General features: G+C 35.6%; 1 long non-coding RNA gene across 1 annotated transcript; it reads right to left on the bottom strand.

The window, feature by feature from the left end:
• Positions 1–22183: 22183 nt before the first annotated feature.
• Positions 22184–27296, bottom strand: LOC107866382. The gene is made up of 2 exons (XR_001672903.2): positions 23313–27296; positions 22184–23029 (listed from the first exon to the last, which is right to left on the bottom strand). It is a non-coding gene; the product is annotated as an uncharacterized LOC107866382 (long non-coding RNA).
• Positions 27297–61076: the final 33780 nt, after the last annotated feature.

The raw sequence follows: 61076 nt of genomic DNA, 5'->3' as shown, positions 1-61076 counted from the left end.
TAAAAAAAGGCCATAGTGGTGTAATACCCCGAGAAATTTTTTGTTAAAATTTTGTGCGTAAATGTCTTGGATTCTATCTTCTAGAACGAATTATAAATTTTCCATGTGGAATGTCTTAGATTATGACCCACCATTACGTAGAGTATCGAATAATCTTTCCAACGATATATGATCATCCAAAACGGACACCCGAGCAACGATTTATGAACATTCCGATCGAACCGTGAATAGTAGTGAACAGTAAAACGTGCAGGAAAAAGTACTGAGGCCTGGAGTATTTTTGCTCCAACTTTAAATGATCATAACTCCTTGTACATAATGATCTGGGTGATCTAACATATACCAACAAAAATCTCTGCGAGTCCTCTTTCCAATGAAATTGGTTTCATTCAATTTGTCTATCGGAGTAAAAAAGTTATGGTCCATCTACTTCAGCCTATCAAAAGAGAATTTTTTGGTCAACTTCAAATGATCATAAATCCTCGTACACAATGATCTAGGTGAGATACTATATATCAATGGAAAGATATGAGTGTCTTCTTTCTAATGAAATTGGTTTCATCCAATTTGGATATCGGAGTAAAACATTATAGTTGATATACTTCGGACTATCAAAACAGTCCATCAAAGGACAAATTCGAGAATTATTTGATTTTTTAGGGGCGTTTTGGTCATTTCCCCTTACACAAAATCCATCTAAACTCTATATTAAAGCCTATTAGAAGCATTATATGTTATATTTCATCAAATTCTCTCAAAAACAAAACCCTAAGCTCCTACATCCAACTTTAAGAACCTCCAAAGTTCACCATTAATTCTGCAAATTTATTCAAGATTCCAAGTTCCTAGTTCAAGAACTCCAAGAACCATCATTCAAAGGCACGATTAACATCTTAAAAATGAGTATCGATCTAAAGTTCAACATTTATAGTATGTGGGATTTTTCAACAAGAACTCTCTTTCGTTATTGTACCCAAAAGTACTTTCTTTCAAAAGGCATGATTTTTATTTGATTTTTTATGAATTTGAAGCATGAACCCATATCTTATGATGATTATTATGAAATCTTGATGTTTATGATTTTGAAAGATGAATTTACATGTGTGGAGATATAAAGCATGAATTTTGAATGATATTTATCATGATTTTGATATTTGGGTGGTGAAGCTCCATTGGAAATTGTGTTTTTTTTACAAAGTGTGCTATAACCATGTTGATGTTGAATATTTGAGATATTTTGAATGATTTGATCTTTTGGTCTTAATGGAGTTATTTTGAACTTGAGTGTGAAAGAAATCCACAACGTGGTTGATTTTGATAGATGGGAAGCATGATGGCTCCCGATGTATATTTATATATCACTGAAATTGTTTTATTCTGGATTATCTTTGAAATGATATGAGCTAAATTTGAGAGAAATCTTTAGCACCGAGTGGAGGTATAAAGCGACCTTACTTTCCTAGAACTACGTGCCCCCGTAGGAGTGAGCCTGAGGCTAATTTATATAGTGATCACTAGTTTGTGTGAATTTGATATTGATAGTCCTACTCCAATGGAAAGGATAGGACGGCTCTCCCCAATATGGGTTGTACGTTGGACTCCATGTAGCTCACATAGTTTATGTCGGTTATAGGATCTCTAAGTGTGTGTGTGTTTCCTTGTGTCTATGGTGAATGGTGAAGTGATTTGAAAATGGAATTATGAAAGTTATTCTTTTGAAAGATTTAAATGATATTTACATTATGAGAATTGATATTCTTGATGAACTGAAAGTGATTGACAAATTATATGATAACTCATATGTGTTATTTTACTTATTTCATCCTCTTATGATTATGATGATTTTATTTGGGCTATGTGAGTCTTTCATACATCCTGCATATTTCTTATAAATATTTATGATGATGATATTTATAAAACTGCATACACCCCCATATACTCGGTTTCTCTCCATGGTACTGACCCTTATTTTTGGATATGGGCTGCATTTTCTTAGAATGTAGGTTCAGGTTCTCAGTTCCAGGTTCGACAGTGATTCTTTGAGCACGTTGTTCTACATCCTCTATCGTGGTGAGTCCTTATTTTCCGAGGACGTGATGTCTGATGTTGATTTCACGGAATTGCTTACATTTGATAACTGAGTATGAGTCAGTTGGGGCATGTCTCAATGGCTCGCTGGTTTTATTGATTTTCTTAGAGGTGTGTCAGACTAGTATAGATGTTTGGAGTTGACTAATAAGTCATATTTTGTTATCTTTCTGAAATTCTTTTATTCTTGGATAATGATTACTCTGTTGATATTTTAGGGTTATTTATGGAAAGCTCATTGATTTATGTTGAACTGAATGAAAATGGCTCAAGGGGTTAGCTTGGCGCTACTTGTAGCCTCAAGTATCGTGTGATGCTCCAAAACCCATTTTTAGGGTGTTACAAACTTGGTATCAGAGCCTAAGGTTTTAAGGTGTCCTACGGAGTTTGACGAGCCGCATTAAGTAGAGTCTTGATCATCGGTGTGTGGCGCACCACATCTATGAGCAAGAGGCTACAAGATGTTTTAGGAAAAAGTGTGATTCTTTCTTTCAGAAGTCTATCATTCTTAAAGTGTCTCTCTCTGCTATTGACTCATGCTCTTCTCTTTTAGAAATATGCCTCTATTGATTGTCGGACCTGAGTGGTCAAGTTTTAGTTTTCGGGTGCATCCGTGTTTGAGTGGTCTGGGAATTCTGTGTCACCCAAGAGCCATTTTATCTCTTACCTCAAAGCTAGAAAGCTTATTTCTAGGGGGTGTATTTACCATTTAGTTAAAGTCAAAGACACTAAGTCTGAGACTCCAATGCTCCAGTTTGTTAACGTCGTCAATGAGTTTTCTGACGTCTTTCTAGATGATCTCCTAGGGATACCTCCTGATAGAGAGATAGAGTTCAGGATTGATCTTCTTCCCAATACTCAGTCCATTTTTATTCCTCCTTACCGTATGGCCCTTGCAGAACTTAAGAAGTTGAAAGAGCAACTCAAAGATCTACTAAATAAGGGTTTCATAAGGCTTAGTGTTTCTCCTTAGGGTGCTCCTATGTTGTTTGTGGGAAAGAAAGATAGTTCTTTGCGTATGTGTATTGATTACCACCAACTGAATAAAGTCACCATAAAAAATAAGTACCCCCTTCCGAGAATAGATGATTTGTTTGACCAATTTCTAGGTGCAAGTTATTTCTCAAAGATAGGCTTTCATTCTGGCTATCATCAACTCAAATTAGGGATTGTGACATCCTGAAAATTGCTTTCTAAACTCGTTATGGCCATTTTGAGTTTCTTGTTATGTCTTTCGGGTTAACTAATGCCCCAGCAGCTTTCATGGACCTCATGAATCGAGTTTTCAGACCATATCTGGATATGTTTGTCATAGTGTTCATCGATGATATACTGGTGTACTCCCATAGTGAGGATGAACATTCTGATCATCTTCGAACAGTCTTGCAAACCCTTAGAGATCACAAGTTGTTTGCCAAGTTCAGTAAGTGTGAGTTTTGGCTAAGGTCAGTTGCTTTTCTGGGTCATATCATTTTTTCCGATGGTATTAGAGTTGATCCCCAAAACACCAAAGCTATTAGAAATTGGCCTAGACCTATTTCTCCGACTGATATCAAAAGTTTCTTGGATTTAGCTGGCTATTACCACCGTTTTGTTAAGGGTTTCTCCTTTATAGCGTCTCCTATGACTCGGTTGACCCAAAAGAAAGTGAAGTTCTTGTGGTCCGAATCTTGTGAGAAGAGTTTTCAGGAGTTGAAGACTCGACTCACTTCAGCCTTTATTTTGACTTTGCCTGATGGTGTTGATGGTTTTGTGGTGTACTGTGATACTTTGAGAGTTGGGTTGGGTTGCGTATTGATGTAGAAGGGTAAGGTGATAGCTTATGCTTCTAGACAGTTGAAACCCCATGAGAAAAATTACCCCACCCATGACCTTGAGTTGGCTGCTGTTGTGTTTGCTTTGAAAATCTGGAGACACTATTTGTATGGTGTCCATGTTGATCTTTTTCACTAATCATAAGAGTCTGCAGTATGTGCTTACCCAGAGAAAATTGAATCTTAGGCAGAGACAATGGTTAGAATTGTTAAAGGACTATGATATGAGTATGTTGTACCATCCGGGCAAGGCCAATATTGTGGCGGATGCCCTAAGTAGAGTGTCCATGGGTAGTGTTTCGCATGAGGTAGAAGGTAAGAAAGAGTTGGCTCGTGATGTACATCGTTTGGCTAGATTGGGGGTTAGGTTGTTTGACTCTACTAAAGGTAGTATAGGGGTTCAGAGTAGTTCCGAATCCTCCTTGGTTTCGGAAGTGAAAGAAAAGCAATACTTAGATGCTCTTTTGGTCAAGGGGGAGATGGTGTGTTAAGATTGTAGGGTAGATTATGTGTCCCGAATGTTGATGAACTGAGACAAAGGATTATGGTTGAAGTGCACAGGGTGCGATATTCTATTCATCCTAGGGCCACCAAGATGTACCGAGATTTGCGAGAAATCTATTGGTGGAGTGGCATAAAGAAAGATATAGCAGCGTTTGTAGCTAAGTGTGCAATGTGCCAACAGGTTAAGGTTGAACACCAAAGACTTGGTTGTATGATGCAAAATTTTAGTATTCCCACCTGGAAGTGGGAAGATATAAATATGGACTTCGTGATTGGTTTACCTCCTTCCCGACGCCATCATGATTCCATTTGGGTTGTGGTTGATAGGTTGACTAAGTATACTCATTTCTTGCCTATTCATACTTCATATACTGCTGAGGATTATGCTAGATTGTATATCCGAGAGCTAGTCAGACTGCATGGAGTTCTCTTGTCTATCATTTTGGATAGGGGTACTCAGTTCACTTCGCAATTTTGGAAAGCTTTTCAGAAGGTTCTTGGTACCCAAGTGCTTTTGAGTTCTGCTTTTCATCCATAGACCAATGGTCAGGCTGAGTCAATCATCCAAACCTTAGAGGATATGTTGAGAGCTTGTGCACTTGACTTTAAGGGAAGTTGGGATGATCACTTACCGTTGATAGAGTTTGCTTACAATAACAATTTCCACTCTAGTATTGGCATGGTTTCATTTGAAGCCTTATATGAGAGGAAGTATAGATTACCTATAGGTTGGTTCGAGGTGGGTGAAGTGGCTGTGAGTGGTCCTGATTCGGTATTTGAGGCTATGGAAAAAGTTAAGTTGATTAGAGAAAGGATGAAAACTGCGTAGAGTCGTCAAAAGTCATATGCAGATGTTAGAAGGAGAGACCTTGAGTTTGAAGTTGGTGACCTAGTGTATCTAAAAATTTCACCCATGAGGGGGGTGAAGAGATTCAGAAAAAAGGGGAAGCTTAGCCCCGTTATGTTGGTCCTTACAAAATTCTTAGCCGTGTTGGTAAGGTAGCTTATGAGGTTGAGTTGCCTTCCGATTTGTCCTCTGTTCATCCAATACTCCATGTCTCCATGCTTAGAAAGCATATTAGCGATGTTGTGGTAGTGGATTCCTCTGTGAGTGCTGACATTCAAGAAAATCTTTCTTTTGATGAGATTCCTATTGAGATTCTTGATTTTAGTGTCCGAAGACTAAGGAACAAAGAAGTTCCCTTAGTCAACGTGTTGTGGCAAAACCAATCTATTGAGGGTACAACTTGGGAAGCTGAGGCGGATATGCGATCCAAATACCCACACCTATTTTCCTCGAACTCTGATCAAGCTGAATGTACCATTCTTTCCTAAATCATGCACTTTTGATAAAAGTTGCAGCAGTTTAGCTGTCATTTATTATGTGATCAACTATAGTTTCTTGAATTAATGCATTCTATGTTGCATTCGGAGTGAGAAACGATGTGGTGATGAGTCTAACGAATGGTTTCAGCTGCATGCTCTATTCCTTATCTAATCTTGGCATGTCTAGCATCATTCGAGGACAAATGTTTCTTGGGGGGATGATGTAATAGCTCGGGAAATTTTTCATTGAAATTTTATGCGTAAACGTGTTGGGTTCTATCTTCTAGAATGAATTATAAATTTTTCGTGTGGAATGTCTTAGATTATGACCCACCATTGCGTAGAGTATTGAATAATCTTACAACGATAGGTGGAACATCCAAAATGGACACCCGAGCGACGAGTTATGAACATTCCGATCGAACCATGAATAGTAGTAAACAGTAAAACGTGCAGGAAAAAGTACTGAGGCCTTGCGTATTTTTGCTCCAACTTTAAATGATCATAACTCCTTGTACCTAATGATCTGGGTGATCTAACATATATCAACGGAAATCTCTACTAGTCCTCGTTCCAATGAAATTAGTTTCATCCAATTTGTCTATCGAAGCAAAAAGTTATGGTCGATCTACTTCAGCCTATCAAAAGCGAATTTTTGGGTCAACTTCAAACGATCATAGCTCCTCGTACACAGTGATCTGGGTGAGATACTATATATCAATGGAAAGATATAAGAGTCCTCTTTCTAATAAAATTGTTTTCATCCAATATGGATATCGCAGTAAAACGTTATGGTTGATCTACTTCAGACTATCAAAATAGTCCACCAAAGGACAGATTTGAGAATTTTTTTATTTTTAGGGGCATTTTGGTCATTCCCCCTCACCCAAAATCCATCTAAACCCTATATTAAAGCCTATTAGAAGCATTATATGTTATATGTCATCAAATTCCCTCAAAAAGAAAACCCTAAGCTCCTACATCCAACGTCAAGAACCTACAAAGTTCACATTAATTCTGCAAATTTATTCAAGATTCCAAGTTCCTAGTTCAAGAACCCCAAGAACCATCATTCAAAGGCACGATTAACATCTCAAAAACAAGTATTGATCTAAAGTTCATCATTCAAGGTATGTGGGCTTTTTCAACAAGAACTCTCTTTCGTTCTTGTGCCCAAAAGTACTTTTCTTTACAAAGGCATAATTTTTATTTGATTTTTTATGAATTTGAAGCATGAACCCATATCTTATGATGATTATTATGAAATCTTGATGTTTATGATTTGAAAGATGAATTTACATGTGTGGAGATATAAAGCATGAATCTTGAACAATATTTATCATGATTTTGATATTTGGGTCGTGAATCCCCATTGGAAATTGTATTTTTTTTTGAGAAAGTGTGTGTTATAAGCACGTTGATGTTGAATATTTGAGATATTTTGAATGATTTGACCTTTTGGTCTTAATAGAGTTGTTTTAAACTCGAGTGTGAAATAAATCCACAACGTGGTTGATTTTGATAGATGGGAAGCATGATATTGTTTTGTTGTGGATTGTCTTTGAAATGATCTTAGCTAATTCAGGAAGAAATCTTTAGCACCGAGTGAGAGGTATAAAGCGACCTTACTTCCCTAAAACTTTGTGCCCCCATAGGAGTGAGCCTGAGGCTGATTTATATAGTGATCACTAGTTTGTGTGGATTTGATATCGATAGTCCTACTCCAATGGCAAGGATAGGAAGGCTCTCCCCAACATGGGTTGTACATTGGACTCCATGTAGCTCATATGGTTTATGTCGGTTATAGGATCTCCAAGTGTGTGTGTGTTTCCTTGTGTCTATGGTGAATGGTGAAGTGATTTGAAAGTGGAATTGTGAAAGTTATTCTTTCGAAAGATTTAAATGATATTTACATTATGAGAATTGATATTCTTGATGAACTGAAAGTGATTGACAAATTATATGATGACTCACATGTGTTATTATACTTATTTCATCCTCTCATGATTATGATGATTTTCTTCGGGCTATGTGAATCTTTCATACATCCTGCATATTTCTTATAAATATTTATGATGATAATGTTTATAAAACTGCATATACCCCCATATACTCGGTTCCTCTCCATGGTACTGACCCACATCTTCGAATGTGGACTGCATTTTCTCGAAATGTAGGTTCAGGTGCTCAGTTCCAGGTTCGACAGTGATTCTTCGGGCACGCTGTTCTACATCCTCTGTCGTGGTGAGTCCTCATGTTCCGAGAACGTGATGTCTGATGTTGGTTTCACAGAATTATTTACATTTGATAACTGAGTATGAGTCAATTGGGGCATGTCTCAATGGCTCGCTGGTTTTATTGATTTTCTTAGAGGCTTGTCAGACTAGTATAGATATTGGGAGTTAACTAATAAGTTGTATTTTGTTATCTTTCTGAAATTCTTTTATTCTTGGATGATGATTACTCTATTGATATTTGAGAATTATTTATAGAAACCCCGTTGATTCATATCAAACTGAATGAAAATGGCACTCGTAGCCTTAAGCATCGTGTGATGCTTCGGAACCCATTTTCGGGGCATTACAAGTGGTAAGGCCTGACTTAGTATTTGATACCTTAGAGAAATTTCAATTGATCAGGGAAAGGCTTAAGACAGCTCAGAGCCGACAAAAATCATATACAAATGTCTGCAGAAAGGATCTCAAGTTCGACATTGGAGATTATGTGTACTTGAAAATCTTTTCTATGAAAGGAGTGAAACATTTTGGCAAAAAGGGAAAACTCAGTCCCCGATATATTGGTCCTCACCGAATTCTCAGACATTTTGGAAAGGTAGCTTATGAGCTTGAGTTGCCTTCAGATCTATCTTCAGTCCATCCAGTATTTCATGTCTCCTTCCTAAAGAAATGCATAAGTGACCCATCAGTCGTAGTCCCCATAGAGGGCATAGATGTTCAGAACAGCCTCTCTTACGAAGAGATTCCAGACGAAATCCTTGATTATCCAATTCACAAACTGATGAACAAAGAAGTCCCTCTAGTCAAAGTTCTTTGGGGGAATCATTCCGTTGAGGGAGCTACTTGGGAAGCAGAAGCAGATATGTGGACCAAGTATCCTTACCTCTTCCCCACAAACTCAGATTTAGCTCAAGGTAATAGTCTTCCTTAAGCTTATTCAGTTTCATGCTCAGATTTTCCATCATGAACATGGTATCAGTTACCATTACATATTCGGTCATATGGTCATGAGTCAGATTATTCATGTATTCATGCATTAGATATGCATGTTCAGTATGTCAATAATGCCAGTCAGATAATCATGTTTCAGGTGTTCATGTTCGGTAAGTAAGTTCATTCTACCGGTCTTCTCATCTTAGTCAGTCTCATTCGAGGACGAATGTTCCCAATGGGGAGATATTGTACGACCCCAAAAAATTCTTAGTTTAATTCAATACTTTAAGCTTGTTAAGGGGGTCACAGACTTAGAAAATTCTATCTAAGTATTTAGACTTAGTGTTATTTTAGCCTACAAAAGTTGGCAATCTTATTTCACGACCTTTACGTCCATTAAATGGTAATATTTGAGTTAATTCATGATCAGGAATGTCAATAGGCATTTCTGGACAAGTTTTAGATTTTTCAGACCTCGTTTAGATCATGTTTGAATGACCAAAACAGTGAGTCAGTGTGATCTTGACGCGTCGCATCGTCCATCGCGTTGACGGATAATTTTTCCCTCAGCTCAATGCGATTTCTAGTGAATTGACAAAAACTCGATACGGCGTGTTGGCTATCACGTCGAGGCCAACGAAGCAGCGCGTCGGCCTGCGCGTCGATGATTTAATTTTTCAGTAATTAAAAAGCCGCGTCCTCAGGGTTAATTAAGTCTTTTTCCCATGCCCTTCAGTCCTCATAACACAAAATTTAGCCCTCTTTTAGCAAGTTATATTCATTCTTTCACAAATTTCTCAAGAACAAAAACCCTAGATGAATTAAATTCAAATTCAAGGCTCAAGATTCCATCGTTAATTTTCTAGAATTCCCCAACTAAGGTATGTGAAGTGTTCATCCAAGGGTTCCTTCCACTCTTGGAGACCAAGAAATTCTTTTAAAGTTCATGTAGAGTGATTTCATGATTTCCATGACTTGAATTAAAATGTATTCATGATTTATTAAAAGATTCATGTAGAGTTAATTGACATGTGTGGTTTATCATGTAAATTCATGTTGAAACTCTTGAAATTATTCAGTTGGAATTGAATTACAATGCCTACATGTTGTTTTTAGTATTATGTGCATATATTATGCCCCACAAGTGTTTAATGAATTGCCAATATGAGTGAAATAGTAAAATTATATCATGTTAGCATGTATGGAAGTGTTTGCTTGAATTCCCAAATGAATGAATGATGATTAAGTTGTTAATTTCCACGTCTCAAGATTATGCCATGTCTTTTAAGTTTATGATATCGAGTCCTGGGGGTATTTAATACTCGACAACTTAGCTGCTTGTCTAGAGCCATGGTTTGTCACAGAGTGGAATCAGTCATGTCTCGATCAGTAGAATTCAGTCAGTTATAGAACTTAAGAAAAACTCAGTGAACTCAAAATCAGTCCTGCTCAATTCAGTAAAATCAGTTCAGTTATGCAGTACGATCAGTAACAATTCAGTCTAGCCTAGTACAGTTTAGAATTCAGTCCAGTGTTTAATCAGTTGGGAGTAGAATTCAGCACTGAGTGAACCCAAGGATAGGGACTCACCTGCTAGTAGAGGGTGAAATCCTTAGAAGCAGTCCTTGCATTCCAGAACTACGTAGCCAGCTTAGGTTGACACATCAACCTGGCAGTTGAGCGTTGATGAGGGGATCTACCTACCAGATGAGGGTACCACATTCTCGTTCAGAGTACCTGCTAGATAAGGGTGACTTGGCACTTGTCCTTACCCGTGGCAGGATATTAACACCCTTCCAACTGGGGTTACAGGTTAGACCCCAAATCAGTTAGAGAAGGGGCATGTCGGTTAAATGATTACTTTTCATATTCTCAGTTTCAGATTCAGTCTCAGTATGGAACTTAGTTCAGTTTCACAGATTTAGGACTGTTATATACAGTCATTCAGCTCAGTATAAAATTTAGTATAGTTCCACACAATCAAGACCGTCAGATACAGTCATTCAGTTACTAGTGATCCAATAATCTATGTATTTACGATCTTAGTACAGTTTACATATTCATGCATGTACTCTCGTTCAGTCATACTCATGATATTCAGTTAGTATGGTTCATACATATGAACCCATGCATTTTATCCTACCTCACTGATTATTCCAGTACATTCAAAGTACTGACACATGCTTTTCTTTTGTGCTATGATGTCTTATATCATAGGTTAAGACACACGGGCTTCCGAGCACCCTTAGCAGTTCAGATCTTTAGCAGTCAGAGTTAGTGGTGCGTCCTTATAATTCAAGGACATGATTATTATTTTAGCATTTTAGTTTATTTCAGTAGTCAGAGTTAGTTGGGGACTTGTCCTATCAACTCCACATTTCAGATAGTTTAGAAGCTTTTCAGACTAGAGTATTTTTAGACAGTTGTTCAGTTTTGGTATTCAATATTATTTATAGAATGGAACCTTATGGCCAGTTTTCCACCTAATTTACACATATTTCAGTATTACTGTTATTCAGTTATTACAGCAGGTACCAGTCATGGGTTAGCTTGTGGTCCTTCGGGATAATGAGCACCATGTAGCGTTTGGGGTACAAACTTGGGGTGTTACTTATATACATTTCTAAACAACTACCTATAAGAGCATTTTTCTCGTATTCTCCAACGCCTCTATCAATAACAACTTCCATATTCTCAACTAACCAAGCAATACACAAAAAGCTTCACCTTAATATTTCTTCATTTATAGACCTACATGAAACAAGCATACAATAATCTTCCCAAACATAACACATTTACTCTCTCCTATCTACACAAGTGTTCATCATCACCACCTTGACCTAAGGGAAGGTCACCAAAAGGTTGGAATACCAGGGCCCGAAACATGAAGGGATACTAAGCATAACTTGACACTTTACTGTGGCTCAAGGAATATAGCATTCATGACATAGATTCATTAAAGAGATCTAATCCGAGGGCTTACAAGATATAAATCCAAATTTCGCTAATCGTTAAGGGTGTTGCATGAGTACTGGAACTGAACATACTGTAAAGCATGAGTACATGATTCATAAGTTGTATGACCTGAATTTAGAGTTCATAACTTATGGAATGTGATTCCAACTGTTGGATGAACTGGAACTCCTCATACTAGGAACTAGGAGAGTACATGATTCTCTATTATATGCATGAATATGAACTATGACCATGGAACTGGCACATAAGGCATGAGTAGATATTGGGATAACTGAAATACCAATAGTGAAATAAGAATGTGTTGAGCCTTATCCTAACTTTATGATGTTCTATAACATACTAGCATCACTACTAGAATCTGAGAGCCTGACTTTGTCCCTTGTTCTATCATCTCCCCCTTAGCTTTAAGCCATCATTCTAAGTCTGTAGAACCCTTTGCTAAACTCTAAACTAAACTACACTAGTTGTACTCTGGAGTCTGGAATACAATAATACACGTAAATAACAAGCTTACTCTGAAAGACTACACCTAAAAGTGTAAAACCCACTACTAATACTTTCCTCTGAGATACAAATCTATCTTTTTATAGCCCAATAGTTATCCTATAATTACTTGAACACTTACCAACTTAGAATCTTCCTGAGTATCACCATATCCTGAGTTTACACCATCTAAAGATTCAACTCTTATTTCTATTTGATCAATCCTCAAGGATTCAAACTTAGATTCTAACACTTAACTTGGATATCCCCAGTCCTTTAATGAATTATACTACTTATGTCATAGACAATTATTACCATATCTCTAAACTTATATTTCTAAACCATGAGAATCAAGATCATACAAAAAAAGGCTCAACATTATCTATCCATAACTCAGTTGCTTAACTTAGCTATTAAGAATATCATATACAATATAACTAGTCTCCTTCCTCTTAGCAACTCAAAAATACTACTAACCATACATAAGACATAATAACCTTAGAAAATAATGCAATCCCATATCACCTTAGGCGTACTTCTTCATCATACAACATCATACTTAATTACAGATTAAAATAGACTCAAACTATTGCACGTACTATTCAAGCCTACTAGATCACTCCCATATAAATAGCACCACTAACAAATAAATCATTACATCCACCTTGATGACCATCAACTGTTCAAACTTAATGTCCAGTGCTAATATGATTTAACAACCCACCTTACATACCATTCTTTATCAAAAGCTACAGAATAAAATATCAAGAAACACTAGTCCATTAGAACTTCATAACAACAATAATCGATCATAATTATATGGGCTATCTTAATTACAATCCATTAAAACATCCTTCTTCTACCCATCATTACTATTTACCCATCTATACACCTAAATTACTGTCATAGCTCTACAAGTTTCAACTAAACTCCTTTTTGTAACCTCAAGGGAATCCTAAATTAACGATACTAAACCATTAAACACTTCATTAATATCCTATACTTTTCAAACACAACAAATACCATCAATAACTCTTTCCTTACTTCAAGAGAACAACAATTCACCCTAACTAATAACTCCTTCTTCACCCTTCACTAAACTAACAAACAAGGACATATCACCTTAATACATCTCGATAACATGCATAAGTTTATCTCTATACTTTCTATCAATCGTCATTCCCATTTTTCTTGTCACTACTCTTCTATACCCATACTTCTAACTATAATAAGGTTCTACTATTCATAAATCATAACACTAAAGTTCATAATATCCCTCAAACGCATACTATAGTTAATACCTCTAGGTTCATACTATCTCCTATTATGAGCACTATCTATACTAGGAAAAATGAGAAATCTGAATGCATATCTTATTCTATCTTAACTGAACAACTCATATGGATTAGGACATAAATTTTGATTGGAGGAAATTATAACACACCAGTAAGCTCTTCTCAAGCCCCTTGGTGTGACTTTTGAAGTTACTGATAGTAAATCTGAGAGCATCATCTTAGGAGGAATTGAAACTTACGAATCATGTTATCTCGAGAATAAGTCATAGAAGAAGAATTTTGAGGTAACACACCAGTAGACTTGAGTTTCTGAAGGAACAACTTTACAACATGATAAGAGTATGAAAAGAGGGGAAATTTTTTCTTAAATGCCATGTAGCCTCTCGAAGAAAAGTACAGATGTCTCTATATCATTTCGTAAGTCTCTACTTAGAAATGGCTTCACAGACACCCTAGAACACTTGAACCTGGCTCTGATACCAAGTTTGTAATGCCCCAGAAATGGTCCCAAGACATCACACGGTGCTTAGGACCATAAGTGATCCCAACTTAACCCATAAACTGGCATACTGCTAAACAACTTATTGAATATGTATAAAATAACTGAGTTTACTATGTGGAAACATGATAATGATGGAATCTGTGAAATTACAATACTAAAATAATTTTACATTCTGATAAAGTCTGAAAAATAAAACTGAAATTTATATGACTGACTCTGACTGACATCTATGAAACATCTACTATACTAACTATAGATAGCTGGGAAGTGACTCCAACTACCACTAATCAATACATATGAGTAAGAAATTAAGGTACATAAATGACATCTAACTAAAGTCCCCAAAGTAGGAGGACTCATCATCTGCTGACTAGAGTCTATAACTATCTGATTCTAACTGTACATACTACAACTTGTACCTATATTATGAGACAATATAGCACATAGATATATATGTCAATCAGTACTTTAAGGATGTACTGAGTATATGGGGGTGAAATGCATACATAAAACATAATATCAATCATCATCATAGTTTGTAAAATAATGCATACTAAATGTAGATGACTCGCATAAGCTGGAATATCTTAAAGAAAACTGAAATCTGTGATCATGAATATCAAATCATACTTTATAAATCTAATGAGTCATAACATTTAGTTCTAAAAGTTGTACTAGTGCTCTGTCTTTAAATCATGTTGTCTAAGTGTAGAAAGGACTCACATCTATATTTAAAATCTGAAAGCTGAAGTCTGTAGCTAATATCTTGCTGTAAAACATAATCTAAGTAAAGTTGTGAGCCTTTACACTTAGTTTTCTAAAAGCTTTTCTAGTATTCTTTTCTATTAGTACGGAAAACTGTTTTGCAAGAGAATACTTTTTCAAAAGCTTATCTATAAGGGAGGTTGTTCTAAATGACATAAACCATGTGAGCTAACATGGAGTTCAACGTCTCGTTCCCCTATGGGAAAAACCTCATAAAGGGGAGAGGTGTCATACTCTTGCTAAGGAGTATAACCTGAGCTAAGTGATCACATCTGTAACTGTCATCCACATAGAAGTGGGAAAAATCTCATAATCTGTACTTACGTTGGATACGTAGTTATGTGGAAGATAGGGCACGCTAATCCCACACTTTCCGCTCGGTGCTAAATACTACTCCCTTTAAGCTGCACTCATTCTGTTGGAAATCCACTTTAAAATCTAGCATAAGAATTTATTTTAAAACTAATTATGCATTTATCTAATTAAATCTATAAATAGAGTTGTTCTAATTTTGTAATTTGTAATAAATCTGTAAAGTGGATTCCAAAACTTATCTAAGGATAAAAAAGATCAAAACTTTACTAAAATTCTGTAATTAATTTGATCATAAGATGCTTAAAGCATCCTCTTTCTTAAAATATCAATATATAAACTTGGGCTTAGTAACTCATGCATCAAGTTCATGTCAAAACATCATAATAATCATGCTTGATAATGAAAACAATGATAATTCATCTCAAAATCTGGAAATTACTGTAATAGGCATGAAAAATATAGAAATAGACATGCAAATCATCTTCAAAATCTCTAAAAAAAACTCATAATCTTGTAAATAGTAATAATGGGTATGAACCCTAATTCAAATCTCATGGATATTCATTCAAAATCATATGAATTTGTAATTAAAACTTAGTTTTGGGCACAAGGATGGAAGAGGATCCTTGTTCATAAACCCCACATACCTTGGTAGATGATTAGATGAAGAATCTTGAATTATTGATTCCTATTTGAGTTCTTGAAGATGAGTTCTTGATTATCTTATCTTGGGAATCTTCAATTTTGAGCTTTCTTGGAGAAACAAAATGGAGGAATTTGATTTCTTGGAGAAGAAGCTTTTGAGTTCTAGGGTTTATTTTTGAGAGAGAATGGATGAAAATAAACATAAAGTGCTTTGAATAGGCTTAATTCCTTGTTTATGATGAATTGGGGCCTTGGGGATTGACCAAAGTACCCCTTTTAGACTTTTAATTGGAACTAAAATAAGTCATTTTTTCTGAATTGACATGCCACCTCAACGTGCCATTATCGTGGTGGCTCACTAGTTTTGGATAACTGGGAACTGGATGTTCTCTGCTATGCACAGCTATAGCAGTATGCCTTTGGAATTCCATTTAGGCCATCAACGTGATGCAGTACAATTACGTTGGCATACTGGAATTGACGATTGCCATTTATACCTTCACCACGATAGATGCTCGCCCAATTGGCATACTACCTTACTAAAAATGCCCTAACTTCTCAACCGAGTATCGGATTTGGGAGAAATTGATATCGATGAAAATCTTATTCAATTTTCTACACCATGAGGGTCTAAATATAGAAAAATTCACATATAATCAAAAGTTATTCATTTTTAAAGCTAAACTTTGACATTTTAGGAGCGAAATTAAGCTAGGAAGTACGGGGTATTACAATAACTCCTTAACTTAGCTATTAAGAACAACATATACTATATAACTAGTCTTTTTCCCATTTAACAAGTCAAGAGTACTACTAACCACACACAAACTTTAGTAATCTTGGAAAATAATGTAACCCTATATCACCTTGGGTACACTTCTAAATCATACCTACAACATCATACTTAATTGCAAAAAATGAACTCAAACTCTTGCATACACTGTCTTAGCCTACTAGATCACTTCCATATAACTAGCATCACTAACCAAGCAATCATTATTTCCACCTTGATGATCATCCGTTGTTCAAACTTATTGTCTAGTGCTAGGCATAATTAACAACACACCTCACATATTATTCTTACTTGAAAGCTATAGCATAAAACACCAAGAAACACTAGTCCACTAGAACCTCATAACAATAATAATCAATCATAATCATATGGTATATCTTATTAAAATCCGCTAGCACTTCCTCCCTCTACACATCATTACTACTATTTACCCATCCATACACCTAAATTACTTGCATAGCTCTATAATTTTCAACTAGACTTCCTTTTTTTGCAACCTCACAGGAATCCTAAATTAAAAATACTCAACCACCAAATACTTTTGTTAATAACCTATACTTTTCTAACAAAATAAACATCATCAATAACTCCTTTAATACTTCAAGCAAACAACAATTCACCTTAATTAATAACTCTTTCTCTATCTTCTACCAAGGAATCTGTACCATAATCATTACCCCTAAACTAACACACAAGGACAGATAACCTCATTACTAACTCGATTGTATGCAACAGTTCATCTATATACATTCGATCAATCGCTATTACCACATTTCTTGTCACTACACTTCTAAACCCATACTCCTAGCTATAAGAAGGTTCTACTACTTATGAATCATAACACTCAAGGTACTTATATCCCTCAAATGGAAACTTTATTAAACAATTTGGGTTCATTCTATCTTATCTCATGAGAATTATTTGGGTTAAAGGGGTTAATGATGAATCTGAATACATAACATAGTCGATCTTAATTTCAAAACTCATATGGATGAGGACATAGGCTTTCAACTTAAGGGACTTATAATACACTAGTAAGCTCCTCTCAAGCCCCTTATGTGACTTCTGAAGTTACTGATAGTAAATTTGAGAGCATCATCTTAGGAGAAATTAGAATCCGGTACTCAAGTTATCTCAGAAAGTCATCGATGGATAATCATGGAGTAACACACAAATCGATAAAATTTTCTAAAAGAACAACTTTACTACACGATCTAGAGTATGAAATAAAGGAGACATTTTTTAAATGCCTTGTAGCCTCTCAAAGAAAAGTAAGACATCTCCGTAGCATTCTACAAGACTCTACTAGATACAACTTTATAGACACCCTAGGACACATGAACTCTGTGCTCTGATACCAAGATTGTAATGCTCCGAGACTGCCCCCTGACGTCACACGGTGCTTAGAACCACAAGTGATCCTAATCTAACCCATGATAATTACATAACTCGTGAGCAACTGAATATGTTACATAAATCTGAAAGAAATAAGCGAAACAGATTTCTTCACTAAATGTGTACAATATAAAACTAAAATCAAATACATTAACTCTACTGACTGTCTATGAAGCCTCTACTAATACTGACTATAGGTAGCCCAGACATGACCCCCAGCTATCCCTAATCAATACGACTGAACAAAAAAATTCTACTAGAACTAGAGTTGACTCTAGTCCTCCAATCAAAAGAACTCTTCACCTGCTAACTGGAAGCTGGAAATTGTCTAATTATGATGTGCTACAACAGGTACCTACATTATGACACAATCTAACATATAGACATATATGTGGGTTAGTACTGAATATGTGGGGGTGAATGCATAAGTAAAACAATAACTGAGTATTCATATAAACTTTCAAATGATTCATGCTAAGTGTAAATGACTCACCTTTAGCTTGAATAAAACAAAGACTGTAAAAGCATAAACATGAGTAATGAAGCATAAGGATAAACTTTGTGAGCCATAAAACTTTGTTTCTAAAGGCTTTACTTTTTATTCTTTCTTTTGGGAGGTTCTTCTAACCGACATAAACCATGTGAGCTATCATGGAGTCCAACATTGTGGAGAGTTGTCCTACTCTTGCCATTGGAATAGAACCTTAACTTAGTGGTCACTGAACTTAACCCTTATTGGGACTTAAACCTATGGTGGCTCGTACTATCTAGGAATTAAGGATACACTCATCCACATTCCCTTCTCGGTGCTAAATACTACTCCCATATTACTTATATGCTCATACTTTAGGAAATCTACCTTAAATTAGTACAAGGGCTAGTATACTAGAAACCAATTATGTTTTTCTTTGCTTTAGATCATAAGCACAGTAAATAATTGTGAATTTCAAGCTTTATCATTGAATCAACGGATTTCAAGCTTTATCCCCTTCCAGCATTTTTTTTATATACACTATATATCAATGTATAAACACCTGTATATTCACTCCCAACTCTATTTCATCATGTGTTGACGTATATTAGCTGCCTTCAACTTGAATAAATTTTATATATATGTTGTATACAGGTGTATAGCAGCCTTGTTTCTTGTCTTTTGGTTCATTTTGAAACTTTGAAATGGAGTTTGACTCGACGGATATGCAAGGGGAAAGTCTGTTTGGACTCATTGGGGTGCCACATGAGAAAACAAAGGTGAAATATTAGTATTTAGGTCATGAGAAGAAATTATCAAATAAAGCAAAACATAGAAAAAGAAACTAGTCACGAAGTTATAGCACATTTTAATGGTGGATCAATTTAAGTAAGATGTAACAGCAAGAGCGATTAAGAGAGCAAATAAATTTACACGATACTTGACCAACTTCGAGCACATTTTCGTAATCGAATCATTCATAGCTTTCAAGATTTTAAGAGAGAAAAGTTACATATATCCCAAAATGTTTAGTATTAATTACTAAAAATCCCAACATGTTTCAAAATCTCTTAAAATCCCAACATTTGACCTCTAATAATACAAGTTAATCACATTAGATACATATTGTTGATACATGTATTAATTAACTAAGTCAAACAATTTTCCATAAAATCAGCATTAAAGCTAACTAATTAAGGTAAAAAGTAAAATCAAATCCCACAATTAGTGGGAATTCATTTATTACTCCACTTTGTTAAAGCATGGAGTCTCTTTCAAAAATATTTTTGAAATTTAAGAATTCTTCATTCTTCTTGGTCAGACAAAAATATGTTTTTTTTATTTGTTAATTTCGTTTGTTTGATATGAATATTTCGATGTTTTCATGTTATTCCGGTGTTTGGATTAACGAAATCGAGGAGTCACTTTTAAAAAATTATTTGAAATTTAATAATTCTTAATTCTTCTTGGTCAGACAAAAAATACTTTTTTTTTATTTGTTAATTTCGTTTGTTTGATATGAATATTTCGGTGTTTTGACGTCATTCCGGTGTTTGAGTTGACAAAATCGAGTATGTTGGTTATAAGAGTGATGAAATTGTGGTCAGTGAACATGTTAGTTAGGAAAAACCAATTTCCACAATTGAGTTAGAGTTTGAAATCGATGAAGTAAGCAAAAAAATAGAAGCTCGTTACATTGTTGAAGGTAATGCTTGTCCGTTGTTCATTCGGAACGAAATGAGTATGAAGCTGTATGTCGAAATTAAAAAAATTGAGCGTGAATTTGGGACGTATCCTCTTGTCATCACTACAATAGATAATTAAAAAAATCTCGTTACATTTTTATTTAATGTTATGTTGATGATTATTTTTCAGATTGGTTTTTGTGTTTTAATGTTATTAACACTGAGACACATTTTGTTACGAAAATGATACATTTTGCTAATCTTGTATCTCAGTTTATCAAATGTTTGTTAATTATGTTTGTTGTTGTGCGTTAGTTTCACATATATATCAGAAATGTCCTAGATACATATAAATGTTGTAGATACATGTTGTAAATTTACTAGATACATGTTAAGCAAGTTGCATTCCATGATACATTTTGTTATGAAAATGATAAATTCTGCTCATCTCGTATCTCAGTTTAGGAAGTTATGTTTAATTTTGTTTCATGTTGTGTTTTATTTTCGCATATGTATCAGAAAATGTACTAGATACATATAAATGTCCTAGATACATGTTAAATTTATATATACATGTTATACAAGTATTCAATGTTGTTAATGAATATAGAAATTAGTTTTTTCCATATTTACTAAGAAAAATAATTTGAACTTGTGTTTTGATTGATTCAGCTATGTCCTGCAATGCCATTCGGAGGATTGTGTTTTAATCTTTAAAGCATCATGTCGTCGGGGTACAAAAATTTAAAGCATCATGTGTTTGGAGATTGAAATTGTCGTGAAATATCATTTAGAAATTAAGAAATATTGATCTAATAATGTTATTGTAGTTGTTATGTCGTAGTAAAAGATTGTAATGATTTATACTTTTATATGATGTATCTATCCTAAATTTGTAGATACAAGTTTGGACAATTTGTAATAATTGTAAAATATAATTGTATATTGTGGACTATAAGTTTTGATATAATGTGTCAGTCAGGTTGAAGGCAAACATGCATCCTGAGTAAATAGTTAATGATACATAATAATGTAATGTTTTGTTATTTACAATTATTATTTAGTAAAATGTGTATTTTTTTAAGTAGATACATTTAATTTAATAAGATCTTTCTCAGTAATTTTTGTAGGTATAAGTTTAAATATTCACTTCTATAATATAAAATATGTCATTACTTTTTTGTAATAGTACCATTAAGTTGTGCTAAATGTGTTATGCATTTTAGAGAGAACAGGTATTAGTTGTTAAAAAAAACTATTGTAGATTCTTATTAATGTAATATTGTGAAGTTTAATGTCATTATATTCTAATTTATGTTTCAGTATATTGGTTACATATGATTATAAAATATTATAAAATATGTATCTAATACTACGTCTTTATAAAGTGGAAGAACAACGTATTTCGATACATAAATATATCTGAAATGTTGTAGCATTACACATATTTAGTAGATGATAACTATTTTACCATGTGATAAATACTTTTGAGTTAGTAGTATTTCAGTTGAATCTTATGACAACAATAAATATGCCTCAAACTACATAAACCTTCACTATCTATATCACTCCATTCAAGTTCACCTCAGCTCAATAAAAGCACTAAATATATATTTTACTAGCATATAAATGCAGGAATTTTAGTGGTGTTTTTTGAACTCCGGATCATTGTAATCAATCTCCATAGGCCCAAGGATCTCAAACAACAATATACACTAGGATTGAAATCGATAGTGAATTTACAAAGGCTTCAAATAGTTCTGGATACATTAAATCACTCGACTGCTCTGGCGCCAGAGATGAGAATGATTAAAGGGGTAGACTCCTAAACATATAGACATAACAAAAACTTAAAAACACTTTTAAGTGAAGGGGCAAGTCATACGAATAGTCAATACATAATAAAAGGTCAGGATTGGTGAAAAGAGTTGAAAGGATAACAAGAAGAATGCTCATAAGGAAAACACCATCACATTTTGCCATTCATTGTGGAATTGGTGAACAATCAATTAATCACTTTTCTACAATTGATCACCATCTTTCAATAACTAATTACAACATTTGCTAATACAAAAAACACAAGGACTGAGAATACTCATAGTCCATTTTATCGCAAGCTATCTAATGTACTTCCACAACCTAGCATTGTTGCTACAACAAGCTATTCACAATTAAGCTCTAAACTATCTAGCTGAGGGATCACATCCATAACTGAGCATGCGTACACTATTTCCACAATCTCCACCAACTTTGCTAGATTATCAACCATAGTTGGGGAAATTAGTCTCACCTATACAGTTTAACACCCCAAAGAAAAAAATGAGAATGATTTTAAGCTAAAATCACTTGCTCTTCTTACCCCCACCATTTTCTATGATTCTTTCCTGCTTTAGAAAGCATATGTTCTTTGGCCTTCATCTCGTTCAACTGGGCCTTGTACTCTTTTTCCATTCCTTAAACCTGTGTTTCAGTCTCCGATACTCATCTGCAGGATTAGTAGAATGTAACTGCCCTGGCTACAAGCTAACAATTGCCATGGCTTCATTGTCAAAATTCTGCTTTCGTTGCTCAAATTCCATTGTAAGGTGGCTGAGTGAGGACGCACCTCCATTAACCTCCTTACTAGCTCCAACACCAATGTTGTGGTTGGAAAATCTAACTGGAGTATGGCCCACAAATATATCCATAGATGTCGCATCATCAGAATCATAATAGTGAGAAGATAGGAAATCTTCAAGCTTTCCAGATTGACCAGTAGTATCACCAGCACCAAGACTATTCTTGGCTGCAACTAGACTAGCCTGCTTTAGCAAAACAATTGATATATTCCCCGCATTAGGAATTTCCATCATTCAATTATGAATATAGAAATAGATTTCACTAGTATAAACTCAACTTTCAGTAGAAAAAATAAAATACCACCAGCCACATAAAAAGCATCCATCATTCCATAGAAATGTTGTTTAATAACCAAAGAAGATTTGTTGATGTGGATGATGAAAGGGACATAGTGTTCAGTAGAAATACAGTTTCATAATAGAAGAAGATTTGCTGATGTGAATAATGAAAGGGCAAAGTGATCACCTTGACAACCCTGTTGCTATTGTTACTGGCAAAGGACCACTTGAGAACCTCTTGGATCACCTTGACAACCCTGTTGCTAACAATGCATGGATTTATACAACTAAGTTTATTCCTGGATCTTAATTTTTAACATAATGTATGAGTACCTAACATTAACAACCTCGTCAAAAAATCATAAAAGTTTCTATCAACTTTAGAGTATTTGTAATATCCAACCAACAAACAAATAAAAAACTACTTAATATACAAAACGCGATCTGTTTCTTTTGGTGCGAACTTGCTCCGTTACCTTGGTGGATTATCATTCTCACTAAAATATCCGTTCTCTATTTTTTCAGACCCATAATTGCACAAAAGAGTGACATATCTCAAACGATGGTATTGAGCATCAATACCTGAACATGAAAAATATCTTTTCATAAGCCTACTCGTAGAAGAATCTTCATATTTGAAATCATCAACATTACCAAAATATTTTAAGCCAATTATCAAAGCAAATTCATTGATGGAAAATCTAAGAATCTAGACTTTGACAAAGACATGTATCTCTTCTTGATTTGGTTGCTCGATCTCGAGCATAAGAAGACATTTTATTATTTGTCCAATATAATTAGAAAGAGGTATGTTTAGATAACATCCAAAAATAGTCTTCTTAACTAAGTGTACAACTTCTTTAATTTCATCCTTAAATCTTAAATTGCATGAACTTACAAATCTAAGAGGATGAGTTAGAATTTCTTTTATGACATAACTCAATTTCTAAAACCAAAAAGAAACAATAATGAAAAAATTAATCGATACGCAACAACTCTACATTAAGACAGTACAATAAAAGTAAATACTCTAATAACAGCATACTTTAGATACAAGTTAATACAACATGTATGTATGTAGGTATTAACTTGTATGTTTTGTTATATGACTTTCAATAACAATTAAACAACACTAGATACATTTCAATAAATTAACAGTAAGTACAGATACAAGTTAATACAACATGTATCTATTAAGTAATAACTTGTATCTCTTACAATATAACTTTCAGTAAATTTAAACATAAATAGATACTTATCAAAGCATTAAGAACAACTCAAAGATACAAGTCAACATAACATGTATCTATTAAAAAACTTGTATCTTTTGTTAACAGTTGTACCAGATACAAGGTAACATTACACGTATCTATGAAGTCATAACTTGTATCTCTTATAATATAATTTTCAGTCAAGTTTATACACCAATAGATACATATCAAAGCATTAACAATAACACACAGACACAAGATAACATAACATGTATCTAATGACAAGAAACTTGTATCTTTTGTTATATTAGTTACAATATCAAAATAAATCACAAGATACATATAAATTATTAGCAACAAACAATCAGATAAAAATTGATTTTTTCAGACGTATCATCCATCACAAAATATGTATCTCGGTCTATCATTGAACAAATTTGTACATGCAATTACCTTAGGAAGCGCATCTCGGCAAATTTCTTCGATAGTTCTTCTTTTCTTGACGGGAGCTTTACTTGCAGGACTATTGGGTCCTCTTTTCTTAGAACCACTTTCTTTTTTCTTGTCCTTCTTAGCAAGCTTTTGACGTAATTTCTTCATCATTTGAGGATCGTTTCTATGTTTTAACATATTTTTATGAAAACCATCAATTTCAGAGTCAAAACCTTCCGAAACGAAGTTTACAACTTCTTGAGATTCTTTGATATTTTGTAATTGAGAAACTCCAAGACTAATAGAAGATCCAAACTCTCTATTCATGCTGATAATTCAAACAATGAAGCATAAAAAAGTGAAATTAAAGAAATCTAACTACGAAAAGACAGAACTGTCAGATAGCTTTAGTTGCGGCAAATTATTTTTTGAAAAATAAAAATGTAAAAAATGAATTAAATAAATTGAAGATGATTTATGGGGGGGCGGGGTTACCTTGATTGAATTTTTTGAAACAGATGGAGAACATGATAGAAAATGGTCAGATTGTGCACCGAATTTGCGTCGTTCAAAGAGGAGATGTGGAGTATTTTTTTGGTAAAAAGGGGTTTTTTAATTGTAAGTTAACTTGTATCTGAAAGGTAGTAAAAATATGAAATGTTGAGATTTAAGTAATTTTTAAGAAGTGGGGGAATTTTAAGAAGTTTAGATAGTTATGTTGTGATTTTAGGTAATTTTTCCTTTTAAGAGACTGCCATATTGATCCTTAACCAAGGTCCAAACATGACCTTGGTTTCACATATCCAAGGTCACAAGGAAGGAAAAGAGAAAGAGACGTGCAGTAGTTGAAAAAAAAAAAAAGACGCGGAATAACAAAGTTCTACTCTCCACATATGGATCACTTTGCCTAAAGGCATAAAAAAACAAAATTCTTAGGCCAAGTGACCTGTAGCCACAATGAAACTAATCTTGACCTTAAGCTCCTTTTTTACAAATTATGCTGTAAATTCAAAATTTGGGGAATTTAGCTCAATGCTTATCCAAATCATAGCACCAATTATTCAAACTACTATTTTAACCATAATACTAAACTAACCATAACACTAAACTCTTAGACGTGTAAAACTACAACAATAATTCAAACACTAAACCAAACAATAACGGTTGAAAATCACCCAACTACATGTTTCAGGAGGCCGAGAGAAAAACAGTCGAGGCTCTTACACACAAGTTTAACAAAATCATCCATGTACTGTATATTCAATAAATTGAAATCATAGATATTTTATAGGTGTTGGTTTCTACCACAAATTGAATAGTAAGAAATAATGAAATCCTTTATGTATTCAAGTCATACCGGAAGCAGAATAAAATGTTTAAAGATTCCCAAACTTAACGCCACAAGAAAACACAATCAGGGTTCGTGAAGTCAGATTCAAATTTTCAACTGTGACGCCACACCAAATCAACCAGACAACCAAATAACTTCCAACATCAACGAATCAACAAGCCTCACGATAGCGGTATTCAAATTTTGTTATAACAAATAAACACAAATAAATAATGTAAAAGGTGAAGCCTTCACCTATTTTCGGGCAGCAACTAGGACAACGAGCCTTAGACAAGCGGACTTTCACCATCGGAATGCCGATTAGCCTTGCCAGAGTTCAACAGTTTTGCCGGAACTCTATTTTTGCAGTGTGTTTGTGAGAATTTAGGTTATGTGAAATTAAAGGCAAGTGCTTTCAGAACCCCCAATTTTCCCCCAAAATCCCTTATTTCTCTTTTACCCCCCATCACCTATTTATAGAAAAAAATATGGGGGGGGAGGGAGAGTCCACTAGGGTTTTGGATTTGAATTCAATGGATTTTAAATCCAAATTTGAGCTGATTTTGAGAAATTTGAGTTCCACAATAGGACAAAAATCATTAATGGTCTTTGTCCTCAAGATCAGTGGACAAGGTGAGGAAAAGAGCCGTTGGTAGTGTTGGTCATGGGATATATTAATTTTTTACCTGAATTAGTGAACCACAAACTGGAAAAAATGAAAGCTTCTAAATTTGGCCATAAATGGCTGAATCACGGGGGTGAAACCGTAATAGTGGGGGCGGCTAGGGTTCGTTTCTAGTGTACGTCGTTTGACGCTAAAGTTGTTGGAGTTGGAATGGGTTTTTGTCAGGTCGGGTCTTTGCCGGGTCGGTTGGTCATGGTTTGCTTGTTGTTGTCGAATGTTGTTGATGATAACGCTATTTTGCTGTTGCTGTTACACTCTGTTTGTTGTTGCTAGTTAAGGGGAAAAGGAGAAAGAAAATTGGGCCAGTTTAAGGGAATTGGGCTGGCTGGGGTATAGGGTTATTGGTTTTCTAAAATGGGCTGTTGTTAGGTGTTGTTGTTATTAAGTGGGCTCCCAGCAGCCCAAAATTAAAAAGGAGTTACAATTTGGTTGAGAATTTTCAAGATTACTTAAGAAATGATTTCAACTAGGATTTAGCTTATTTATTTAAATTTTGACCAAATTAAAAATTAATTGGTCAATTGCATTGTAATTGTGGCCAATTCAATTTTAATTATGGCCACAATTAATAAAAAACAAATTAAAATTCGATACGAATCAATACATCTTTAATCTTGAGGTACTTGATTTGATAAAATCAACAAATATTTTACAAAATAAATTATTTTGAGACTGAACTATAGTTGAATCAAAATTTTAACCATTTGAATTAATTTTCAAGATAACCCTTGATTAAAATTTATTTTTTTGTAAAATAATTATTTATGTAACGAAATTATACGATTTCGTATATATGAATACGAAAGTATATAATTGTTGCTTTGAGATGACTAAATTACCTAAATACGTACTTTAGAAGCCTTTTATTCAAATAAAATAAATATTGTAATTTTATGTAAAATCAAAGAATCTCGAGAATAAATCCAGTCGGAGAGGGAAAAAATTAGGTGTGAACAACTGTCCCCTCCCTTTTGGTAGGGTGGATGCAAGTAACCCTAGGCAAAGAGAGTTTGTCGTTCCTAATTTTAGGTCCGACCACAAATCCATTTCTAAATGAGGTTGATTTTCGCATGAATTTTTAGAGAGTTATAGCCAAACCCCAGTATTAGGTTTCCGACATATCTCAGGTTATATGAGAATTCAGGCCACTTGTAGTTCATCATGCTTGATTTTAAGCACGATTTTTAAAGAATTCACAAGCTATCCCAATTTTGAAATTTAGTGAAATCGAAAAGTTGGGGAATAAGCGAATTGGGAGGAGGTTGGAATGCAGTCTAGTTTTCCACATGGAGCTCAACCTACATATCTCTGTGATTTTGGTTTGAGATTTTCATCCTTTCCAGGTGCTCTCGACAATAACTCAAACAAAATTGCTAGTGATAAAAATAATTCACTAAGGGATCTAGAGCCTTTTACCATATCTCCGCGCGAGTTGCCACCTGAAAAGACGTCGTTCTCTCCATGTACCTATTAGAAATGAGACAATACTTGCGATAATCGATGCAACAACCCTTTTATTACTGGATGAGATAGTTGCTTTGACAGTTGAGAATTTCCTTTAAAGTGGGGTGGTCTTCTTGGTCACTAACGGTACATATAAAGTGATCCATGCAATTGTACAGCCCTATGCTGATGGGGAAATCCTTTTGATCACCTATGATGCTTGTCGTATGTGGAATGATAACCCTTTAAGCTATCGACAATATTCTTTTGCATGTGACTCGGGTAAGTCTTGAGCATCTTTCGTATTGATACAACTTATAGATGTCCCTTGAATTATCAATCTTTGGATAATCTTGCACATTATTTAATGTTGTATATAAGGCGACTTACAGATATACTTTGAGTTGATAGATTTTAAGTAATCCTGCACATTATCCGACCTTGGATAAGAGATGACTTATAGGTATCCCTCCAATCGCTAACTCTCAGGTATTCGTGCATATCATCCGACTTTGGATACAATATGACTTATAGATGTCTCTCAAATTGGTAGTCTTTAGGTAATCCTGGGCATAATTGATCTTGGATATGATGCGGCTTATAGAGAACCATTAGACCTATCAATTTTGATAATCTTACATATTTTCCGGTAAGGATTTAGTTGTGACTTAACCTTTCAACTATCGATCTTCAAGTAACCTTACACAATATCCGATTAGGATATAGTTGCGGCTTATGGATGACCCATGGGCTGTTAAATTTTGGATAATCTTGCACAGTATCTTATTTCAAATAATATGACCTATAGATGACCCTTGGATTGTCAATTCTCAAATAAATATAGTGTGTCATATGTTTTCGGATAACGACTTATAAACATCCTTCGGACCATATATTTCTTGAGATCGGATAATGAATGCCATTAAATCTTCGGTGATTGATGCACTTGAAGCTGATGAATATCTCTCAATGCTAAACTACTTTTGCCTCTGCGTGAATTGATCAGATATGGATACTTAGAATATCCTTCAATGTCAGACTCTTTTGTCTTTGCATGATTATCGGATATATATGAAAATGCTTTAGAATATCCTTTAATAATAGACTTTTTCGCCTTTGTGTGATTAACAGATATAGAAGACTTTGAATCAATCGTGGACATCAAATGCAATATACAGATGCCCTTGGATTGTTGTCTCTTCAAAACTAGTCGGAAAAGGCAATATGATTTTCAGGACACGATCCTTACGGCATGTTCCTCTTGGAATGGCCCTTTTGGCATGGCCCTCTCGGCATGACCCTCTCGACATGGCCCTTTGTTGGCATAGCCCTCTCGACATGGACCTCTTTGCATGGCCCTTTCGGCATGATATGATGCAGTAGGAAAATAAGGAGGAATGCAAATAACCATGCAGTGATCATAAAAAACATCACATTGACCATTCCACTAGCATGTTGGACCTTCTGCATGTACCATTTCAAACATCCATCCTTGGTTTGCTGGGGATATAAGTAAGTCATTATTTTTCTTTCCATGTTTAATGATACCTGCAACCACAGAAAGCCTATTAGATTTGGGAAACTCGGCTGTTTTCAGCTCCTGACCATCCTGACTCTTTTTTATTGGCCTTAGGTTGTTTGTCTTTCTTATATTCCTTTAAACCAAAGGAATATGGTGAATAATCAACGCTTTTGTTGGTTTTTATTGGCTTCAGGATAACCTGCAACCACAGAAAAATTGTTAGTTTCGATAAAATTGATCTGTGTTGACTTCCTCAATCTTCAGCTTTCATTATCACCATCATTGGATTCTCATCTTTTTCATGTGCTTGTCATTTTTTGACTCCGTTTTGACTCCCCGGGTTGGTGGGTATAAGGTGAAATCAGACCATAAATTAATTTAAAGTAAGTAATTTTACAAATAGTTGAATTTTCAAAGATCTTTTATAATATTGGGAGGAGTCTCTATTAAATAAGTCATGTCATATACAAGCTTTAATGAACATTCTTGGATCGAGGAATTGAACTTTTGTAGCTAAAGTTCCATGGAGTCGACTCTATTCTTTTGGCATCCAAATCTTTGTTGTCATCTTTGAACTCTTTATACAGTATGGTGGAAATTTTGAGGTCTGCCTCAAACTTTCTGCCCCAGTTACTGATATCTCTCTTAAAATTTAATTTAGCTTGCGAGAGGATAATCTTCTATTGAATTTTTGAGGTTCCTTCTCAAAAATTCTGCCCCAGTTCCCATTTCCTAGAGTGATATGACCGAGCCATTGTGGCACCTATGTATTCTGTTGAGCAGAAATCAAGTCAAACATAGTTCCCACAATGTAGAAGATAATAAAAATATAGGTAGAGGGGTGATCGAAGTTGACAAAGGCCTCTTACATATCCCATCCTTGGAAATTCAGGTCGTCACGTAGTTCAAGAGAATGTAAATATAAATTTTCTAAGGGGTTGACCAAAGCGACATAGGCCTCCTACGTATCCTCTTCTCAGGAATGCAGGTCAAACATAGTTCATACATAATAGGAAAGGGGATTTTAAAGCTACTACAAAGCATAAAAATGATTACAGATGAGAAAGCAACTACAAGAAAATGAGCACAAAGAAACTCCACGTCAAACATATTATCTCTTTACTGCATCAGCATTGATTGGTTTGATCCACTTTTGGCCATCCATTTCAGACAAAATCAAGGCTCCTCCTGGTAATACTTTGTAGACTACATACGGCCCCTACCAATTTGGAGCGAACTTTCCCTTATACTCTTCTTGGTGAGGGAATATGCGTTTGAGAACTAATTGCCCAACTTCAAACATGTGAGCTCTGACTCTTTTATTGAAAGCACAAATCATTCATTGTTGATATAATTGGCCATGGCATACAACGCTCATTCATTTTTCATCGATCATCACAAGTTGTTCATACCGGGCGCAGACCCATTCTTCATTACTCAATCCTACCTCTTGGATGATTCTTAAAGATGGTATTTAAACTTTAGCAGTTATTACCGCTTCTGTCCCATAGACTAATGCATATGAAATTGCCCCATTTGAAGTTCTGACTATCGTGCGATATCCCAGCAAGGCATAAGGCAGCATATTGTGCCACGTTCGGTGGCTATCAACTATATTTCATAAGATCTTCATAATTTCTTGTTGATAACTTTTACCACTCCATTTATTGAGACAGATATGCGATTGAGTTTTGATGAGTGATCTTGAACAATTCACATATCTCTTTCATTAAATGACTATTCAAATTTGCTCTATTATCCGTGATGATTGACTCGGGTATCTCGAATCAGTAAATCAGGTTGTTCTTGATAAAATCTGCTACTACCTTTTTGGTTACCATCTTGTATGAGGCAGTTTACACCCACTTGGTAAAGTAATCAATAAAAACTAAGATGAATCTGTGTCCATTAGAAGTTGGTGGCTCAATCGGGCTGATGAAATCTATGCCCCAAGCTACAAACAGCCAAGGCAAGTTCATAACATTAAGTATATGGGGGGCACCCGGATCAGATTCCCATGTATCTGGCACTTATAACATTTTTGCACAAACTTTCTACAGTCACTTTCCATAGTCATCCAGAAATATGCGTCTCTCAGGATCTTCTTGGCTAGAGTAAATCCATTCATATGAGGTCCACACGTTCCGGCGTGAATTTCTTCAAGTAATTTTGTAGCTTCAATGGAATCTACACATCGTAAAAATACCAAGTATGGGGTCCTTCAGTAAAGGATTTCCCCGTTCAAAAAGAAATTATTGGCCATACGATGGATCATTCTCTTCTAATTGATGGTTGACTCTTTTGGGTATGATCTGGTTTCCAAATACCTCTTGATATCGAAGTACCGTGGCTTTTCATCTAGTTCTTCCTCAACTTGTGCGCAATGTGCAGGTTGCTCCTTCACACTTATTTTCAATGGATCAATGTAACTTTGATTTGGATGTTGAATCATGGAGGATATAGTGGTCAAAGCATCGGCAAACTCATTTTGTATTCTTGAAACATGCTTGAATTCTACTTCCTTGAATCTTCTGCATAACTCATGTACCAATTCCATGTATCACGTGATCTTAGGGTTCTTTACGGCCCATTTACCCTGAACCTGGTGAACTAATAAATCAAAATCTGCAATGACTAGTACCTCCCGAATATTCATATCAACAGCCAGTCTGGTACCGAGAATACAAGCCTCATATTCATCCATATTATTGGTGCAAGAGCAGCACAGTTTAGCGGTAACCGAATAGTTTGACCAGTCTCTGATATTAAGACTGCCCCAATTCCTGAACCTTAAAATTAATTGCCCCATTGAAGAACAATCTCCAGCCGGGTATATCTCGGTAATGTCTTTCCCTACTAATAGTACATACTCATCTAGGAAATAAGTTCGGAGTGGCTCATACTTTTCATCAACTAGATTCTCTGACAGCTGATTTGCAAGGGCCTTCCCTTTGATCTTCTTTTAAGTCACGTATACAATGTCTAACTCAATCAATAGCATTTGCCATTTAGCCAATTTCCCTGTGGGCATGGACTGGTGGAATATGTACTTTAGAGGATCTATATTGGAGATGAGATACATTGTATAGAATGTCAGATAATCTCTCAGCTTCTGGGCCATCCAGGTCAATGCACAACACGTTATTTTAAATAGCGTGTAACAATCCTCATATAGAGTGAACTTCTTATCAAGTAATAAATTGCTCTTTTTTTTTCAGTTTCATCATGTTTCCCTAAGAAACATCCAAATACATAGTTAGAGACCGATAGATAGCTTCTTTCTCTTAGAGAAACTAGTATTGGTAGACTAGAAAAATAATCCTTGACCTTGTCAAAAGCTCATTGGCATTCCTCAGTCCATTTACTTGTTGAATCTTTCTTTAACATCTTAAGGATTGGCTTACAAATAACCACTGGGCTATGAACCTGCTGATGTAATTCAATCTCCCTAAGAAACTCATGACTTCCTTCTTCGTCTTCGGAGGAGGCAGTTCTTTGATTGCCTTAATTTTTTAGGGGTCGAGCTCAATACTCCTTATACTAACTATGAAACCCAGCAGCTTCCCAGCCGGCACCCCCAAAAGCACATTTAGCAGGGTTCAACTTCAAATTGTACTTTCACAACTGATCAAAGAACTTTCCTAAATGAGCCAAGTGGCCCGAACTCTTGCAAGATTTGATGATCATATCGTCCATAAACGCTTCAATCTTTTTATGAATCATATCATGAAATATGGTCGTCATAGCTCATATATACATAGCACCATCATTCTTGAGATCGAAGGGCATCACCTTATAGTAATAAACACCCCAGGATGTGATAAAGGCCATTTTCTCTACATCTTCTTTGTCCATCAGTATTTGATGATACCTGTCAATGAGGATATGGATGTTAGGCAATGGAAAGTTATCTTTCGGACTGGCTTTGTTCAAGTCCATATAATCGACACAAATCCTGACCTTTCCATCCTTCTTTAGAACTAGAACAATATTGGCTACCCATGTCGAATATTTCATGACCTCAACCACGTTAGCTTGGATCTACTTAGTGGTTTCTTCCTTGATTTTCAAACTCAAATCTGGCTTAAATTTCTACAACTTTTGTTTCGTAGAATTGAACCCCAGATCAATTGGCAACTTGTGCGATACAATATCTGTACTCAATCTTGGCATTTAATCATAGAACCAAGAAAATATATCAATGTATTCTTTAAGCAACCCGACAAGTTCTCTTTTCTGTGCTTCTGAAAGATAAACACTGATCCTGATTTCTTTAATTTCTCCATTATCACCTAAGTTAACTATCTCATATTCTTCTAGGTTGGGCTTTTTCCAATCCTAAAAATCTTTTAGTTCCTCTATTATTCACTCTAGGCCATTGTTTCTTCATCAAAGTTCTCCCACTCATCATCATTTGCTTCGATTTGTTCATTTAGCTCTTGACATGACATGATATTGGCAGGCTTTATATTATTATTACTGAAATCATAAATGACATATGTTAGATTATAGTGATCAAATAATGTAGTGAAATTAGTAAAAATGTCTTTGCAATAAGGGAGGCTTTCATTGAAATTTAAAACATTACAGACATTGGCTACGATTTGCCTTAGTGTGGGTATGAGCCTTTTGGGAAACATAAAAAGCAAAAATAAGTTAAATAAAACTTAAAATATGGGTGCTAAGCCTCATTCGAACTACCATTGATTTTGCAAAAGTTAAACTTCATCCTTTCATCTACTATTTCAATCGGGGAGTCATAATTGGAGTGGAAGTCCAGTTCGACAGCTTCTCCCCTGGTTCATATTTATTGATCTCGATCTTCTCAGGGAAATCCTCTATAATGGCATCACACTCTTCGAACAAGTTTCCTGTTCCATCATCGAGACCATCGCTTGTAGGCTTCACAGATATAGGAAATGACTGGTAGAGCAGAGATAACCTCTTTGCCAATTTTGGGCCTTCTAACATAGCCTATCCAGTATTTGAACAACTTCTATAGGATCACGACAGGCTTAATGATCCCATCCAAATTCTTTCCTAAGCTGCGACCGGGCTCAAAACCGTTTCTCAGCATAACAGTGGCCAACATCTTGTATTGGCTCGTAAAGAGTTGGGTCTTCCTCAGCTACATTCACAATATCCATTGTATAAAAGTCACTCCCTCACGGGACTTCACAACCATTAGGGTGACTTAGATGGCTCCCTTCACCATGGTGACTATTTCATCATTTTTCTACATAAATTTCTCCGATTGGTGTAATATTGAAGAAACGACCCACGATGCATGAATCCAAGGCCTTCCTAAGAGAAGATTATAACTTATGGAAATGTCCATCACTTGAAACTCAAATAAGAACTCCGCAGGCCCCATCTTAAAATGCAACTTAACTTCCCCAATAATGTTTCTCTGACCCCCGTTAAAAGCTCTTACATTTATCGTGTTCTGATGTATTTTCCCTATATCATAGTTCAACTGAGTCAGAATAGATAAGGGAAAGATATTTAGACCTGATCCATCATTAATTAACGCCCTGTTAACGATCTTATATTGATATTTGACAGTGATATGCAATTCTTTGTTATGCATCACTCATTCGAAAGGTAACTCATCTCCACCAAAGCTAATGCGACGAGTTCCCACCACTCTACTGATCATGGCCTTAAAATTATTAGTACTGGTGCCTACGAGCATATAGGATTCTTCAAAGACTTTCAACAGAGCTTGTCTATGATATTGAGAACTCATAAGCAATGCCCAAATAGAAATCTGAACATGGATCTTCTCTAAATATTTCACAATAGAGTATTCTTTTGGCTGCAACCTTCTCCAAAATTCTTCGGCTTTCCCTTCAGTGATTGGACTTTTTTTAGCACTCTTCATATATGCATCACTGGAAATCTCCTCTGGAGTGTAGCATCTCCCCGATCTAGTCATTCCTTGTGCGGCGGCGACTTCCACCACATATTCTTCTCTTGCGGGAACTAAGGAAAAGGCTTGATGAGGTGTGATAAATGTAACCAACTTGGGATTCTCAGTAACATTTAAGGCGACCACTGCCTTTTTTATATCTTTCACCTTATCCATTACTTTTGAGATAGCCTGTGTTATAGAATGCTCTCCACCCACTCGTCATCTATTTCTATCATACTAATGGTTACCCCTTCATAGTTTCGGAGTGGGTTGGTGGTAATATTTGGTGGCACCTTCTGAAGAAAAATAACCTTTTGATCAATCAAATCTTGAATCTTGTGCTTCAAATTCATACAATCCTCAGTTGTGTATCCAATACCTCCTGAATGATATGCACAATGCTGATTGGTATGAAAAAAATTGAGAATTGGTATTGGCAGGTTTTGGTGGGATAGGTTGGATGAGATCTTCTTTCTTCAACCTTTCAAACAGTTGAGTTCTAGTTTCAGCCAAAGCAGTAAAATTTGTAGCGACTTTCTTTTCATTGTTTGGATGAGGAAGATTTTTAATAAGCGTGAGAGAGGGACTTGATGGTAATTTTGGTTAACTGGGCTTTTTTGTACGCTTGGAAATTTTAGAGTGGAGCTTGATAAGTGGGTTGATAATTTGGTAATGGAGTTGGGTAATTTTGTTGATTAGTAGAGAAATTTGGTTGTGGAACTTGGCGGATAGGTTGGGTATAAAACACAGGTTGAGAATCTTGTGGAAGTGAGGGGTATAAAACACAGGTCGAGGATTTGACTTCAAATTCGGACTAGAGGATACGAAATACACATCTTTTCTCTCTTTCATTAGAAATCCTGAAGATCCAAGTTATGCGAAGGTCTTGCTAATTTTTCCTGTCCTAAGTCCTTCTTCAACTTTTTCAGAAATCTTAACCAATTCAGCAAAGGTAGTACGAATTGTCGATATTATTTTGTCATAAAATTCTCTCTCCTAAGCTCGGGTAAACACAACAACTATTTATTTTTCTGTCATAAGAGGTTGTAACTTTGCTTTCTCTTTTCGCCAATGATAGTCATATTCACGAAAGAATTTACTACATTTTTTCTTGATTTGGTTTAAAAAATATCGATCAGGAACCATCTCTACATTGTAGGCAAATCTATCAACAAAATTCCTGGCTAAGGCGCTCTATTTTGGCTACTTCTTCAGCTCCTGTGAAGAAAACCATTCTAACGCTTCTTCACTCAGGCTTCAACTGAAAAGCCTTATCAGTAATGCCTCGTTTCTACCAGTGCCTACTATTTGGTCACAATATCCTTTTAAGTGGGCCGTGGGGTTTCCAGTACCGTTGAATGTCTCAAACTTAGGGACTTTGAATCATTCGGGCAGGTTCAAGTCAAGGTGAATGCAAAGGTCATCATAACTGAACCCTACTGCATTGGTGAACCATGTGTTTTCTTTATCCTAGCGATCACTTCCTTTATCAGCAGTAACTCCTTAGCATGCTTGTCTTTAGGCACCTTACACTCCTTCTCCAACTCCTCATAGTGGTCAATTTCTAGATTTGAGGGGAATGTATGGTAAAAGGTAGGCATTACAGTAGCATGGATGGTGGCGAGAGACATATTTTAGGTCATCGGAGGATTTAGAGTAATGTGAGCGAAGTTTTGGTATGTGGGGACTGGATTTTGGGGAACGTTGGCATTGGGGCTGAAAATAGGGGTGGTATTTTGCGAAGTGAAGGCATTTATGGAGGTATTTTGGTAATGTGGAGTGAAGCTTTGAGGGTGGTAAGCATTTGGATTGTTTTCTTGGTTGGTATTGTAATTAGGAGGGATAGGGGTTTCGCACAATAGATTAATAAGATTAGTGGGAGGTCTAGGCATCGAAGCAGAGGGTATGTTATTTGGTTGGTTACCATTGTTAGGAGAGCTAAAAAGAGGGAATCGAAGTGGAAGTGCATGGGTATCCAAGACTAGCGTATTAGCAGCAATGGCCAGATTAGCCATATCTTTTGCTCGTTGTACTTCTTCTTGAAGCTCCTCCATTCTCCTAGTTAGTTCAACGATTATCTCTCCTTGTGCCGTTATAACACCATCCCTAACAATAATTTCGGTGAGAGCATTATCATCACTACTATCAGTCATTCTTTCCTCTTTGTCTAAGTGATGGTCGAGGGAAGAATTTTTATTTGCCTTAGATCTAGTGAAGTATTAATGTTCTTCCAGTTCTGTCAACACAAATCAATCTCTACTTATTTGATTACCTGGTAAAACAACTCCAAAGGTAAATATGTTAGATTCAGTTAGTAATAAATAATGCAGGTTATTTGACATAAAGTAAACATATAAAGTTGCTTTTATCGTAGGTAAATTGATCCACAAGTGAGTATTGACTCAAAAGAAATTAACGGGCAAGACTCTGTCCATTGATTTTTGGATAAATGGGTCTTGACAAGATTTTTGTCAAATCTTCTGATTTTGGACTTATATGACTTTCTTTGACAAAATGAGACATAACGATTTTAAAGAATGGAGGTCGGGCCGAATGGTTGCCTACGTATCTCACAAAGGAGAAATCAGTTCATACGTAGTTCAAATAGGTAAGGATGAAACTTCATTTTTATTGAAACTTTGTTGGAGTTCATTATATCATGAAAACATGAAATGAAAACAACAATAAAAAAGACAAGACTAATGACTATGCCCTAGATAGATGCGGGCATTCTCATTTCATTTTGCTTCTTCCATATCTTAATATTCTATGGATGGTATGGCAGAAATTGCAGCTCGATCCTTCCTGTATCCACCAGGCTCTCCAAATCCATCTTAAAAGCATGGAAAGTCTCCAAGTTGTGCCCTTCGATCCCTCCATGATAATGACAAACCTCTCTAAATTTCTTCCAAGCTTTAAACATCGTATTAGGCTTCCTCTCCACTGGTTCTAAAATTTTGGCATAGATGAGCTTTGAGTAGATTTCATGGTAGGTATCTTCAAATCTCGTGAAGTCATATTTGTAAATCTGCACGTCATTGGTGATGGGCATTTCGGGATCAACCTGATCACAACAGAGAATGGTTTGCGGTCCCCCAAAATTATTCATTTGGCCATTGTGGATCATGTTGTAAATCCTGGCCTTCAAAGCAGGACACTCATCAGTGGCATGGCCACATTGATTTGGATGATAAAGACATTTTTATGAGCATCTTCGGGAAAGCAACCAAGCCTTTCTGTTTGATTAGGGTGGAGGACTCTCATATCTCTTAGGATCCGATAGACTGTCGAGCATGTCACGATCTGGGGGCACCAAGAGTGTCCTTTGAAGTGAGCTCTAACGGTGATCTTTTCATTTCCCGCCATGATCTTAGTTGGCCATACGACATCCCTTTTAATCTTAGCCCAGCGATCCTCTCTTAAGTTTAAAGGTGGAGCTTACTCAAACTTCTTCTTTTCCTGTGCGATAAACTGCTTGACTTTAGCAATTTCCTTGTCTGCCTAGTCGGCCCTCCTAATCAGTCTCCTGACCTCTTCTTTTTACATTTCTTCCACTAGGGATAACTCGACTATCTGTCTTTTCAGTTGTGTGGTCCTTGAATCCATGAAAAATTTTCCTGAAAGAATAGGAATACATTTAAAAAGAAAGTTAATAAAAATGGTTGAGGACTTTCTGAGAAACTTGGGGACTTGGACTGTTTTGAACGAACTTTCGATAGTAGGCGTATATTTTTTGCCTAAAGGGTTTTCTAAGGATTAGAGGAGTAGATCAATTTACCTTCAATTTAATAACAGACATAGAACATCACATAAGATAATTATATCATACAACAAATAGAATAGTAAATAGCGTGTTTTAATTGGGTGACCCTTTTGGGCCAAGGGTTGGCTAGCATCAAGTAATTGAGATTATGATAAATTGATCTAAGCCATTAAGCCATTAATTTGAGACAAACTTAAAGTTTGAAAATAAAAGTGTCAAGTTTCATTGAAATATTAATCGAGTATAATGATAAGAAATAAGATCAAAATACATGCAAAAAGACAATCCTAAAACTTAGCCTAGACCTTATTTCTGATCGTGCTGGTGGAGGACGTGAAAATGATGCCTCAATATTGCTGGGCCCCGCTTTCATATTTTCCAAATACTGTATTATGTAAGACATTTGAGCACACATTTCAGGCGTGACCACTGTGGTTCTAAGACGAAAATGCCTTATCCAAATAGTTATCCCAACATCCTCAAAACCTTAATCCCCTTCTAGATTAGGTTTTATATCACCACGATATTCACAAACCCATACTAATGATTCTGGTATACACTCTATTGGTCTGTGTCTCACATCTATTGTGAGAATGTTACTCCATTCATGCAGAATTTGACTGGCCCTAGGAACTCTGAAGTATGGTCCAAAAAGGACTTCCAAAACTCGCATATTTTCTCGAAGAGGGATGATCTGTGTTTGACCAAACTGTCGGAGTACACGCACCAGGGTATATGGTTGTACACCTCTTAAAAGCTCAATTTAGTAAACCCCTCTGCACCGTATGTAAGTCGTGGAACATGACAGTAGTGGGTATCTCCACTAGATTTGGTCACTGGTATGAGAGGCTGAGAACTCAAACTAATCATCGGTGTCGACCGAAGAAACGAACCCCCTCATTCTGTCATCATGAGTGTCGATCTTATGCGAAACGGTAAACATTATGTCAGTCATAGTGTCACGCCTATAGAAATGTTCTTTTGCCCACATCTGCAGAAGGAGATTGCAACCTTTAAAGAACCGTGTTTCACCTCTTTTACACTTTTCAAGTGCGCGAAATATTTCTGCCAAGATCATAGGAACCAAGGTGATTTCTGCACCATCAACTCCTTTAAAAAGTGCTCGGGCCACAGAACATTTGCAAGTACTGATCTTTCCATATTCTTGTGGAAAAACCAAAGTCCCCAGCAAGGAAACGGCAAATGCAATCGGACGTCTAACCCACCAATGGGTAGAAGTGCAAGTGAAATCTTTCTTGAATAGCTTATAACGGTCGAGACGACTATATATCTCGTACAAATAATCCAGAGAAACCCAATTATTTTTGAAGCAATGGAGTTCATCAGTGTTCTTTAATCCCAAGCAGCGAAGAAATTTCTTCTTTTACTGACTGTGCGGGATAATCTAACCTCTCCCTTGATACTTCAAATTAAAGAAGTAATAGATCTCTTCTAATGTGGGGGTGAGTTTAAAGTCTTTGAATACAAAGACAACTTGATCCGGGTCCCAAAATGAAATCAATGTTCTAACCACATGCTTGTTGGGGGAGATCTTGAAGAGTGTAGGGAGGAACCCTAATTTCCCGGTGATCGCTAATTTTTTAGTCGAGCCGAAATTTTCTCACCATATCCTCAACTTGTGTGGAACACCTTCGACCATTCTAATCTTAGGCACTTGGGGAACTAAATTCATCCTACAAGTAAATGCAAAAAAATAAGTACACCTTTCCCAAACACGTTGTATCACAATTAGGCTTGGATCCACCTATCATTATCACATGCACATAATATAAGCGGTTGTCGTCGGGTCGTAAATCCATTTGACATAAGGGCGTTTTCTATATTTGTGGAATGACACCATGGGCCAAACCACCTAAGGCTTATGCATGCATGACCTATTCGGGGAAGTTCTATCTAAGTTCTTCTAAGATTTGACTTGCTAAACACAAGGTTCCTGAGTGGATAACTCAAGTGAGAAGGCTACACGGTCACACAAAAAAAGATCCGGACACACCGCACATACGCCAACTCTCCTAAAATTTGGAATTTGAAAGAAATTTGCGAGTGTGCGAAACACACCTCATGAGTACGTGATTGTGTCAGTTTTCCCGAATGGAAGAAATATGATCGAAATGACATTTTATATGAAATTTAAACAAATAAACACGTAATAATTAGTCACAACAAGTTAGAACATTTCTTTTGGTTAGAACCTAGATACATCCCCAGTGGAGTCGTCATTTCTATTTTATCCCTTTCGGATTTTATTTTAAAGAAAATGGTTTTGACCTTTTCAAACTATTCAAAATAGTTTCGCAAAAAATTTACAAAGTCGCCACTTGATTTTTTATCAAAAACATTAAGAAAAACTTTAAAGAGATTTCAAAGATTTAAAAATAGAAATAGATCTTCAAAATCAGAGAAACTAAGTAAGGGTTCAGTTAACGCTCTAAGAAGATTTTTACGATACTTAGGAGCGTCCATTTTAAAACGATTCACCAAAAGACTTATTTTTTACTAACATTAAAAAGGGGCAAGTTTTTGCAAAAGAGTGATTTTATAGAAATATCCCTTAACTCAAGAAATTATTTATTTACTAGTTGTGAAGACTTAAATGACATTTATTCGACCAAACAAAAAATTGATCTTGTCTAACTTGAGAAAATTTTCTGTAAAAAAGGTTGAGCTAAAACTCATTTCCTTTATAAATTATTATTGTGTATTTATTTATTTGTTAAATAAAAGGGAGAAAGAAAGTGACTTTTGAACATCATTTTTTATAACAAAAATATCTATCTTCAAAAAAAGTATCAATTTAAACAATTATGAACTTTGACTAATTAGTGAAAATATGTTTTAACTTTCACGAAGAAAAATTGATTTTAGGTTGATGAGACAACAACAACAATAATAACAGCAAACCCAGTGTATTCCCACAAAGTGGGGTCTGGGGGGTAAGATGTATGCAGACCATACTGCTACCTTCAAAGAAATAGAGAGGTTGTTTCCGATAGACCCCCGGCTCAAGATAAAGAATAATAAACAAGGGGGTGGATGACATAATAGAAATAAAGAGTAAGGAATAATAAAATAGAAATCAGAGAAACACGAAATACGAGAAATAAGAGCAGCACGAAAAAAGAAAAAAAGGAACTACGAAATAGGGAATAGGACACCCACCTAGTAGTACCATACACTCATTAACCAAAGACCCCTATGAACACCCTAACTCGGCTACACAAGATCTCTTCTGACTGCTTGCTACAACCCCCACACTCACACTAGCCTATTACCCTTATCCGCAACCTCCACACCTTCTTGTCTAGGGTCATGTCCTCAGAAAACTGTAGCTGCTCCATGTCATATTTAATCACCTCCCTCTAGTATTTCTTCGGCCTACCTCTACTCCTCCTGAAGCCACCCAACGCTAACCTCTCACACCTACGAATTAGGGCATCCGCGTCCCTCCTTATCATATGCCCAAACCATCTCAGCCTTCCTTCTCGTATCTTGTCCTCCACCGAAGTCACTCCCACCTTCTACCGGATAATCTCATTCTTAACTCTATCCCCTCTAGTATGCCCATACATCTAACATAACATCCTCATTTTCGCCACCTTCAATTTTTGGATGTGGGAGTGTTTGACAGGCCAATATTTTGCTCCATACAACATGATCGGGCGGACTGTCACTCTATAGAATTTGCCTTTAAGCGTAAGGGGCATCTTCTTATCGCACAACACTCCCGAGGCGAGCCTCCACTTCATCCAACCTGCTCCAATACGTTTAGAGATATCATCATCAATCTCACCATTCCCCTGAATTATAGACCCAAGATACTTAAAACTATCTTTCTTACAAACATCTTGGGAATCCAACCTCACCACCACTTCGTCCTCCTGCCTCAAGTCACTAAACTTGCATTTCAAATACTCCGTCTTGGACCTACTCAACCAGAACCTCTTAGACTCAAGGGTTTGACTCCAAACCTCCAATTTGTCATTCACACCCCCTGCTCCCCCCCCCCCCCCCCCCCGCATCTCATTAATTAGCACTACATCATCCGCAAATAACATACACCAAGGCACCTCACCTTGAATACTCTGAGTCAACACGTCCATCACTAATGCAAAAAGGAACAGACTAAGAGTCGATCCCTGGTGCAACCCTGTCTCAACCAAAAAATGCTCTGAGTCTCCTCCCATCATCCTCACCCTGGTCTTTCCTCCATCGTACATGTTCTTAATAGCTCTGATGTACACCACCGTGACCCCTCTCACCTCTAAGTATCTCTAAAGAACCTCTCTCGGGACACTATCATACGCATTTTTCAGGTCGATGAACACTAAGTATAAGTCTCGCTTTCTTTCTCTATACTGTTCCACCAGTATCCTCACCAAGTGGATTGCCTCTGTCATCGAGAGATCAAGCATAAATCCAAACTGATTCTCTGAAACGGACACGACCCTCCTCAATCTCCGCTCAACCACTCTCTCCCAAATCTTCATAGAGTGACTCCACAGCTTAATACCCCTATAATTGTTGCAGCACTAAATGTCATCCTTGTTTTTATATAACAGAATCATCGTACTCTATCGCCAAGACTCAGGCATTCTCGCAGTCTTGAAAATGTCGTTAAACAAATCAGTCAACTACTTTAAACCTGCTCCACCAGCAAACTTCTAAAAATCCACCGAAATCTCGTCAGACCCCATAGCTCTACCCCTCCGCATCCTACTAATAGCCTCTCTGACCTCCTCAATCTTAAAACGCCTACAATAACTGAAATCACGACTCTCCTTCGAGTGCTCCAGCTCCCCTAACTCAATGCCTCTGTCCCCCTCTTCATTCAAAAGTTTATGAAAGTACTCCTGCCATCTCTTCTTAATGTGCACATCCTTCATCAAAACACTACCATCCTCCCATTTAATGCACTTCACTATATCGAGGTCACGCCATTCCGCTCCCTAACCTTAGTAAGCCTGTACAACCTTTTTTCCCTGCCTTTCTCCTCTAACCCCGCATACAAGCTCTCGAACGTTGCTGACTTAGCAGTCGTAACTGCTAACTTAGCCTCCTTCCTTGCTACTTTGTAAACCTCCTTATTCACCCATTTCTCATCTTCATCTTTACTCTTAATCAACTTAACATACGCCCCATTCTTAACCTCCACTTTATTCTCCACTTCTTCATTCCACCACCAATCCCCCTTATGGCAACCTGCCCAACCCCTTAAAACACCCAACACTTCTCTAGCAGTCTTCGTGATACAGTTGGCAGCCCTATCCCACAGGACATCCACGTCCCTCTTGCACTCCCATACCCCCATTCCCGCTACCTTTTCCCCTATCTTCAGCGCACTAGCTGGCGTTAAGCTATCCCACTTAATTCTAGATCGACCCTCCCCGGCCCTTCTCCTCTTGCTCTTCTTGATAGACAAGTTCATCACAAGCAGCCTGTGATGCGTCAAAAAGTGCTCAGTCTAAATAACTTTAAATCCTTATATAACACCTTATCCCTCTTCCAAAGCAACAGAAATTCAATCTGAGTCTAAGCTATCGCGCTTCAGAAGGTAATCAGGTGATCCTCCTTCTTCGAAAAGCTCGTCATAGCTTGCCAGTAGGACCCTAATGTACCCATTGAAGTCCCCTGCTATGACCATTTTCTCCGAGCTAGGCACGCTTCTTACCACCTCGTCCAAATCTTCCCAAAATCTCGCCTTCACCTCCTCTTCCAAGCCCACCTGCGGCGCATAAACACTACACACATGCAGCATAAACCTCCAATGACCAACTTAATCTTCATCAGTCTATCACTGACCCTCTTAACCTCCACCACCTATCCTCTAAGCTCCTCATTCACTAAGATGCCGACTTCATTCCGATGCTTCTCACTCCCTGAGTACTGAAGTTTGTACCCATCCACATCCCTGGCCTTAAATCCTACCCACCTAATCTCTTGAACACACGCAATATTAATCCTCCTCCTCTTAAGAATCTTCACCAACTCTACAGACTTACCCTGAAGGGTCTCAATGTTCCAAGACCCTATCTTCAATCTATCTTCTCTCACCTCTCGCCTACCTCTAACACCCTTCACCGACCTATACCCCCCACCCATCCCTGCCCCCCTCCCCACCCCCTCTCAAAATATCCTTCACCCCCAACCCCCTCGTACATGACCCTATTCCACCATTGACCCCTCCAGCTACTTCTCAAAAAAAAACAAAACAAAGCCTCAAATCGACAACAAATGAACAAAGCAACAATACGAAAAAAGTAAGAGAAGGCACGCACAAAGTACACTATCCGACCTAGCAGCTAGCACAACACAACAAAATCCACCAATAAGCAAGCAACCAGTCAACACTATAATCACAAGAAACAGAAAACAAGAGACAGAAAAAAAAAAAAACAAGAAACAAATAATTAAAGAAACCAAATTGTAGGAAGTGACTAAAATATGAAGGTTTAGATGTCACTGATACGCCTGTATGCTTCTGGTTCTGACAATTTTGATGTCGAAATTGGATGTCGGAATAAAGTCGCCGAAAAAAAAGATCGCGAGTGCCTCGCCGGAGTGTCGCCGAAGCATCTGCTGGGTATTGCCAGGATCTGGACGTCGAAAAAAAATCGCTGCTGCACACTTGCACTTCGTCGGAGTCGAGCCGACGGGAATCCTAATCCCGCCAGCGATAGTAGTGACGAGACAACAGAAAAAAAAGGGGAAAGAGGGAAGAAAATAGAGAAAACTGGGGAAGAGAGATTAAACTCTACCTATTGCCGGCGTGACTACACCGGCGCCGGCACCAAAGTCAGTCAGTCAGATGAAGCTGACGTTACTGGGGTACGTTAAAGTAAACGTTGAAGGGATACGTTAAAGTGAACGTTCTCTCTATCAAGAGAACCGGTCCACAGCAAAACTATAATGAGAACACAAAACTTTTGCTTGTCGCAGTATTCAAAACAAAAGTAAATTAGAAAATAGTAATCAAGAAGGTTAAGAGACAAGAGAGACAAGGACAACACAGATTCGAAATATTTGAGGAAAACAGTGATCTTTAGGTTGATGAGAATTCTTTTAATTTAAATGAATTATTTTAACATATTGATAAAATAAAATGTCATTTTGACTTTTTTAAAAAGCTCACTCTAAGGAGGAAGATATATTTTTTATTAATTTAGAATATTACGCTATGTGATAAAATATTTAAAAGAAAAATCCAGAGATAAACAAAAATGACGATTCAAAGGGATCTATTAAGGTTAACCAATTTTAAGAAATTAATACAAACGCATAATCAAATTCAATTTACATGAAATGTATAAGAAAGGTTAAAACCTGAGCCCTTTTAGCCCATTTCAAAGCTGGCCGACCTTTGGGCCAATTTCCTATGGACTTTGGGCCCTTTTTCTGCATTTGTATACCAGCTGTATACCGAGCGTATATCAGCCACGTTTTTCAGATTTTTTTTTTTGTATATACACTGTATATCAGTGTGTAAACACCCGTATATTCGCTCCCGACTCTATTGCATCATGTGTTGACGTATATTAGCCGCCTTCAAATTGAAAAAAATCTGTATATATGTCGTATACAGGTGTATACCAGCCTTGTTTTTTGTCCTTTGGTTCATTTTGAAACTTTGACGTGGAGTTTGACTCGACGGATATGCAAGGGGGAAGTCCGTTTGGACTCATTGGGGTGCCACATGCGAAAACAAAGATGAAAGAGTAGTATTCAGGTCATGAGAAGAAATCGTCAAATAAAGCAAAACATAAAAAAAGAAACTAGTCACGAAGTTGTAGCACATTTTAATGGTAGATCAATTTAAGTAAGATGTAACGGCAAGAGAGATTAACAGAGTAAATAAATTTACGCGATACTTGACCAACTTCAAGCGCATTTTCGTAATCGAATCATTCATAGCCTTCAAGATTTTAAGAGGCTGCCATATTGATCCTTAACCAAGGTCCAAACATGACCTTGGTTTCACATATCAAAGGCCACAAGGAAGGAAAAGAGAAAGAGATGTGCAGTAGTTAAAAATAAAAAAAGACACAAAATAACAAAGTTCTACTCTCCACATATGGATCACTCTGCATAAAGGCATAAAAAAAAAAAAAATTCATAGGCCAAGTGACTTGCAGCCACAATGAAACTAATCTTGGCCTTAAGCACCCTTATTACAGATTATGCTGTAAATTCAAAATTTGGAGAATCTAACTCAACGTTTATCCAAATCACAACACCAATTATTCAAACTACTATTTTAACTATAATACTAAACTAACCATAATACTAAACTCTCACATGTGTAAAACTACAACAATAATTCAAACACTAAATCAAACAATAACGGTTGAAAATCACCCAACTACATGTTTCAGGAGGCCAAGGCCGAGAGAAAAATGGTCGAGGCTCTTACGCACAAGTTTAACAAAATCATCCATGTACTGTATATTCAACAAATCGAAATCATAGATTTTTTTATAGGCGTTGGTTTCTACCAAAGAAAGAACAGTAAGAAATAATGAAATCCTTTATGTATTCAACTCATACTGGAAGCAGAACAAAATGTATGTTTAAAGATTCCCTAACTTAACGCCACAAGAAAACACAATCAACGTTCATGAAGTCGGATTTCAAATTTTCAACAGCGACGCCACACCAAATCAATCAGACAACCAAAAAACTTCCAACATCAACGAATCAACAAGCCTCACGATAGAGGTATCCGAATTTTTTTATAACAAATAAACACAAATAAAGGATGTAAAAGGTGAAGCCTTCACCTATTTTCGGGCAGCAACTAGGACAACGAGCCTTAGACAAGCGGACTTTCACCACCGGAATGCCGATTAGCCTTGCCAGAGTTCAACAGTTTTTCCGGAACTCTATTTTCGCAGTGTGTTCGTGAGAATTTTGGTTATGTGAGGTTAAAATCAAGGGCTTTAGAACCCACAATTTTTTCCCAAAATCCCCTCCTTTCCCTTCTATCTCCCATCACCTATTTATAGAAGACAATGGGGGGAGTCCACTAGGGTTTTGGATTTGAATTCAATGGATTTCAAATCCGAATTTGAGAAATTTGAGTCCCACAATAGGACGAAAAATAATTAATGGTCTTTGTACCTCAAGATCAATGGAAAGGTGAGGAAAAGAGCCGTTGGTGGTGTTGGTCAAGGGGTAGATTAATTTTTTGCCCGAATTAGTGAACCACAAACTGAAAAAAAAATGAAAGCTTCTGAATTTGGCCATAAATGGCTGAACCGCAGGGGTAAAGCAGTAATAGTGGAGGGCGGCTAGGGTTCGGTTCTGGTGCATGCCGTTTGGCATTGAAGCTGTTAGAGTTGGAACGGGTTTTTTCCGGGTCGGGTCTTTGTCGGGTTGGTTGGTCGTGGTTTGCATGCTGTTGTCGAATGTTGTTGATGATAACGCTATTTTGTTGTTGCTGTTACACGCTGTTTGTTGTTGCTGGTTAAGGGGAAAATGAGAAAGAGAATTGGGCCGGTTTAAGGAAATTGGGCTGGCTGGGGTATAGGGTTGTTGGTTTGCTGAAATGGGCTACTGCTAGGTGTTGTTGTTATTAAGTGGGCTGCCAACAGCCCAAAATTAAAAATTAGAATTTGATTGGGAGTTTTCGGGGGTGAATCTAAAAAATAGATCTAAATTGTGGTGGTTTTTAAATTTTAGTCCCATATAAAAAAAAAAATTCTTAAAATGACCTTTACCTATTAACTAATATTTTTTGGGACAAAATTATTCTTGATCAATGGAGTAAATTACATAAATGATCCTCATATAACAACTCCATATTTATAGCTTTCAACTTTTTTTTTTTCTCTTTTTAATTTTACTTTGATTTTTATTTTTATTTTTTATTTTTTATTCTTATTTTTTATTTTCTCAACTCTTACTTTTTTTCTTTTTTCCTCTCAACTTTTTTTTTCTTTAATATTATTTTTCTTTTTTATTTTTTATTCTCTATTTTTTATTCTTTTTAGTTTTTCTCAACCCTTACTCTTTTTCTTTACACCTTTCAACATCTACTTTTACGGAAAAAAAAATATTTTTCTTTGATTTTTTTCTTTTTAAATTTTTCTTGACCTTTATTTTTATTTAATCTTTCTTTTTTTTATCAACCTTTATTTTTTTTTCCTATTCTCTCTCAACTTCTACATTATTTTTTATTTTTGTTTTTTAATATTTTTCTTCATTTTCTTCTTTTTCCGCAATTTTTATTATTTTTGTTCTTTTCTTCGATTTCTTCCATTCAAGTTACATCTCATTAGCAAAAGTTGACACTATCACATTATAAAGGAAAGACTTACGACTCTCCAACAATAAGCTACGTTTCATGGGCAAAAGTTGACACTACTACATTGTAGAGGCAAGACTTATGACTTTCAAACAACAAGTTATGTTTCATGGGCAAGAGTCGACACTACCATATTGTATTTTGATTATAAGATATTTTATAATTCTTACCTTAGAGGAAAGACTTAGCTCAAAGACGTTATGTTTATAAGATATTTTATAACTCTTACAACAAATTATACCCCACGGGCAAGAGTTGACTCTACCACGTTATGTTTTCATTTATGAGATGTTCTACAACTATTGTCTTAGAGGCAAGACTTAGCTCAAGGACTTTCAAATAACAATTTATGTTTCATGGGCAAAAGTCGACACTACCACATTATATTTTGATTTATGAGATGTTCTACAACTATTGTCTTAGAGACAAGACTTAGCTCATGCACTTTCAAACAACAAATTATGTCCCACGGGCAAGAGTTGCCTCTACCATGTTATTTTTTCATTTATGAGATGTTCTACTATACAACTATAGCCTTAGAGGCAAGACTTAGCTCAAGAACTTTCAAACAACAAATTATGCCCCACGGGCAAGAGTTGACTCTACCACGTTATATTTTCATTTATGAGATGTTTTACAACTATTACCTTAGAAGCAAGACTTAGCTCAAGGATTTTCAAACAACAAATTATGCCCTACGGGCAAAAGTTGACACTACCACGTTATATTTTCATTTATGAAATGTTCTACAACTCTTGCCTTAGAGGCAAGACTTAATTAGCTCAAGGATTTTCAAACTACAAATTATGCCTCACGAGCAAGAGTTGACACTACCACGTTATGTTTTCATTTATGAAATATTCTACAACTCTTGCGTTAGAGGCAAGACTTAACTAGCTCAAGGACTTTCAAACTATAAATTATGCCCCACGGGCAAGAGTTGACTCTACCATGTTATGTTTTTATTTATGAGATGTTCTACAACTATTGTCTTAGAGGCAATACTTATCTCAAGGACTTTCAAACTACAAAGTATGCCCCACGGACAAGAGTTGACACTATCACTTTATGTCTTCATTTATGAGATGTTCTACAACTCTTGCCTTTGAGGCAAGACTTAGCTCAAACACTTTCAAACTACAAATTATGTCCCACAGGCAAGAGTTGACACTACCACGTTATGTCTTCATTTATGGGATGTTCTACAACTCTTGTCTTAGAGGCAAGACTTGGCTCTAAGACTTTCAAATAATAAATTATGCCCCATGGACAAGAGTTGACACTACCACATTATGTCTTTATTTATGAGATATTCTACAACTCTTGCCTTAGAGACACAACTTATCTCAAGAATTTTCTAAGAACTTTGTAAGAACAATTCATTCCCTTAAATTTACTTTGCTATCAAAAAAAGAAGATACCTTTGCAGATTATCCAATTTTTTATTTATTAACATAATACAATAGAAGTTGAGAAAAAAGAAAAAAACGATCAAACAAAATAAAGAAATAAAAAAAAGATTGAGAAAAAAAAAATAAAGATCAAGAAAAAAGTGAAGAAATAAAAAAATTGAGAAAAATAAAAATGAGAAGAAAAATAAAAATAAAGTTTGAGAAAAATGAGGGAAAAAAAGAACTAAAAAGAAAAAAGCGATCAAACAAAATAGAGAAATAAAAAAAAAGAGTGAGAAAAAAAGGCAAGAAAAAAATAAATATTAAGAAAAAAGCGAAGAATTAAAAAATTAAGAAAATAAAAATGAGAAGAAAAAATAAAAATAAAGTTTGAGAAAAATGAGGGAAAAAAAGAGAACTGATAAAAACAAAAAATAAAGAAAAATAAAGGTTAAAGATAAATGAATTAAAAAAGGGAAAAAAAAAAGATAGATAATACTTGAGAAAAAATAAAAAAGAGAAAAAAAATAAAGGTTGAGACAAATGAATTAAAACTTGAAAATAAAATTAAAAGAAAAAATAAAAAGTAAAAATAATAAAAAATAGAATAATAAAATTAAAGGAAAAAATAAAATGTGAAAATAATAAAAAAATAAAATTTGAGAGACAAATAAGTATGGAAAATTTTAAAAATATATTTGAGGTGTAGAGGGGAAAAAATGATACTTGTACTATACTTAAAAAATTAGGAAGGTTATTCTTTAAAGACATTTCTTATTGGGGTCAAATATCTAAAGTCACCCATATTTGGGTCTATGGCATGCAATTTCCTGATTTTCGGGATTACTTTAGAAATAATTTCAACTAGGATTTAGCCTATTTATTAAATTTTGGCCAAATTTAAAATTAATTAGACAATTGCATTGAATTTATGGCCAATTTAATTTTAATTATAGACAAATTTAATAAATTGGTTAAATTAAATTGAAATTCGATACGAATCAATACTTCTTTAATCTCGAGGTTCTTGATTTGATAAAATCAACACGTATTTTTTAAAATAATTATTTACGTAACGAAATTATAGGATTTCGTACATATGAATACGTTATAATTGTTGCTTTGAGAAGACAAAATTACCTGGATAAATACTTTAAAAGTTTTTTATTCAAATAAAATAAATGTTGTAATTTTATATAAAATCAAAGAATCTCGAGAATAAATTTAGTCGGGGAGAGCAAAAATTAGGTGTCAACAAATGGTAAACTTACGCTTATGAAATTTATGATTGTCCCACATACCTCGAAATCGACAAAAACATAGAGTAACTCAACCCTTGAAGCTTAAAATACCCAACCATAGGTAGTTTCTCCCCTCTTTCTTATGTAAAGATGATTTAGGTATTTTGTGAGTGATAAGACGTGTTTAAAGACTTAAATTTTGTCCATAAAGGATTAGAAATGGTTTGGGAGGATGAAAAGACCTTAAATTAAATCAAAACATAGTAACTTTTGACGCTTGCCTTTGGCTTTGCGGCACAAGGCCAAAGTAAACCACAAGGTTTGCAACGCGAAGCCAAAGCAAACTTCAGGGTTTGCAGCGCAAGACCAAAGTAAACCCGAGGCAGTGTGTATTTGGAGACTTTTCGAAGGATCCATTTGCGATGCCAACCCATTTTCAACACCCAAAAGAACTCCCAACGCGACCCACAACTGCTAGACTTGGTTTACCATCGATATAGGGGTCCTAAGGGTCATTTTGAATACATTATTTGAGCATTACAACTACGGGGTGTTACATTATCTCCCCCTTAGGATCATTCATCCTCGAATGATGGGTAGGAACTTGTTAAAGATCTAAAAGTATAGAATGAAGGATGTAACCTACCATAAGGAATTTTCCTCAACAAATCATTCAAAGGAATCAAAGGAGCTTCTTGATAACCACTAGTAAATTATGCCAACACGAAGCATGAGATAGTGAGAATCAACATAGAGATGGCTTTGAGCATAAGTTCTATGGATCATAATCATCACAACATAAGTCATGAGTTTATTTGATGATCATAGGTCTTGATTTGCATTGATACTTAACATGAAATAAGGTTTTGTGGGAGATAGGAATAGAAGCATTCTTCACCTCACAAGATACAACGAATAGGCCTTAATCTTAGAGACACTACTTGACTATGCCCCAAAAAACAAATAACATACTTCATTATTTCCAACTTACAATTATCCCATAACACACCTAATCATAAGAGCTTGAGTCCAACTGTATAATACTTCCATGTTGAAGCCTAACCTTGAGTTAAAAAGTGCTAACTTAAGCTATAGGACCCTGTACTTTACATCCCATTAAGAATATTACTTCACCTTATCACTATAATCCAACACCTTCAAGTCTTAATTCAAAGAGTACTAACCAAATATCACATTGGTTTGTGTTTTCACCAATCACCATATTTAAGCCTATCTTTAGTACACCTACTTTATAGATCTCCCCGCTAACAACCAACAACTTTACTCCCTCTCACAAAGATTTTCATCACATATCCACATCCTAATTATTTCACATAACGAAAACTCATCTCTCTCCTTTCTCTTCATCTATAACCTTAAATCAAGGTACTCACACCAAAACTTAAAACAACACAAAACATCCACTCTCTTATCTAAGACATTGCCACGCTTCTATAACCACCGACATACAAATATAAGGAGGTTTATTGAGGGACCAGAACACAAGAATCAATAATGGGAGTAACATTATTCAATTAGGACTTATATTAGTGATCTACTCAAGGTGGGCCTGAGATGTAAGATACGATACAATAAGCATGAAGTACTTTATACATCATATGTCTAGATTATAAATAGAGAGTCGTTTGGGCATAAACATAACAAAATATGAGTTCTTAGTATTGGGAATAGTGAGAAGCATGAGAGCATATATCATGAGCCAAATAACATAAAGCTGAATTATGTAGTCGACGATTGAGACAAGGATTGCTACTTGAAGTTATTTTTTTTTTCTGGAAATGACCATGAGTTTGCATAGACCTTATTACTCTGGGTCAGACCCGACATAGAATGAATCAATAACATATAGCTTGAATTCTTGAAAAGTTGGATTACTGAGACATCACTGCTTCTAGTTTTAAGGTAGGAACATAGACATAAATTGAGTAGAAAACTTGAAGCTTAGGCATAGGAATGACTTGAATACATAAAACACTAGTGGAATGCTCTCTTAAATTGAAGTAGGAGGAGTTTGCTTGAATAGGAATAGATTTATCACGACTCTTCCCTGAAACTTGCCACTATGAGAAAATTTGAAAATTACTTTAACTCATTATCTCCCCTTTAGATCAAAGTCACAATCCTAGACTTGAGGACATATCCTCTCATTAAATCTACAAGCATAAAACTCAACATCATGGGGCTATCACCATACACATAAATGCTAAACTCCCCCTTATAAATAATACTCTGTAGGCATTTCTTTCAGGGAATGCTACACTTAACTTTCGCTAGCCTCTATAGCCATCACCTTACAACTCCCACTCTTATGAGCATACATATCCACACTCCTTATCATATTACAATCCATTCTCCAGTACTTAACATACTAGCATTAAACCTCTAATCGCATACCCTTACAACTTAACAAAGTTTTTAAAACTAGACCGAGAGCTCGCATCATTTATCTATATTTCCTCCAATTTACCTTTAAAGAATACCATATAATAGCTATCTAGGCTTCTCCATACTAAGAAATTCAAGAATACGAACTAGGTAAACATGACATTTACACCCAAAAACTTTATCTAACCACTTGTTACGTGGGGTTCAACTGATTTTTATAAACCTAACACTCTTATTCACTTAATGACTTAGCTACAATTCATCGTTTTAACACCTTACCACCATAATCTATATCCAAAATTCAATCCTATTGTTTAGCACCAATCACGTACCACTGATGAAGTATGGCACATATTATAATAGTCCATCAAATGGGGAAATCAACCCAAATTCCCTATTTCACCTAACTACAGCCCATAAGTTCATTCTCTCCACAACATTACTACCATACCTTAGAACCCACCACATACCTTCTCACGTGCAGTACTAGTTTACAACTACTAGAGAAAAGGTAATCAGAGAGAGGGGGTAAAGCCTTATATTAAGGATAGTCGATCTTAATCGTATAATATAACCCATTATGATCTTCTTAGCATATTCTACTTTTTCATATTATATATACTTACCTATACATATATCCCAACTATCTCTAAGACCCTATAAACAATTGTGAGTCTCTAATTATAACTTATTGGCTAATATACCCCTTACCATTCACAACCTATAAATGATTTCTACAACAATCAAAACTATCCATTTTGAGATCCTTCCCTATTTTGAATAAATAGCAATCATAGACAATCACTTCCTCCACAGACTACCATGCAATCTAAAAATATTGCTACAATATTAGTCACTCACTATAAAAGGGAAACCCACCCCTCAATCAAAGGTTATACAACTAAAACTAGCTTCTTTGCGCAAAAGCCATCCTCAGTCTGTTTTCTAAACTTGTGACTTCATATCACTAACTTTTGGACTATCTTACTACCCATAGGTCATGACACCTTAACATATACTACTACTCGGGTGGAAATACTATTCCAATACTCTGACACATATCTCTGCCCTTAAGTATGATATCTGCAACAATGATTCTAAAAGCTACTGAATATACTCCTTGCCTCAGGCTCAAACACATAGTTTGATATAAATAGAGGTCTACATTGGAATCAACACACTTTAAGGCACTAACAAACTCCTCTGAAGTCCTTGTGCTATATCATAACCTTTTATGACTCAATTAGAAAGGACCACATCGTTTAAACTCTAAGATTTTGCACTTGATTCACCTAAACAAAGAGACATAGCTAATAAAATCAGAGTAAAGAAGAAATCTGGATAACTTTATATGGACAATACAATGGCATGATCTAGAGTATGAAAGAATAGAAAATATTTCCTAAATGCTTCATAGCTTCCTCCTTATAAGTGTAGTGCGCTACACACATATAAAAAAGACTCTACTTAATGTGGCTTTGTAGACACCTTAGGAACCTGAATTGTGCTCTAATACCAAGCTTATCATGACCCGAGTCAGGGCCCTATATGCGATGGGTATCCCAAACTACGAGGCTCGAGAGACCCCTTAGCATACTATTATAAGCATAATCCATACATAAATCAAAATGCGGGAGATAAAATGAAACTCAAGTTGATCCTATGATCAATATATGTTAATAATGCTATGACAATACAATAATCAAAACTCATCTACAAAGCCTCTATTGAATACTAACTGTCTAGGCCAGGACAAGGCCCCCAGCTGGACCATAAACTAAAAGACATAACATATGAGTAAATGTCTTTCGAAAGATGGATGGTTCACCATTTTTATTATATCTCAAATATTCTACTGATGTGATGAACCATGGAATTATACCGCAGGACCTAAAATAGGGGGGGATCAATAGTGAAGAGTATTGGTATGTAGAACTAGCCAAAAACAACGCATATTTCATATAAAATAATTGAGAGAATTATGAAAACAATTAATCATAATGTATATACAAAAACACATGGGTATAATGTAAAAAACTTCAATTCATGCTTGTAAAACATTGACTCAATTCTTTGCATTAGTTCTGAGCTAGATGGTACACCGTACATTTCTATAATCTCACGGGCTATATGAAATTCTCCCTTGACTCAGCGGTCAAGCCCCCAATCCAAGTTTGCCACAAGGATTGAAGTATCAGTAATGGGGATACGCAAGATATAAAGCAGGTTGACATAATCCCCAATCAAGTCAATATGTCATGGTAGTGCACAAGATCATAAAGAAGGGCTCCTAACCATAGTCCCCAATTGGGATAACATGAATCAAAAGTACACAAGATCACAAAGTAGGTACCATATCCCGCATCGGCAAATCATGGTTTCCAGCGATGAGTCTTTCAACTCATGCTTTATTCGAGTAACCATCTAAATATCTTTAAGCCCAATTTTAATCCTTTAAAACCATGTTTTATGCTCAAAGTATTCACTTATTTCATATTAAGTGCACTCCATAATAGGTATCGTCATACCTAGACTTCAACGTCATAGCCCTTCTCATTCAAAATCATGCAAATGACCACCAAAAAGATTTATCAAAAAACATATGAAACTCATGCAAACACACTCTGTTTTAAAGACGTTAACACATGGTGGTCAATTCTTTCATTAATTACGTATTGTTTCTTCATTAGGAAACCATAACATTTTGAATAGAAATCACCTCTTTGGAAAACACGTGAAACAACCATGTATAATAATCAAGAGGCATTTAAAACTCTAGAATTATCATCAATCATAAAACAACTCCAACATAAGACACACATAAATCTCATAATTAAAAAGGGGAGTTATCATTCATGCTCTCAAATCCATTTCACAATTCATAATTTACTAAGGCAATAAATTTCATCATGCAAGGTAAATTTTGTAAATCATGCTCTTAAATCACTTTTTGAAACTCATAACAGATGAACATATGACTACAATTCAAGTTTATGGAAAACCCCTTATTAATTTCATAATTTCATCAAACATGGGTTTATGTGCATGCTCTTCAAATGATTTTCAAAACCCATTACATATACATACATATATATATTTTTAAATCTTGTTAAAATGGTAAACTCACACCCATGAAATTTAGGATAGTCTCACATAACTCAAAATCGACGAAAACGTAGAGTAACTCGACCCTTAAAGCTTAAAGTTTCTTGTTTAATCCAACAGAAGATGCACACAAGCTTTGCAATACCAAAGATGAATTAGCAGATTTATTCAAGAGGTCAAATTCAGCTGAGACTATAATCTACAATTTTTTATTCAAGGAGGAGCGTTGAAAATATGTCTCAGAAGTAAAGTAGATAACTATTAGCAGTTTTAATTATTAGAGTTCTGTGACTTAAACTTAGGAATTAGTTATCTCTTTGTTATTTGAATTTAAGTTTAGTTACTTATTTTTATATTTTCAAGTTATAAATTTAGCTATAAATATATGTCTTTGAGTTATTAATAAAATAATTTCCTTTTGACAATGCAATTACAGTATTTTTTTTTTCTCAAAGTCTTTCTCTATTATTTCTTTAATTTCAAAGCTAAAAAACAACAAAATCAAATATGTTTGTCTTACTTAATTGTAGATTGCTAGATATAAAAATAGACAAATTGTGTTAAGGGACTGTCCTAAATCGGGCTGGATTAGGAAAACTTTAACCTAATCAATTTGGGATCGGATTGGTTATTAGCTAGGGGATCGATTTGGGTTGAATTTATTTTTATTAAGACATTACAGGAAATTATAGTTTTTTTTTTTCAAAAAATTATATATTTCAGGAAATTATGATTCTTTTTTTTTTGTTTGAAAGCTAAGATGTTAAGAATTGTTTGAAAGATGAAATAACCTAATGAATATAAGTGTAACTAAAAAAGTTTGAAATTATGAACCGTAAGGTTTTAAAGAGTAAAGAAGTTTGAATATCTATCCCTGATTTTCAAGGTTATAGCTATTGCCTCTTGGATCACTGTGCTCCAAATCATCAGATTGAGTCGCACGACAATATTCATTGATTTGTGCTCTGCACAACAACAATGCATTACTTTACTATATAGAAATATAAAAGAAAACAAACAACAATAATGGGATACGTTCCACAATTGTGATAACCAATACAAAAATAGATTGAATTTAGATGATCAATAACTAGTACAAAATTGCCTTGGAAATAACTTTCGGCAAAAATGCAAGGTAAGGTCGTGTACAATACACCTTTGTGGTGGGACCCTTTTTAAACCTTGTGCATAGCAGGAGCTTTAGTGCACCAGATTGCCTTATTTTTAAAAATCAATACAATATTAAAGCCCGTACTGCTAATTAGTCTAATGCATAAATGGTTTACGACATCTGCAAGGTTTTAAAAGGGGTTTAAAAGGTATTTTAAGTCTATACAAAGGAGACAAGTAAAAAAGGTGTGTTTTGAAATATGTAGTCTTTACACATATCATAGCATGGCTATTAACGCATCTCATTAAGGGTAAAAGAGAACGACACAGTAAATTTCAACTGTTAACCTAGATTAGGAGATTGAATGCATAAGACATCTTTACTGTCGTAATATTTTTATCACAATTTGAGCTGAGGCCCTAGACACAATGGGCATCCCAAACAGCGAAGTCCCGAGAAACCCCCTATCATACTATCATAAGCATAATGTCATATATAGACCAAAGTACGGAAGATATAATGAAATTAAGAAAATCTGAAAAAAAATCAAATTATGTCAATAATGTTATGACAATACAATAACCAGATCTCATCTACGAAGCCTCTATTGAATACTAACTATCTAGGCCGGGACAAGGCCCCCGGCTGGACCATAGACAGAACGAAGTTAACATATGAATAAATGTCTTTCGAAAGATGGATGGCTTACCAATTTTGTATATCCCAATGCTCTACTGATGTGATAGACCATAGGACTGTGCCTTAGAACCTACATTATCACACAATGCAGCCGCCACAAAGGACGGTCAATACCTGAAATGTATTGGTATGCAGAACTTACCAAAAACAACATATATTTCATACAAAATAATTGAGTGCATTGTGAAAATGATTTAACATAATGTATGTAAAAATATATGGGAATAATTCAAAGGTTTCAAACATTCTTGTAAATCAGGAACTCAACTCTTTACTTTAGTTCTGAGCTAGATGGTACACCCTACATTTCTAAAATTCTATGGGTTATATGGAATCGACCCTTAACTCGGCGGCCAAGCCCCCAATCCAAGTTTGCCCCAAGGATTGAAGTTTTCATAACTGGTAAACCCTCCATGTGAGTATACCATAGGCATCCACTTATGTGAGATGTCCTAATTATCCTTCCATGAAGGATAACATATCATAAGTCCCGCGTAGGCAAAAAATGATTTCCAGCGATGACTCTTTCAACTCGTGCTTTTTATGGGTAACCATCTAGCTCTCTTTTGAGTCCTATTTTATCCTCTTACAAAACATGGATCATGCTTAAAAATATTCACATCTTTCATTTCACAATATGTATCGTCATACCTAGACTTGAAATCCATATCATATCATATCAAATCCATAGCCGTTCTCATTAAAATATATGCAAATGACCACCAAAAGATTTATCATATCACATGAGAGTTTTTTAATTCAAATGCACATGAATTTTTTTACCATAACACCCTCTTTTCAAGCCTTTAACACATATTGTCCAATTCTTTCACCAATCATATGCAATTTTCTTCATTAGGATACAAGAGCCTCTAGCATGAGAAATACCACTTTGAAACATTCAAAATAATATTGCATAATAGTTAAAGAGACATTTAAAACTCAAGAGTTACCATCATTCATAAAATAGCCCCAACACTAATCACACATAAATCTCATGATCAAAAAAGAGGACTTATAGTTCTTGTTCTCAGACCCATTTCATAATTCATAACATGTTAATACCATAAATTTCATCATGTGAGGGGGATTTCATAAATTATGCTCTTAAATCACCTTTTAAAATTCATAACATATGTACACATGACCATAACTCAAGATCATGGAAAACCACCTAGTAATTTCATAATTTCATCAAACATGGGTTCATGGTGCATGTTCTTCAAACGGTTCCCCAAAATCCATTACATATATATTTTTTAAACTTGTTAAAACATTAAACATATGCCTATGAGAGTTAGGATAGTCTCACATACCTTTTGACGGAGAAAAAAAAAATCTAAGAATAACCTTAAGTTTGGAATCTACAAGCTTTGG

This window comes from Capsicum annuum, chromosome 9 (genome assembly GCF_002878395.1).
Source record: "Capsicum annuum cultivar UCD-10X-F1 chromosome 9, UCD10Xv1.1, whole genome shotgun sequence".
Lineage (NCBI taxonomy): Eukaryota > Viridiplantae > Streptophyta > Magnoliopsida > Solanales > Solanaceae > Capsicum > Capsicum annuum.
This window is presented reverse-complemented; position numbering and strand designations above follow the sequence as displayed.